At 40.1% G+C, this 62,284-nt stretch overlaps 2 protein-coding genes across 2 annotated transcripts; one reads left to right on the forward strand and one right to left on the reverse strand.

Annotated features, from left to right (window-relative positions):
• Positions 1-10,368: 10,368 nt before the first annotated feature.
• LOC139750296 (uncharacterized) lies at positions 10,369-29,926 on the reverse strand. Its single transcript, XM_071664919.1, has 2 exons — positions 29,836-29,926; positions 10,369-16,919 (listed from the first exon to the last, which is right to left on the reverse strand). Exons 1-2 carry the CDS (start codon positions 29,904-29,906, stop codon positions 16,328-16,330), a joined length of 663 nt encoding a protein of 220 aa, XP_071521020.1. The 5' UTR covers positions 29,907-29,926; the 3' UTR covers positions 10,369-16,327.
• Positions 29,927-41,818: 11,892 nt separating this feature from the next.
• LOC139750046 (adhesion G protein-coupled receptor L3-like) lies at positions 41,819-59,583 on the forward strand. The gene is made up of 4 exons (XM_071664384.1): positions 41,819-42,264; positions 54,980-55,214; positions 55,399-55,558; positions 57,680-59,583. Exons 2-4 carry the CDS (start codon positions 55,087-55,089, stop codon positions 58,898-58,900), a joined length of 1,509 nt encoding a protein of 502 aa, XP_071520485.1. The 5' UTR covers positions 41,819-42,264; positions 54,980-55,086; the 3' UTR covers positions 58,901-59,583.
• The last annotated feature ends 2,701 nt before the right edge of the window (positions 59,584-62,284 follow it).

Here is a 62,284-nt window from a genome sequence, read left to right on the forward strand (position 1 = left end):
TGAAAAAGCTTGAGAACAAGGCTCTAAAATTTGCCTCATCAAGAGCAAAGCTTTACTTGGCCCAAAACTTTATATAGCATCCAGTTTTAGAAACTGGTACACTGATATCTTATGCACAGCATGCTAAGAATCAAGAAGAGAGTAAACTTCCTGTGTAATCATGTGATCATATAATTAAGTGAAGGCATCTTCTGCCAAAAGCAACAGTTCATAACATAATGACAGCTGCTCTCTTTAAATAAAAGAAAGCACAAGATTATTCTGGAAAAAACCTTATGATTCAATCTTTTTACATGAAACTTTGGACATAAATAAGGAGTTGGTCAGCCTGTTCCAACACTTTAAAGAAGGTAAACATATCATTAACTGACCAATCTCAAAATAAAAGTTAGAGTCCTTACTACATTGACCTACTTAATGGTGAAACTTTTGATTATACAGTGATGACACCTCTTCACTTAGGTACCATTCTAGGTATCCAACAGGTGGATCAAGGGTAAATACACCTCCTATGAATGATTATACAGACATGCTAGTGCCATCTGGAACATGTACCAAAACTAAGACTGCATAAAGAACATTCAAATTTAACCTTGGATCCAAAAAATCATTCTATGTCAAGACAAAACTACTTCTGATAAAAGAAAATATTAATGATGCACTTACTAAATATTCTACACCCATGATAAAGCATTCGGTCACCTATCACCTTTGCATCATGAAAAAATGTAGCTGCCTCCACTTATAATACCTAGGAGTATATTCAAAGCAACCAAGTTATTACATATCTAACATGATCTAAATGCCAAGTTGGAGCCTATGTAGGACTTTACACCTTAAGCAAGGCCCCAGTCATTCACATAGAACACATATGAACTTCTTTTATGGGCCAAGTGTAGGAACACTTTGAGAGAAAAAATGAGGTTATAATTCATTACATTTCAATTAAAAATCCAGATTTAACCAAAAATGAAAGAATGGGGAGAGTAAGACTGATTCTCCATATTACAAATGAGCAAATAATGTATTCACTTTGGAATCCAAAATTAGAGTAACAATTTATAGAACTTGGATGCACGTAAAAAGCCATTTTATATATCTCGGACTGCTGAAAAGTTAGTTAATAAACAGTACGAAATAAAAGTCAAGAAAAATCATAATGATGATTTTTTTCACAATAAATGAACTGAAAAATCTGTGAAACAACACCAATATATATATTCAAAATGTTTGTACTATATGTGAGAGAGCAAAATACTCTGTCTCACAGAAAAATCTGGCTAATCTGAAGGTAGACCTGAATGGAAAGGATAGGAAGCTATATCTTCTGCAATAATGTTGAACCATCTCTTTTCTAAAGTATCTGTAATATATATTCTATGCTCACTGTAGGTCTGGATGACTCCTGCGGATGATCAAGTTATGTTAGGTCACAGCCTAAGAAAATAAGTTCTTAAATAAGGAGTTAATGAGTCCTGCCCATGATTGCTAAAATCTTTACAACTTTTTTTACCTCTGTACATAACTGAGGATAATACAAATTGCTTTCAATATGCTGGTATAGGCCAACAGTATGATAAATCCAGTGCTATAGTCCATCAGAAATTATAAGAACAGCACTAAAATCTCTAGCAATGTAAGAAGAAACTTGAGCTTTTTATAATTACACTTTTGAAATCATAGTTCATTATGCAAAGACATTTGCTGAGAATAAAAAACATCCCATTAAAAATATCATCACCTTACCTTATAATCATATTTGCTAGAGGAAATCATCGTATTGGCAATTAAATGTACAACCATTCCTCAAAAACACATACTGGTAATTTCCATATAGAAAATCCTTGCATAATTAAACACGCATCATATGCCTTCAAATATGAGAAAGGATTCCATGAGTTTCCTGCAATGGACACCTTCCTGTGGAAATTCAGCCACAAAATCACATAGTTAAGTGACTTCACTAGAAAAATTTGAAGACATGAAAATTTCTTGTACGGGACTGCAATACACTTATCCAACAACAAGCATTGTAATGTATGCTACAACAGTGAACTGGTCTTAATTATGTGACCATCACTGTACCTACATATTACATCTTAGTAGTATATAAAACTATTCTTATACTCTTGTCTTTCAACGTAACGATGCATAATTCAGTGGGACTACAGATTAAAAATTGAAAGGACAATGAAGAGTAAACAAACGAAAGATTAGAAAAGGTGATAATTTTATGAGGTACAAGTTTTTCAGAAAATATTAATTCAAGCTCAAAATATTTTCCATATTTTGAAATGAAAAAATATAAGGACGATAGGGATAGGGGATTAAGAATACTTCCCACGTATTCCCTGCATGTCGTAGAAGGCGACTAAAAGGGGAGGGAGCGGGGGGCTGGAAATCCTCCCCTCTCGTTTTTTTTTTTTTTTTTTTTTCAATTTTCCAAAAGAAGGAACAGAGAATTGGGCCAGGTGAGGGTATTCCCTCAAAGGCCCAGTCCTCTGTTCTTAACGCTACCTCGCTAATGCGGGAAATGGCGAATAGTTTGAAAGAAAAAAAAAGAAAAGAAAAGAAAAAAAAAGCATTAAGCAGTACATAAATCATAAGGTAAACTGAAATTGAGCAAATTAGTGGACAAAAGTACATCTTACACTAACCTTTAGATCAAAATCTGCACTACAGCTGAAAACCAATGCAGTCATATTTGATAATTGCTTAAACTGTCAGCAGTTCAAATTGGCAAACAACCCATACCTGAATGAGACAAAACTTATCAATACCTTGCTGTTGTGAACACCTGCACTAAAGGATACCGAGTATGCAAGGTTCCCTCTGTTAATCCTTTGATTTTCATTTAGGATGCATCATAATCTTGCAAGCACAGAAACAAGATTTCAAATGAGAGGGCTCTAGTTACTGGAAATGTAAAGACCAAGTAGTTCTCAGTAAGCCATTATGTCACATTATCAGTGTGATCCATTGGCAACTCAAGGGTGGGCTTCTCCACAGTGTCATTTTATCAGTGTGTTCCACTGGCAATTCAAGGTTAGAATTCCGAGATGCTCATTTTTTTAAACCAATATGCTATGGAAGTCTTTGTCTTTAATGTTTTTTTCTAACGGCCATAACCTACTCCTTTTTAAGAGGTATGTTTTCAACCTCATCAAAACTCTTGGATCATTCTTCTTTTCCACTTCCTCATCTGTTCTGTGCGACTTTCTTATTTTTCATTTATGGATTCACCTTGAAGTGGACTTCTGCATGTGACTAAAGCCTTCAGCATTAAATTTTTTAAAACTAATAATTACATAATTTTTTGCAATTTTTCACTACGATCCAAATGACTATAACCCTAAATTACCTAAGACTGTAATTTCAATTAGCATGGAGTTTGGCATATCATTGTTAAACACCTAAACCAGCATGACTTATTCTGTAACTACTGTATTGGCTTACTAATGTGCAGTAAATATTAAAAAATTTCAGTTCCAAAATATAGGGTCAGTATTTCAAGACAGCTAAACAAAACAGTGATTTAAGCCTCTAACTGTATACTGTCATGGAAGATGTGCACTACACAGTTTACTTGAGAAAGACAGACAACAGCAGGCCTGATTGGCCCAAGACTGGATTGTCTGGTAAAAATATAACTGAACAAGAAAATGTAAATCCACTCAGCAGTTTTTTAACCTGTCACCAACTCCCTGCTGTTGAACATTAGTCATCTAGTGTCCCCATTACTACTGTCGCTTATACAGTTTATTTCTGGCATTTTCACAGAGTATACTTATATTCATACGATATTTATCTAAACAACTTTTAAAGGTACTTATAGTCTTAGCACTGACTATGTCTGATGGTAACTTATTCCAGTGCTCAACACACCTATAGGAAAAGAAGCTTTTTCCCACATCCGTACTACATCTTTTAGCTTCGAGTTTTATTTCAATTATCCTGGTCACTGCATTTTCTTGTATTTTGAAAAGATGTTCATGTTTAACTTTATTGAACTTGTTCAGAATTTTAAACGCTTACATTAAGTCGCCGCGATATCTAAATTTTAAGGGAGAAGAGATCCAATCATTTTAGCCTCTCTTTGTATGTCAGATTTCTAAGGGATGGGATCAATTTTGTTGCATTCTTTGCACTTGCTCTAATTTTTCCTCATCTTTTTTATAGTTTGGGGACCAAAACTGAACTGTATATTAAAGGGTGTGGTCTTACTAGAGATTCATGATGTGAGAATTATTTCTGGTGTCTTGTAATCTATGTTCCTGGCTATGAAACCTAATATCCAGTTGCCTTTTTTACTTACTGCATGACAGTTTAGTGCATTTCAGATTGTTACTAATGACAACTCCAAGGTCCTTTTCTTCATTTACTTTAGTCAAGAGCTCCCTAATAGTTTGCAGTCATAATGTATATTCTTGTCTCCAAAGTGCATAACTTTATACTTGTGTACATTAAACTTCATTTGCTATCTGCCTGACCACTCTGCTAGTAAGTTAAGATCTCTTTGAATCATTTTGTAGCCCTGCCTGTTTACAGCTCTACCTCCTAGTTTAGTACCATCAGCAATTTTTGGGATCTTAGATATGAGACTGAGTTCTAGGTCATTAATGTATATTATGAAAAGAATTGGGCCTAGGACTGACACCTGTGGGACACCACTTGTTTCATCTAGCCAATCTGAGGCTTCGCCATTTAATATTACATGCTGCTTTCTCCTTGTAAGCCAGTCTCCGATCCATGTACTGAGTTCTTCACCAATTCCATTTGCTTTGAGTTTATTCAAAAGTCTCTTGTGAGGTACTTTATCAAAAGCCTTTTGGAAATCTGAATACACTACGTCAGACGGAAATTTTTCATTCCAGTTCTGATAAATAACATCAAAAAATTCCTGCAAATTCATTGGGTAGGATCTTCTATTGCGGAAACCATAGTGGTTGTCTGATATAATTTTGTGTAACAAAATGTGTAACAAAATGTGTAACAATTCTATCTTGTATTATTTTTTCCATCATTTTAGCTGACACTGACATAAGGGTAATTGGTGGTAGTTCAAGGCACACTTTTTGGTTTCCTTTCTTATATACAAGAGTAACATTTGCTAGTTTCCAGTCAGTTGGCACCTGACCATCCGATTGGGACTTGTTGAATATTTCTGTTTTAGGGTATATCAGCTGTCTCCTTACCTTTAAAAAACTTGGAGCTAAGTTATCTATGCTGCTGGATTTGTTAGGATTTAATTGGAGCTCTATTTCTCTAACCTTCAACTCTTCTTCATCAGATCCTTGAAACATATTTATTGGTTGCGGTGTTCGAGATGTTTCTTCAGTTGTGAATATGGAGTTAAAAGAATAATTTAGCACTGCAGTCATTTCCTTGTCTTCAGTAGTTAGTGTGTCATGTTCGTTTTGTAATGGTCCAATTCCTTCCTTTACTGTCTTCATATGTCTTACGTTTTTGAAGAGTTCCTTACGATTATTCTTAACTCTCAAGGAAATTCTTTTTTCTTCCTCAAGTTTACTCTGTCTTATGACCTATTTACACTCTCTTTGGATCTCTATTAATTCCTGATGATTTTCATTGGTTCCCATTGATTTGAATTTCTTATATGTTTTCTTCTTTTGGCGAATCAGTCTTATTCTTCTCTTCATCCATGATGGTTTTGAAATATTGCAAGTTCTCTTAGTAATTCACGGAATATGTGTAACTAAGCACTCAAAAGCAAATGGAATGAAAAGCGAGTTTTGAATAACAACCGGGTCAACTAAATGCAACATGTCCACATCAGGTCAAATGACCAACAATTAAAGGGTAAATAAGTATCATTCCTCTGGCAGATGCTGTAAAATTAATAACTCTCATGTTTAGAAACATCCTTGAATGAGTCCTATACATGCAAGGAAAAAAAAGAGAACCTTTCTCTCATAGAAATGCTGACAACTTGCTTAGAACACTCCAAGGCATCACAAAAATGCTCCAAGTATGATAATCATGTCATAAATATAGCATGAAACAAAAATTACATTCATCACTATAACAATTCTCTTTTTAAAAAGTATCAATCCTATCAGTTCTAAGGCATATTTAGTAAATTTATCAAACTGAGATTTCCTGAACACATTTTCACTTTCCTGCTGATTGGTGTATTGGTCTGTTTACTAACTTGCTGGAGAGCTCTTGGTTAACAATCGAGTAGCAGTAATACAGTGCAGAAGTCAACTGATCTTGCACTACATTAATACATTCACCATCACTGGTATGCTGCCTGAGAGTTAATTCCTGATGTAAATTACATGATGCGCCAAATATAAGCATGTGCTAAATCACTACATAATAGAGCTCTTTACCACTGACTTCAAACTTCTAGTGCTTGCTTTGAACTCTGAAACTACCTTAATGTCTTGCATGCAAGTAAAACTCATTAATGTACCTAACTGTGTCCAAGATGCTATTGGATGATCCTGAGATTCATGAATGCATCTATTTAAGTGCCAGCCTGCTAAATTGTGACCATTACAAAGTTTCACTGTATCAGTAGACAATCTTAGTAATCCATTGCCTCAGTCATAAAGCAATGGAAGGCAACTTACACTACCCTCTTCACCTAATGTAAAAGCAAATACATGCACTGACCATGCAAATGAATGAGGCTTGTCACCAACTGGTTGGCTAAGATGGATATGAAGGTGGGATGGCACCTATGTCTTAGGTTTACCATTAATTATGTCACAACATCAAATTCGATAGTTACCGGACAGTAAACAGTGAAAAATTATTACAAAAGCTGGTACAACACCTGTTAGTGTCAGAATGACTCAACACAAATGCACTTACCAGAAAGTTCCTGAATTCACCATCAATTTTGGATATATAACTTAAATAATTATGGTTCATCTGTCAAACCTCTCATATAAATCAAGACATTTACATAAAACTCATCAGATGTTCTAAGTTAACTGCAAAAATTGTCTAAAAAAAATGCACTCAGCATTATCTTTGGTACTAATTCTATAAAAAAGAATCATATATCTTAATAAAACCCCGACAACTTTTATGGAGCTAGTAACTTCAAATCTGAAGTCCTTTCAGAAGCAAGGAAAGTGATGGACTATACTAGAGTGAGAGTTCCTCATCCTCAAAGCTACTGTACTCCATTTCTCCTTTGCTGATGACAGCCTCAACAAAAGACATTTCACTCATGGTGTAACAAGTGGGTGGAGTCCAATAATATCTATACATACCTTTACCTTCCTGCCCCAGAAGCCTCTTCTACTGAGCTCCCAAAGTATTCAGAATGCCAGCCACATCCATAAGGCAGAACCATAGGTCAAGGAGTGTGGCAATGTGTGTATGTCTGCACAAAGTGAGAAAGTCTTCATTATGGAAATTGCATCTTGGGCATGAAGGCTCTAATGATATGATGAATCAGTGTTTGTAATACTGTAGAGATCGGTGGTATCCAGAATGCAGACAAGAAAGCGTAACTCATATATGTCTGGGAAATGTGGTTTTCTGATGGGTGTATATCTGGAGGGGTGATATTTAGGACTGGGTTGGAAAGGCAAATGTTTAGTATATGATGGGTAATAAAGTTGTGTACATGCTCTGTCATAATTGTATCTGTAGGGGAAGGAGATCTCTGAGTATAGGTTTTTGAAGACTGAAGCAACGTTCAATATTTCATTTCTACTTGGAGGTGTTGGACTGGGTGAGAAGTCTAGTGCTGCTGCAAAGAAATGAGTTCTAAGGATATCGAGGTGCATCTCTGTTTCACTGTGTTGGTGCCGAGTGCTTGTGGTTGCTAGTAACCTCATTACTGTCCTCAATACAGTTTTATGTAGTTTGCAGCTTAGCTATGTTTGCTTTTGACACGATGAATGACTGGGAAGGTCCATATATATATATATATATATATATATATATATATATATATATATATATATATATATATATATATATATATATATATATTATTATTATTATTATTTTGCTTTGTCACTGTCTCCCGCGCCTGCGAAGTAGTGCAAGGAAACAGACGAAAGAAATGGCACAACCCACCCCCACACACATGCACACACACACACGTCCACACACGCAAACATACATACCCACACTTCCCAACGTACACACATATATACACACACATATACACACATGCACACAATCCACACTGTCTGACCCCCCCCCCCCCCCCCCCCCCCCCCCCCCCATGTGCACGAGGCAGCGCCAGGAAAAGACAACAAAGGCCCCATCCGCTCACACTCAGTCTCCAGCTGCCACGCAATAATGCCCGAAACCACAGCTCCCCTTCCACATCCAGGCCCCACTATTCCTTCAAACATAGCCATTTTTGCTTTCCGAGATAATGTTCTCGACTTCCACACATTCTTCAAGGCTCCCAGGATTTTTGCCCCCTCCCTCACCCTATGATTTACTTCCACTTCCATGGTTATTTTGCTTTGTTGCTGTCTCCTGCGTTAGCGAGGTAGCGCAAGGAAACAGACGAAGGAATGGCCCAACCCACCCACATACACATGTATATACATACACGTCCACACACGCAAATATACATACCTATACATCTCAAAGTATATATATATATATACACACACAGATATATACATATATACACATGTACATAATTCATACTGTCCGCCTTTATTCATTCCCATCCCCACCTTGCCACACATGCAATAAGAACCCCCTCCACCCTCAAGTGCGCGAGGTAATGCTAAGAAAAGACAACAAAGGCCACATTCGTTCACCCTCAGTCTCTAGTTGTCATGTAATACTGCACCGAAAACAAAGCTTCCTTTCCACATCCAGGCCCCACAGAACTTTCCATGGCTTACCCCAGACACTTCAGATGCCCTGGTTCAATCCACTGACAGCACGTCGACCCCGGTATAATGTGATGTCTCCATGGTTGTTTAATTTGTTTATGGATGGGGTTGTTAGGGAGGTGAATGCAAGAGTTTTGAAAAGAGGGGCAAGTATGCAGTCTGTTGTGGATGAGAGAGCTTGGGAAGTGAGTCAGTTGTTATTCGCTGATGATACAGCGCTGGTGGCTGATTCATGTGAGAAACTGCAGAAGCTGGTGACTGAGTTTGGTAAAGTGTGTGAAAGAAGAAAGTTGAGAGTAAATGTGAATAAGAGCAAAGTTATTAGGTACAGTAGGGTTGAGGGTCAAGTCAATTGGGAGGTAAGTTTGAATGGAGAAAAACTGGAGGAAGTAAAGTGTTTAAGATATCTGGGAGTGGATCTGGCAGCGGATGGAACCATGGAAGTGGAAGTGAGTCATAGGGTGGGGGAGGGGGCGAAAATTCTGGGAGCCTTGAAGAATGTGTGGAAGTCAAGAACATTATCTCGGAAAGCAAAAATGGGTATGTTTGAAGGAATAGTGGTTCTAACAATGTTGTATGGTTGCGAGGCGTGGGCTATGGATAGAGTTGTGCGCAGGAGGGTGGATTTGCTGGAAATGAGATGTTTGAGGACAATATGTGGTGTGAGGTGGTTTGATCAAGTAAGTAATGTAAGAGTAAGAGAGATGTGTGGAAATAAAAAGAGTGTGGTTGAGAGAGCAAAAGAGGGTGTTTTGAAATGGTTTGGTCACATGGAGAGAATGAGTGAGGAAAGACTGACCAAGAGGATATATGTGTCAGAGGTGGAGGGAACGAGGAGAAGTGGGAAACCAAATTGGAGGTGGAAAGATGGAGTGAAAAAGATTTTGAGTGATCGGGGCCTGAACATGCAGGAGGGTGAAAGGAGGGCAAGGAATAGAGTGAATTGGATCGATGTGGTATACCGGGGTTGACGTGCTGTCAGTGGATTGAATCAGGGCATGTGAAGTGTGTGGGGTAAACCATGGAAAGCTGTGTAGGTATGTATATTTGCGTGTGTGGACGTGTATGTATATACATGTGTATGGGGGTGGGTTGGGCCATTTCTTTCGTCTGTTTCCTTGCGCTACCTCGCAAACGCGGGAGACAGCGACAAAGCAAAATATATATATATATATATATATATATATATATATATATATATATATATATATATATATATATATATATATATATATATATATATATATTTATATACTTTGTCGCTGTCTCCTGCATTAGCGAGGTAGCACAAGGAAACAGACAAAAAAATGGCCCAATGCACCCACATACACATGTATATACATACATGTCCACATACATACCTATACATCTCAACATATACATATATATACACACTCAGACATATACATATATACACATGTACATGATGTATATATACTTGCTGCCTTTATTCATTCCCATCGCTACCCCATCACACATGAAATGACAACCCCCCCGCATGTGTGTGAGGTAGCGCGAGGAAAAGACAACAAAGGCCACATTCGTTCAAACTCAGTCTCTAGCTGTCATGTATAATGCACCGAAACCACAGCTCCCTTTCCACATCCAGGCCATTTCCACACAACTTTCCATGGTTTACCCCAGAAGCTTCACATGCCGTGGGTCAATCCATTGACAGCACATCTACCCCGGTATACCACATCGTTCCAACTCACTCTATTCCTTGCATGCCTTTCACCCTCCTGCATGTTCAGGCACCGATCACTCAAAATCTTTTTCACTCCATCTTTCCACTTCCAATTTGGTCTCCCACTTCTTGTTTCCTCCACCTCTGACACATATATCCTCTTTGTCAATCTCTCCTCCCTCATTCTCTCCATGAGACCAAACCATTTCAAAACATCCTCTTCTGCTCTCTCAACCACACTCTTTTTTTATTACCACACATCTCTCTTACCCTTTTATTACTTACTCGGTCAAACCACCTCTCACCACATACTGTCATCAGACATCTCATTTCCAGCACATCCACCCTCCTCCGCAACCATATAACATAGTTGGAACCATTTTTGCTTTCCAAGATACCATTCTCGACTTCCACACATTTTTCAACTTTTTCACTGTCTCCCGCGTTGGCGAGGTAGCACAATGAAACAGACAAAAGAATGGCCCAACCCACCCACATACACATGTATATACATGTACGCCCACACACGCACATATACATACATATACATTTCGACGTATACATACATATACATACACAGACATGTACATATATACACATGTAGATATTCATACTTGCTGCCTTCATCCATTCCCATCACCACCCCACCACACATGAAATGGCACTACCCTTCCCCTGCGCTTGCATGCGAGTTAGTGCTAGGAAAAGATAACAAAAGCTACATTTGTTCACACTCAGTCTCTAGCTGTCATGTGTAATGCACCAAAACCTTGCGCTACCTTGCTAACACAGGAAACAACGACTTAGTAAGATAAAGTAATATATATATATATATATATATATATATATATATATATATATATATATATATATATATATATATATATATATATGTCCAGGCCCCACAAAACTTTCCATGGTTCACCCCAGACGCTTCACATGCCCTGGTTCAATCTATTGACAGCACGTCGACCCCAGTATACCACATTGTTCCAATTCGCTCTATTCTTTTCACCCTCCTGTATGTTCAGGCCCCAATCACTCAAAATCTTTTTCACTCCATCCTTCCACCTCCAATTTGGTCTCCCACTTCTCATTCCCTCCACCTCTGACACATATATCCTCTTTGTCAATCTCTCCTCACTCATTCTCTCCATGTGACCAAACCATTTCAACACACCCTCTTCTGCTCTCCACATCCCACTCTTTTCATTACCACACATCTCTCTTACCCTTTCATTACTTACTCGATCAAACCACCTCACACCACATACTGTCCTCAAACTTCTCATTTCCAACACATTCACCTTCCTCCGCACAACACCATCTATAGATCACGCCTCGCAACCATACAACATCATTGGAAACACTATTCCTTCAAACATACCCATTTTTGCTATCCAAGATAATGCTCTCGCCTTCCACACATTCTTCAATGCTCCCAGAATCTTCGCCCCCTCCCCCACCCTATGACTCATTTCCACTTCCATCCGCTGATAAATCCACTCCCAGATATCTAAAACACTTCACTTCCTCTAGTATTTTTCCATTCAAACTTACCTCCCAATTAACTTGTCCCTCAACCCTACTGAACCTAATAACCTTGCTCTTAGTCACATTTACTCTCAGTTTTCTTCTTTCACACACCTTACCAAACTCAGTCACCAACTTCCGCAGTTTCTAACCTGAATCAGCCACCAGCACTGTATCATCAGTGAACAACAACTAACTCACTTTCCAAGCCCTCTCATCCACAACAGACTGCATACTTGCCCCTCTCTCCAAAACTCTTGCATTCACCTCCCTAACAATCCCATCCATAAACAAATCAAACAACCATGGAGACATCACGCACCCCTGCCCCAAACTGACATTCACTGGGAACCAATCAATATCCTCTCTTCCTACTCATACACATGCCTTATATCCTCGATAAAAACTTTTCACTGATTCTAGCAACTTACCTCCCACACCATATACTCTTAATACCTTCCACAAAGCATCTCCATCAACTCTATCATATGCCTTCTCCAGATCCATAAATGCTACATACAAATCCATTTGTTTTTCTAAGTATTTCTCACATACATTCTTCATAGCAAACACCTGATCCACATATCCTCTACCACTTCTGAAACCACACTGCTCTTCCCCTGTCTGATCCTCTGTACACGCCTTCACCCTCTCAATCAATACCCTCCCATATAATTTTCCAGGAATACTCAACAAACATATACCTCTGTAGTTTGAACACTTACCTTTATCCCCTTTGCCTTTGTACATTGGCACTATGCATGCATTCTGCCAATCCTTAGGCACTTCACCATGAACCATACACACAATGAATATCCTCACCAACCAGTCACCCCCCTTTTTTTATAAATTCTACTGCATTACTATCCAACCTGCTGCCTTGCTGGCTTTAATCTTCTGCAAAACTTTCATTACCTCTTCTCTGTTTACCAAATCATTCTCCATGACCCTCTCACTTCACACACCACCTCGACCAAAACACCCTATATCTGCCACTCTATCATCGAACACATTCAACAAACCTTCAAAATACTCACTCCATCTCCTCATTTCACCACTACTTGTCATTACCTCCCCATTATCCCCCTTCACCAATGTTCCCATTTGTTCTCTTGTCTTACGCACTTTATTTTCCTCCTTCCAAAACATCTTTTTATTCTCCCTAAAATTTAATGGTACTCTCTCACCTCAACTCTCACTTGCCCTCTTTTTACCTCTTGCCTCTTTCTTGTGACCTCTTGCCTCTTTCTTTTATACATCTCCCAGTCATTTGCACTACTTCCCTGCAAAAATCGTCCAAATGCCACTCTCTTCTCTTTCACTATCAATCTTACTCTTTCATCCTACCACTCACTACCCTTTCTAATCTTCCCACCCCCCACCTTTCTCATGCCACAGGCATCTTTTGCACAAGCCATCACTGCTTTCCTAAATACATCCCATTCCTCCCCCACTCCCCTTACATCATTTGCTCTCACCTTTTTCCATTCTACACTCAATCTCTCTCCTGGTACTCCCCCACACAAGTCTCCTTTGCAAGCTCACTTACTCTCACTACTCTCTTCACTCTAGCATTGTTCTTTTCTGAAAACCACTACATATCTTCACCTTTGCCTCCACAAGATAATGATGAGACATCCTTCCAGTTGCCCCTCTCAGCAACATTAACATCCAAAAGTCTCTCTTTCGTGCACCTATCAATTAACACGTAATCCAATAACACTTTCTGACCATCTTTCCTACTTACAAACGTATACTTATGTATATCTCTCTTTTTAAACCAGGTATTTCCATTCACCAGTCCTTTTTCAGCACACAAATCTACAAGCTCTTCACCATTTCCATTTACAACACTGAACACCCTATGTACCCCAATTATACCCTCAACTGCCACATTACTTACCTTTGCATTCAAATCACTCATCACTATAACCCGGTGTCATGCATCAAAGCTGCTAACATACTCACTAAGCTGCTCCCCAAACACTTGCCTCTCATGATCTTTCTTCTCATGAACGGATGCATAGGCACCAATAATCCCCCATCTCTCTCCATCCACTTTCAGTTTTACCCATATCACTCTAGAGTTTACTTTCATACACTCTATCACATACTCCCACAACTCCTGTTTCAGGAGCAGTGCTACTCCTTCCTTTGCTCTTGTCGTTTCACCAACCCCTGACTTTACTCCCAAGACATTTCCAAACCACTCTTCATATTTACCCTTGAGCTTCGTTTCACTCCTGAGCCAAAACATCCAGGTTCCTTTCTCAAACATACTACCTATCTCTCCTTTCATCTAATCTTGGTTACACCCACACACATTTAGACACCCTATTCTGAGCCTTCAAGGAGGATGAGCACTCCCTACATGAATCCTTCTGTTTCCCCTTTTAGAAAGGTGAAATACGAGGAGGGGAGGGTTTCTAGGCCCCCACTATATATACAATGAATGCTGACACAAAACACTATTATGAATAAATGATCTCTTTATGAATTCAAATCAAATTTTCCACGGGGTATTGTACCTTATGCAAAGTTATATGGAGATAGCTTTAGTCTACACTTCTATGTTCATATATCTTTTTGAAAAAAACTGAAAAAAAGCAGGCACATGCCCATATAAGCAATTCATTCCAATGTTAACTACTTTCATGGACGTAGAGATTTTATTCTTCATAAACAAGATAACTTCAGTTATGAACTACCTCAAAAAACAAACAAGTTCTTTGTATCAATATTTGAAAATCTAAATACTTTCTATTGAAGCATGTCTTTTGAAAGTGTTCGTAATGGTTTTCTGTACATGCCCTCTGTACAGCGCTAACTGATAGTTCTCTTCATCTATTCTTAATAACTGTCCTTAAGTATTCCTGTTACTGAAAACAATTTATTCATGAGACATAAAGTACAACAAATATGGGAATAAAATGTTTGTCAAATATCTATCAAGGCGACCATCTGTTTAGGACTCTACCCTTCAGCATTTTTGTAATAATCACTTTCACTCTGGGCACAGAAGAAAAAATTATCTTGGGACTATAATCATGCAGGACCTGAGCTGGACATCTCCAACCGCTAAAATTTTACATGCTAATGAAATAAAATTGAGGTAGTGATGAACCTGTATTAACTTTAAAAAAAAAAAGTGTTCTTAAAGATACTTCAACCAATCACATTTAAAGTCTGAGAATATAAACTAAAATATAGTCAAAATAGCTGAATCATAGCTGATGTATTCAGCTGGTCTAAAACTGATCAGCAATCTTCAATAGTTTTGTTCTTGAGTTTGTGATATTTCAATCAAGTGTACTAATAATTTTTTTCAGAAAGAGGTAAATTTAACCATTCTTGTATGGTTAGTGAATTACAAGAAAAAACCTTAAATCCACATAACTTTGGCATGATTGCAAAGTGAATTAAGTATGCATAAGTAGTAAAGACCTCCAGGAATGCAGTAAAAATACCATGATCATAAATGATCAAACTCTAATTTTGAATAAATCATGGATGAATATTCTTTTGACATGATATACATGGCACTGAAATATAGTATATCACAGCCATGCTGGGGGGTAACACCACCCACTGCAACCCTATTCCTATACCTATGACTGCTGTAATTTATAACAGACCGGCGCTCAGCTCTAAATTTCCCAAATATTGTACTATAATATTGAAAATTAATTTTCATGATTCAATAATTCAGGATGTTTCATACTGTTAGACTGATGTTACAAATCATTCTTACAGTAATGTGTATTCTTTTTTACAGTTTTTACCAAACCTACTGATCATCAACAAAATACAGCCAAAATTATGAAAAGCTTCTAAAACCAAATATCATATCTTATGTTTTTATGAATACACTATACCTGGCACTTTCTGAGAGCATCAAAATAATGATGAACAATATAAGCAAGAATAAATCTGAATGGTCAAACATATTGTGGTAATATACTCTTGTTTCCCTTAAAACAAATAATGTGCAGAGAAAACTCTGATAGCGGTAAATCTACCCTCTCTCATGTGTGTATGTGTATATGTGTGAGTATCCGTGATTGTGAGTGCATACACATGTATGCCTGCCTGATATTCCAGATTCCAGTGAACTGGGAGGTATGTGAAAATCTATAAAAATACAAATTTTAACTACCAAATACCTTTCCAGTCCCTACATAGGATAATGAATTTCATTATCATCATACAAAACTTAGTAAATTTCTCCATAAAGTCTGAGTGACTGAAAACTGCTTTACCGCTTTGATAGCCATGGAGTTTCTTTGGCTTGTTGTTTGCGATACAATTTTTGTACCTTCTTTCCAGGAACAATCCCATCAGATAAGCCAGGGCGTTTTTTCTTTTTTGTTGTTAATTCATCTACATTAGGTTCTGCTACAAGAACCTGACTTCCTTGGTCTCCATATGGCAAAGTAGCAGTAGTAGAATTCACATTGGAGTTTTGAGCTTCTTTAGAATCAGAAGGCAAGCTAATATCTGAATCATGTGCATATTTGCACTTGTGTCCAAACTTGCAGCGACCTTTCCTATAATTCCAGCAAATTTTCTTTCCATTGATTTCCATGACATCTTTAGGATTTTCTGTCATCTTGACATGTTTCTCCAGCACCAACTTCTTGTCTTCCTGTGCTTTATGAAATGGATTGAAGAAAACTGAAGCTGATGAATCATCATCAAAGGGAGATGAAAGTGCATTGTCACGAAGAGGATTTGCAAGGACTTCAGGCTTATTGGATTCAGTTGGCTTGGAATCTTTTATCTCTTTTTCTTTGTCTGGAGGAGACTCAAAGTAGTTGACAGCTTTTTCGCTTGTGACCCTCCTTGCTCTGTAAAATATTGTGTCCATTTAGGTCATATATTTTGTATTATTAAAATTCATATACAATGTACAAAAAAATCTATATATTTAACAAGTATGGAAAAAACATTTTAACATGTTCCAAGGCAGAAAACAAAAAATCAATTTCACCATATGTGGGAATGATGATTCTTAAAACCTTTGTATGTACAAGTATTGTAAAAGTTTCAGTAATGAAAATAATGTCATTACATCCACATGAATAATGAGGTTATAATAATACTGAGCAACATTTCATTATTCAGGAAAACAATCCTTTAAATCAAGAAAATTTCCTTTACTCTTGCTCAAGGGGTAAATGGAAATCTGAAGATCTGCTATACCACCAAAATTATCAAATAACCACAACTAGGAGAGAATTTACTTAAGTATTATCATTATGAAATATCGTGAAAGAGGAATTGCCAGGACACTGTTACTGCAGAGTGAGATATTTTACAAATTTTTCATATTTGATTATCGTTTTCCCTGTTAGCAAGGTAGTGCCAAGAACAAATGAAGAAAGGCCACATCCATTCACATCTATTCTCTAGCTGTAATGTGTAGGGCACTGAAACCATAGCTCCCTATCCACAACCATGACCCACAGAATTATCCATGGCTTCACATGCCCTGGGTCAGTCCACTGACTTCAAGACAATGCCAGTATACTACATCATCCCAATTCATTCTATCTCATGCATACCTTTCACCCTCCTGCATGTTCAGACCCAAGTCACTCAAAATCTTTTTCACTCCATCCTTCCATCTCCAATTTGGGCTCCCCATTCTCCTTGTTCCCTCCACTCCTGAAATATATAACCTCCTTGTCAACCTTTCCTCAGTTGTTCTCTCCATATGTCCAAATCATTTCAGCACATCCTTTTCTGATCTTTCAACCAAACTCTTTAAATTACCACACATCTCTCTTACCCTTTCATTACTTACCCAAAAAACCACCTCACAACACATATCGTCTTCACTTCCAACATTTCCACCCTCCTCTGCATAGCCCTAGCTACAGCCTATGACATGTATACATATAATACTGTTTGCGACTACTATTCCTTCACACATATCCATTTTAGCCCTCCCAGATAATGCTCTCTCTTCCCACACATTCCTCAGCACTCCCAGAACCTTTGCTCCCCCACCCACCCTAGAATCATTTCTGCTTCCATACTTCCATTTGTTGCCATGTCAACTCCTAGATATCTAAAACACTTCACTTCTCCATTCATACTCACACCCCAACTAACCTGTCTCTTAACCCTGCTAAACCTTATAACATTGCTTTTATTCACATTCACTCCCAACCTTCTTCTTTTACCCACTTTTCAAAATTCAGTGACCTACTTCTGCAGTTTCACACTCAAAACTGCCATCAGTGCTGTGTCATCAGCAAGGAGCAACTGACTCACTTCCCAGACCCTCTCATCCCCTACAGACTGCATATTTGCCCTCTCTCCAAGACTTTTGCATTTACCTCCCTCACTATCCCATCCTTCGTTTGGAACTATTCACACTCCTCTCTTCCCACTCATAAAAAAGCCTTACATCCTTGATGAAAAATTCTCTGCTTCTAGCAGCTTTCCTTTCACACAGTATATTCTTAAGATCTTCCACAAAACATCTCTTATCAACCCTATCATATACCTTCTCCAGATTCATAAATGCCACATACAAATCCATCTGCTTTTCCAAGTGCTTCTCACATAAATACTGTAAAGCAAACACCTGATCCACACATCCTCCACCACTTTTGAAACCACACTGCTCCTCTCCTATCTGATGCTCTGTACATGTTTTTATCTTCTCAATCAATACCCTCCCATACAACTTAACAGGTATACTCATCAAACTTATACCTCTGTAGTTTGAACACACATCTTTATCCCACTTGCTTTCATACAATGGCACTATTAATGCATTCCACCAATCCTCAGGCACCTTACCATGATCAACAAATACACTGAAAATCCTTATCAACCAATCAACAACACAATCACCCTTTTTTTTGTGAATTCAATTGCAATACCATCCAATCCAGCTGCCATACCTTATTCCACCTTCCACAAGGCTTAACCACCTCTATCTCTTCACCAAACCACTCTCCATGACTCTCTCTCTCACTCTCACTCTGCATACTAACCCAATCAAAATACCCTACATCTGCCACTCTGTCATCAAATACATTTAACAATCCTTCAAAATACTCACTCCTTCTTCTCCTCATTCATCACTACCTGTTATCACTTCCCTTTTTTGCCCCTTTCATCGATGTTCCATATGTTCTCTTGTCTTCTGTACATTATTTACCTCTTTCTAAAACATCTTATTCTCCCTGAGAATGACTGACACTGGCTCACCTGAACTCTCATTTGCCCTCTTTTCAACCCCTGCATCTTCCTCTTGACCTCCTGCTGCTTTCTAATATACATCTCCCACTCATTATTACTCCTTCCCTGTAAGTACCACCCAAATGGACGTCTCTCTTTTCTCTTTCAAAAGCAACACTGCTTCTTCATCCCACCATTAACTACCCTTTCAAATCTGTCCACCTCCCACCTTTCCCATATCACATGCATATGCCATCACTGCTTCCCTAAATACCTCCCATTCCTCACCCACTCCTCTTGCTTCATTTAATCTCACCTTTTGCCTTTCTACATTCAATCTCTCCTGGTATTTCTTCACACTAGTCTGTTTTCCAAGCTCACTTACTCTCATCATTCTCTTCTACCCAACATTGTTTCCTCTTTTGAAAACTTCAACAAATCTTAACCCTCGCCTCCACAAGATAGTGATCAGATATCCCACCAGCTGTCCCTCTCAGCACATTTACATCCAAATGTCTCTCTTTAACTCACAAATCAATAAACAGTAGTTCAGTCATGTCCAATGACCATGTCTTGTACTCGTATACATATAGTTGTGTACATCCCTCTTTTTATACCAGGTATTCCCAATCACCAGTCCTTTTTCAGCACACAACTTCAAAAGCTGTTCACCATTTCTATTCATAACACTGAATACCCCAAATGCCCCAATCATACCCTGAATCTCAAATTAGCACAGCATCTCTCTTGTACTTCTCATCAGAGAAAACAAGATATTGTAATCACAGGAATAAACCATTTTCTAACATTTCCTTGTCTATGTAGCTGATATCAGTTAAAAGAAAGCCTACTTCCTTAAGAATTTCCTTTCACCCTTAATTATATAAGTATTCTTTCCAACCTTCAAAATTCATGATAATCAAGTTGCTTAAAAAATATATTCAACCTCCAATTCTAAAAATATTTATATTCTAGTGATAAAAATAACTTCAGAAGTACATTTAAGTCTCTACTGTCACTACAATAAGTTGAAGAAGTTCTATATATGTTTCACAACAATGAGCTAAAAGGATAAAAAATAATCTTTGAGTGTTGAATGAGATGTCAATGCACATATCTAAGCATGTACTTTACCTATAAAAAATCATTAGATCAAAATTATGTTTAATCATATATGAGAAATCTTATCTTGTAATTAATGTGATTTACTATAATTTTTTCATAACAGCAAAACTAAACTAAAAGTTTGTAAAATTACCAGCCACACCAGTCAGATGCAGCATTGTTAAGGGTATGCAGGCACTAGTAACAGTGCCTCTATTTTTTGTTTGAAGGCTTTCTCCGACCCTATCTTGGTCAACTTTCAACACTGAAAGAGTGAGTGTCCATAAAATCACTTTCCACAGGATACAAAGACAGATCATCTTTCAAACAACTTCAGTCACCTGAACCCTTTGATATTTTTTTCTTTTCTCTCAAGAAATGTATCAATCAAATTCGTCAAGCATCATAATTCAAGACCACCTTCCTGGCCCTATGAAACTAGCTAACAATTGCCCAAATGCCTTCCAAAAACTCATGAAAAATGTGTTTTCATTGGCAAGGCTAGAGGATGACTGCTTTGGGGAGAAATTATCATGCACTGCCACCTTAGCCACCACGCAGGATCAGTGCACAGCACTGAAATAGAGATATGAAACTCAAGAGTATAAATATTTTTTTTCTCAAAACAAGTAAGAATCAAAATCGTCAAGCATCTTAATTTAAGATAACCTGCCTGGTCCTATGAAACTAACTAACAACTGCCCAAATGCCTTTGCAAAAACTCATGAAAATGTGCTTTCACTGGCATGGCTGGAGGACGACTGCTTTGGGGAGAAATTATCATGCACTGCCACCTCGGCCACCACCCAGGATCAGTGCAAAGCCTTGAAATGCAGATATGAAACTCAGTGCGTAAATATTCATCTAGAGGTGTTGCTCAGCTCATGCATTAGGGCACTTTAGTGATTGGCTGGGTATTACGTAACCCTAAATTCCTTTCACAATACATTACTGTATGATTTACAGTAATGGCACTCATGGGCAAAAACATTTAAAACTACATAGATATAATCTTTAGAGCGAAATTCAAAACTGCCATATATAAGGTAAACAGGATTACTGTGTTTAGGTGAAGCATATATTTTGCATACCACACACATCATAAAGTACACCACAGGATATGTATTACTTGAAGGTCACCACCAGGCACGGACTTCTAACAGACTATATTGGAATGCACTGAGGTTTCATAATAAAAAAATATATATTTTTCATACAGGAAAATCTATCACGAATGTATACATGAATGGTCTCTGCAGGCAGTTTAAGATCAGTGCTTAGAAAATTTTAGGACCTGTTTCTCCTGAAAGTTTAATCCAGGAAGATAAGAAGAATGACTAGTTAAATGCTGTTTCAACTAAAAGCTTAACAATACCAAGCAATATATATATATTTCTTTTATTTTTTCTTTTTATCATACTTTGTCGCTGTCGCTGTCTCCCACGTTAGTGAGGAAGCGCAAGGAAACAGATGAAAGAATGGCCCAACCCACCCACATACACATGTATATACATACACGTCCACACACACACACACACATATACATACCTATACATTTCAACATATACATACATATACATACACAGACATATACATATATACACATGCACATAATTCATACTTGCTGCCTTTATTCATTCCCGTCGCCACCCCGTCACAAATGAAATGACAACCCCTCCCCCCGCACGCGTGTGAGGTAGCGCGAGGAAAAGACAACAAAGGCCACTTTCGTTCACACTCAGTCTCTAACTGTCATGTGTAATGCACCGAAACCACAGCTCCCTTTCCACATCCAGGTCCAACAAAACTTTCCATGGTTTATCCCAGACGCTTCACATGCCCTGGTTCAATCCACTGACAGCAAGTCGACCCCAGTATACCACATTCTTCCAATTCACTCTATTCCTTGCACGCTTTTCACCCTCCTGCATGTTCAGGCCCTGATCGCTCAAAATCTTTTTCACTCCATCCTTCCACCTCCAATTTGGTCTCCCACTTCTCCTCGTTCCCTCCACCTCTGACACATATATCCCCTTTGTCAATCTTTCCAAACTCCTTCCCTCCAAGTGACCAAACCATTTCAATACACCCTCTTCTGCTTTCTCAGCCACACTCTTTTTATTACCACACATATCTCTTACCCTTTCATTACTTACTCGATCAAACCACCTCACACTCACACTGTCCTCAAACATCTCATTTCCAACACATCCACCCTCCTCTGCACAACCCTATATAGCCCAAGCCTCACAACCATGTAACACTGTTGGAACCACTATTCCTTCAAACATACCCATTTTTGCTTTCCGAGATAAAGTTTTCGCTTTCCACATAGTTTTCAATGCTCTCAGAACTTTCGCCCCCTCCCCCACTCTGTGACTCACTTCCACTTTCATGTTTCCATCTGCTGCCAAATCCACTCCCAGATATCTAAAACACTTCACTTCCTCCAGCTTGTCTCCATTTAAACTTACCTCCCAATTGACTTGTCTCTCAACCCTACTGTACCTAATAACCTTGCTCTTATTAACATTTACTCTCAGCTTTCTTCTTTCACACACTTTACCAAACTCAGTCACCAACTTCTACAATTTCTTACCCGAATCAGCCACCAGCACTGTATCATCAGCAAACAACAACTGACTCACTTCCCAAGCCCTCTCATCCACAACAGAATGCATACTTGCCCCTCTCTCCAAAACTCTTGCATTCACCTGCCTAACAACTCCATTCATAAACAAATTAAACAACCATGGAGACATCATGCACCCCTGCCACAAACTGACATTCACTGAGAACCAATCACTTTCTTCTCTTCCTACTTGTACACATGCCTTACATCCTCGTTAAAAACTTTTCACTGCTTCCAGCGACTTACCTCCTACACCATATACTCTGAATACCTTCCACTGAGCATCTTTATCAACTCTATCATATGCCTTCTCCAGATCCATAAATGCTACATATAAATCCATTTGTTTTTCTAAGTATTTCTCACATACATTCTTCAAAGCAAACACCTGATCCACACATCCTCTACCACTTCTGAAACCACACTGTTCTTCCCCAATCTGATCCTTTGTACATGCCTTCACCCTCTTAATCAATACCCTCCCATATAATTTCCCAGGAATACTCAATAAACTTATACCTCTGTAATTTGAACACTACCTTTATCCCCTTTGCCTTTGTGCAATGGCACTATGCATGCATTCCGCCAATCCTCAGGCACTTCACCAACCAGTCAACAACACAGTCAACCCCATTTGTAATAAATTTCACTGCAATATCATCCAAACCTGCCGCCTTGCCGGCTTTCATATTTCACAAAGCTTTCACTATCTCTTCTCTGTTTACCAAATCATTCTCCTTGACCCTCTCATTTCGCACACCACCTCGACCAAAACACCCTATATCTGCCACTCTATCATCTAACTCATTCAACAAACCTTCAAATTACTCATTCCATCTCCTCACATCACCACTACTTGTTATTACCTCCCCATTAGCCCCCTTCACTGATGTTCCCATTTGTTCTCTTGTCTTATGCACTTTATTTACCTCCTTCCAAAGCATCTTTTTATTCACCCTAAAGTTTAATGATACTCTCTCACCTCAACTCTCATTTGCCCTCTTTTTCACCTCTTGCACCTTTCTCTTGACCTCCTGCCTCTTTCTTTTATACATCTCCCACTCATTTGCACTATTTCCCTGCAAATATCATCCAATGCCTCTCTCTTGTTTCACTAATAATCTTACTTCTTCATCCTACTACTTACTACCCTTTCTAATCTGCCCACCTCCCACGCTTCTCATGCCACAAGCATCTTTTGCGCAAGCCATCACTGCCTCCCTAAATACATCCCATTCCTCCCCCACTCCCCTTATGTCCTTTGTTCTCACCCTTTTCCATTCTGCACTCAGTCTCTCCTAGTACTTCCTCAGATAAGTCTCCTTTCCAAGCTCACTTACTCTCACCACTCTCTTCACCCCAACATTCTCCCTTCTTTTCTGAAAACCTCTACAAATCTTCACCTTTGCCTCCACAAGATAATGATCAGACAGAGTTATTGGATTATGTGTTAATTGATAGGTGCATGAATGAGAAACTTTTGGATGTTAATGTGTTGAGAGGTGCAACTGGAGGGATGTCTGATATGTATCTATGTTCCAATATTTATAATTACCCAAGGACCTCTTTCTGATACCCAGGACCATTTTTCCAAGAGCTTCTGCCTCTCTAAGGATGCACTACACTAAGAAGCAGGAACAGGATTAACTCCTTTGAAGCAAAATATTCTCTGATGAGACTGTACTCTCTTTTGTCAACTGACAATGATAAGCCTTGCCAAAGGTGACTTTTCACTTGCAGCCTAACCTCGACCAGGAACAGTCCAGTAACACCTCAAGTATACATGAATAAAACATAAAATTGGATGTAAACAACCTGTTAACATTTTCCTGTAATATGCAGAGAATGTCTAGTAACAAATATATGAAAAAAGAACAAAGTTCTTTAAAGATATCAGGCTCTGTCTTGTTAAAACTCTAAGTGTTTAAAGATCAGTATAGCACGAGCTGCACCTCTCCACTTTCCCCCTTAATATGTATTCTACATCCTTCAACTCTGATTTCTTTTCTTACAGTCTCTTTCTCATTGTATTTGATTTTTGTAGTAAGTTCTCCCAATGTTACTCCCTGTCTCTCCTTCTGTTTCTTCTTTCAACTTGTTTCCATCTCCGTGTAGACTTTCACATACATCATACAGATTCTTTTTTCTTCTTAATTATTTCTAAATCTTACACAACTCACATTTTGGCCTTCTGTCATCTTTTTCTTCTCCTTTTCTTAATGGGCCTTACATCCGGATCTTGCAGTTACAGCAGACTTTAACAGCTCCGTTATGATGGGCACACTGCACACTCCTTCACAGTTACATACTCACACACTTGTTTCTATGCAAATTCCAGTATATATTTAAAAAACCATAGTATTCACATAAGTACATAAATCAACATATGACTCTTCAAGGATCCTCAGGCACCCTGACAGAAATGATCTTAAAAATACATATTGCTTGGATAATACTGAAATACAGTAAGATGGATGTAAATACAAATGTTACTTCATAAATTGCAATGGCTAAATCTGAAAGCAAAATGGACCAAGTGCTGCTACTGGCTATCAAAACAAACACCCAATAAAGAATTAGACTTCAAAAAAGATGCATGAGTCCACAGTGTCATATTTTGGTTTAGATCAAAATGAATGAGCACAGCAATCCCATGCCAACTATTGGGGTTACGTTCCTAGAAGATTAAGTGGTTGAAAGACTGCAGCTGGCTAGGTCTATAGAAATTAAGGGGTTTAGGGGGAGTGACCCCTGAGAGACACATATCAAGCCCTGGGGGTTTAGGGGGGAGTGACCCCTGAAAGATGCATCTCAAGCCCTATCATAAACACTTCACAGTTAAAAATATGCATGCTGTACTTCAGAAACATGATTACTCATCAATGCTTTGCAAAAGATGCTGCACTTTCTTTATTCAATACTAATACTACTAATAATACTAATATTACTAATAATAATAAAATTTATTTACGTATTTATTATACTTTGTCGCTGTCTCCTGCGTTAGCGAGTTAGCGCATGGAAACAGACGAAAGAATGGCCTAACTCACCCACATACACATGGATATACATAAAAGCCCACACACGCACATATACATACCTATACATTTCAACGTATACATACATTTACAAACACAGACATATAAATATATACATGTGTACATATTCATACATGCTGCCATCATCCATTCCTGCCGCCACACATAAAATGGCACCCCCCTCTCCCCGCGTACATGTGAGATAGCGCTAGGAAAAGACAACAAAGGCCACTCTCATTCACACTCACTCTCTAGCTGTCATGTGTAATGCACCGAAACCAAAGTTCCCTTTCTAAACCCAGGCCCCACAAAACTTTCCATGGTTTACCCCATGTTCAAGCCAGTATACCACATCATGCCAATTCACTCTATTCCTTGCACGCCTTTCATCCTCCTGTATGTTCAGGCCCTGATCGCTCAAAATCTTTTTCACTCCGTCCTTCCACCCCCAATTTGGTCTCCCACTTCTCGTTCCCTCCACCGCTGACACATATATCCTCTTTGTCAATCTTTCCTCACTCATTCTCTCCATGTGACCGAACCATTTCAATACACCCTCTTTTGCTCTCTCAACCACACTGTTTTTATTACCACACATCTCTCTTACCCATTCATTACTTATTTGATCAAACTACCTCACACCAAATATTGTCCTCAAACATCTCATTTCCACCACATCTACCCTCTTTTGCACAACCCTATCTATAGGCCATGCCTCACAATCATATAACAGTGCTGGAACCACTGCTCCCTCAAACATACCCATTTTTGCTCTCTGAGATAATGTTCCTGCCTTCCACATATTCTTCAATGCTCCTAGAACCTTTGCCCCTTCCCCACCCTGTGACTCACTTCCACTTCCATGGTTCCATTCGCTGCCAAATCCACTCACAGATATCTAAAACATTTCAATTCCTCCAGTTTTTCTCCATTCAAACTTACCTCCCAACTGACTTGTCCCTCAACCCTGCTGAACCTAATAACCTTGCTATTATTCACATTTACTCTCTGCTTTCTTCTTTCACACACTTCACCAAACTCAGTCATCAACTCCTGCAGTTTCTCATCCAAATCAGCCATCAGCGCTGTCTCATCAGCGAACAACTGACTCACTTCCCAAGCCCTCTCATCCAAAACAGACTGCATACTTGCCCCTCTCTCCAAAACTCTTGCATTCACCTCCCTAACAACCCATAATCAATACTAATACTAGTAATAACAAAAATGATGGTAAATGATCACATTAACAGGTAACACATCTATGTTTTAAATGGGGGTTACATACCAAAAGCCAAAAAATACACACAAAACTGCAAATAATCACAGAGGTTCCTTGCCTTACCATGGTTTGGAGTATATAGGTTTAGAATAACATACAGTATAACATTTTACCAACCATAATTGCAAGCTTTGAGGATCTGCGGTTATTCATGGCACCACCAAAAATTTTTTCCAAGCAGTAGGTTGCTTGTAAATCAACCCAACAGACCACTATTGCTAGGGAGAGGCTGGAGGAGTATCATAACCAGCTAGTGTTACTACAGCAAGCATCAAGGCCTTTCCTGCTGCACTGCTGATAACTGCTTTGTGAGTTTATGGAAGAATGGCATTGGAGTGACATAATTTCTTTGTATCCTTATAGAATATGTATGTTGCTCTGGAAGTATACAGTGTTTACTGTTAAGTTCATCAGCCCCAAATTTACCAATCCTCAAAGTTCTAGTCATTATCAACTTATCTACTACTGCACAAAATCATCATCCCAATCATACTCTCTTGGCCTTAATTCATTTTCCTCAGTAAATCCAATCATTCTATATAAAATGAAGCGCATAATGTTTTGTACATTTTATAGCTATATATCAGTTTACAGTTTACATGTTCTAGCTGATGAATTCTGACAAAAGGGGTACTGATGGACTGCCTTACATTCTATAGAGTTGAAACAGTGTAGTCTTTACCTGCAGCCTCTCAACCTTTACTGTGAAGTTAGCCTCAAAGAGGGTAGGATACTGAAGCAAAGGGAACTTGTTGGGTAAAAGTATTTCAAATCAACTATACTGAGTGTAAATAATCCTTTGGTACACTGGAACATTGAACTGCATCCCAAAAGGACTTTCCTTGGGCATGCCCTTCACGAAGTGCGAATTCTGTGGATAGCTGATTTCATACATCCACCTGGTGTTTTGTTCAGATTCAATAGATCTTTATTGAGTTTATAAGTCAATATACAATCCAAAGAGAGCTCAACAAAGCATCAGATTGTGTTATCATTCATCAATAGAAAGCATAACTTGTGAAGGGTATCATGCAAAGAGCAAAGCCCAAGCAAATTACTTTTGAAATGTCATTACTCTAATGTAACACATAAAACGAATCAAGTAATTCATATAACTTACCTTCCTGTAGGTATACAATCAAAACTAGAATAAAATTCGTTTTGTGGAGAAACAGCACAAGTTGTGATCAATCAGACACATTTTACGAATATCTCATGCAAATAGTAAAAACTGCTTACTCATGAATAACAAGATATCATCTACACTTTTCCCCAAGAAACAGATAACAAGATGTCTCCTCCATATTCCCCAGAAACAGACTTTACATCCTACTAGAAATTCCAGTTCTTTCAAAACAAATTCTTTCAAGGAAAAAACAGAATGAAGCAAATGTGTCAGATTCTGTCTGAAAAGTATTAAAATATTTCTAAAAACATGTCAGTGCGTATGTTTCTGGAAACTAACTGTCAACCCCAATGTTTCCCTCTAGAACCCTATGAAGCACTGGACATCAAAACAAGGGAAATTAGTCAATAATGGACAGCACTTTTCATTTTCAGTACCCTGAAGTGGAAGTTATGTTCCATTCAAATAATCTACAATAGTTTAAATGTTGTAATTTTATCCCTAGGGACTAGGAAGAAAAACACTACTCATGTATTCCCTGTGTCACAGAAGGCGACTATGAGGGGTGGGAGCAGGTGACGAATTCCTCCATTCCTGTGCTTCTTTCCAAAACAAAGAGCATGGCATGGAGCCTCTAAGGCTCTGTCATCTGTTCCTGATGCTCACTCACTCACACAGGAAATGGTGGGCATGCACGAAAAAAAATTTGCATCACAATTACCATTTCAACCTATCTTGCCCTCTCCATACCCTTCCTTGTCATCTGGCTTATCTTTATCATAACATTAGAAAAATTACTACTGAATAACTCATTCTTAATTAGTTACTTCAAATACCACATAACAATTCCATACAAGTAGGACAAAGACATGTATAAGTAAAACAAATGCATCTAAAACTGATTAATAACCTATCTTACCTATCTAGTTAGTAAAACAGTAAATAGCACAAGCAGAATATTGTCTCATCCCCTAAAAAACTACTCTACACCAAATCAGATTAATCTAATCTGACCTATTCTGAACTTAGAATTTTAAAGTAAAATATCCTATTGACACTTTGAAGAGCAATAATCACTTAAAATAATTTAAGCAAGAATACAGTCTTATCAAATCATGTATAAATTGGACGTTACTAGAGTCATATACGAACTACTTATTTATATATGATCCTTTTCTTTAATGGGTACAGCAGTCTTTACAGAGCAATCATCAGTTCTTGGCACTAAGTATTCACACTATCCATTGCCTTCCCACCCAAAGCCAAGTTAGCTAGCGGCGGCATCGGGTTTCCAGCCCAGTCAATCATTTACATCATATTTCATTCAGGGACGAAATGTTTTGTAAACAGGACATTTCACTTGTACAGGCACATCAATAATCCTTACAACGTCTCAGCAAGATCCTCATCCTTTTCCTCCTCCGACGAAGAACCATAGTCGGCGACCAGCCCAGCCATGATGTGTTTACAAACAAACGTTTTCTCTAGTGGTTCTTGGGGGGACATTTGTATTGTGGTGAGCCTAACAGCACATATATATATATATATATATATATATATATATATATATATATATATATATATATATATATATATATAGTTATATAACTATATATAGGTTGTATTCACCTATATATAGGTGACCTATAGGTTGTATTCAACCTATATATAGGTTGTATTCTTAGTGGGGTCGACCTTCGCCATAATTCCTGAAGGAAGCATCTGTCTTCATAGTTTACAATATGGATATTTCACCAATTTAGAATTTGTTTCGCGACGAGTACTGCATGAGAACACCGGAATACATTGTATAAATGTATGTTATTTCTCACGTTCAGGAAACGTTATCAAAAAAAGTAAATATGAATAAATTTAAATGAAAAAAAGCTTATGAAAAAGAGAAAAAAAGTGAGGAAGATGAAATTATATGATAAACAGGGTATGAAGATAAAAGAAGAAAAAGAGGATTTACATTTGATACACTAGAAACACGACAATGATATAGACATGAAATGGGGTGAAGACGTAGTACTATAAGAACAGACCATTATGTTGGAACACCAAAGACTATCCACTACTGTCTTTGTACAACACGGCAGAGCATTCAAGACGACAAGGTGAAAATACATAATACCATGAGAGAAGAATGCATTCATATATATTCATGCCCATAGGAAATACATTGTATGAAGATGGCTTTCAAAGTCAAGGATAAAGAAAGATATGAGGAAGATTCAGAAATAAAACCGGAACTTCAGAAATGTCTGGAAAAAATAAAGAAGAGAGAGAGAGAGAGAGAGAGAGAGAGAGAGAGAGAGAGAGAGAGAGAGAGAGAGAGAGAGAGAGAGAGAGAGAGAGAGAGAGAGAGAGAGAGAGAGAGAGAGAGCTGGACAAGACATGTTCAACCAAGAATATCATAAAGCACTTTTGAACCAGCAGAAATGTCAGAAAGTTAAGATTGAATGTGTTAACAAGATACAAAAAACTCGAAGGATACAGAGAACGACGAAATCCTCAAAAACTCATGATCCTGATAATGATAAAGAAATAATAAAGAACGAAGGAGCTTCGACGCAAAAAAAAAAAGGAATATATCATGCAGACGATTAATGTCAGTCTAATATTCAAAAGCAAACAGCGGTCCACCTGATAAAAAATAATGACACAAGATAATGAATCTGATTTCACAGCCGGAGGCAAAGTAGAAAATATTTTTCTCTAACATACTGCATAGAGAGTATTCATGGTTGAGAAAGCCTTCGACTATGACATCTAGAGACTGTGGAGACTGTGGATAGGTAACTGAAACCCTGATGGAATACTGAACAATATAGTAGACACAATAACCAACATTTACCGAGGGGACCAAACATTTATTGAGAATCGAGAAGAGTGGTGAAATGGAGATGACGTATGGCATAATACAGGACCGTATGGATAAACAATACACTGGTCAATTATTTTGTTCCATGGAAAAAAAATTGTATCATATGTAGTTTTGAAAGATGAATCCAAGTATGCTTTCAGTATTGCTCTATCACCAGTAGTTACTTTTTTTGTTCCAATATACTCACATATCATTACATACAGTATATATGTACCAGTGCTCTGCGGAGCATTGAAACAAAAGTTTAACAAACACAGCTATTTTCTTTGTTTGTGAAGTGCAGTAGCTTCGTTTTGGAAACACAATCCTCGATAAATGAGTCACCACCAGGGGCCTGCAGAAACACGACTGGAAATGTTGGGACATTCAGACAGTGGCCACTCGTGACAGATTGTGATTTTGTGTATTACATTATAATGGCCGAGGAACTGTGTAAACAGTCCGCATCCTTTCTGCTACATCTGCGGTGAACTGATGTTCATATCACAAAAACGTTTTTTTCACATCCCTCATCCAGAAATGTTTTGATCATTACTTTGGTTGTAAAGTGGGTGACCAGGATAAAGTTGGGCCCCATATTTGTTGTGTCACATGTGTCAAGCTTCTCACAACATGGTTAAAACGTACACACCGTCTGCCTTTGGTCATAACTATGGTTTAGAGAGAACCCAGCTATCGCGCTTCGAATTGCTACTTCTGCCTGACAAATATAAATGGTATATTATCAAAATCCAAACATACTGTTAAATATGCTAATTTACCATCTGCTCTGAGGCCAATACCTCGCAGTCAGGAATTACCTGTGCCAGAGCCTCCAAGAAACATAAGACTGAGTGACGATGAGTCTGGTGATGAGAAAGTAGACCAAGTAGAGGACATTATGGATCCAACATTTGAAGCAAACTGTTCTTCAAGTGAACCACATTTGCTGAGTTAGAGAGATCTTGATGATCTCGTCCGCGATTTAAATTTGTCTAAGTAGCAAGCCGGACTTTTGGTTCCTGTTTAAAGGGTTGGAATCTTCTCCTGAATGAAACTAAAGTTTATTTTTATCTTGATTCCTTGAAGATGGTCTGGTGTTTTGCAATGATGTTCGTTCTGTTGTGAAGGCACTTGGCCACGAGTGGCGCTTATGTATTGACTCATCAAAAGTAAGTTTGAAAGCGGTTCTACTCCACAACGGAAATAAGTTCCCCTCCGTCCCTCTGACTCACGCAGCTAGCATGAAGGAATCGTATGATAACATTAAGATTCTTTTGGGAATAATTAAGTATGAGGACTTCAAGTGGAATGTATGTGGTGACCTACAGGTTGTAGCAGTTTTACTCGGAATGTAACTTGGTTACACGAAGTTTGTCATCAATCTTCCTCTTGTTGATCCTGAGAAAATGTATCTGCCTCCTTTGTACATTAAGCTCAGGTTGATGAAGAACTCGTTAAAGGTATGGATGAAACTGGTCATGGATTCACATATTTGAGGGATACATTCCCCAGGATCAGTGACGCAAATATCAAGGAGGGTATTTTTGTAGGACCACAGATCAGGGAACTGCTTCGAAATGATGTGTTCAATGAAGAGTTGAATTGAAGTTGAAAAAACTGCCTGGCTGTCATTTACGAGAGTTTGCAAAGATTTTTGGGAGAATCACAGACCAGAAAATTACTGTGATGCTGTAAAAGATCTGCTGACTTTATATAAAGCTCTGAGGTGCGATATGAGTCTAAAAATCCACTTTTTGGACTCGCAATTTGACTTTTTCTCGGTAAATCTTGGGACAGTCAGTGACGAGCACAGCAAAAGATTTCACCAGGACATTTTGGACATGGACAAGCGGTACCAAGGAAAGTGGAGCTCCTCTATGTTGGCAGATTACTGCTGCACACTAAGGAGGGATGTTCCTGAGGACAAATGATCTCTATGTTGCATTTTGATAATTCTTCATCTATTTGCTGATGGTTTCTGAGGACAAATGACGTTTCTAATTCATCCTTCTACTTTTAGAATATTTTTTTAATCCATTTCTTGTTATTTGAATGATCATACCTATTTCCCCTTCATTTCTCAAATCTATCTGTCCTACATCTTGTTCTTTTTTTTTCTTAACATTTCATCTCTGCCTCTTAATTCACAAAATGTCAACCATACGCTTTACTCTCACAAGTCATCGCCTCCTCCTTGAACTGTTCCGTATTCCTACTCTTGATCATGACATCTTGTACTTGAACCACTTCTCTTAAACCCCATATTGCAAATAGCTCAGTTGTCTAAAAATTTTCTGTTTAATTCGAATCCTTCTTCTAAGACCAGTTTCTCCCATTTATAAAAAACTCCTCCACAAGTCCGCCTCTTCCTGACTTTCCGTAATTCACTCTGGGCTTCATGACCATACTGTTTGCCTGTTGTCCACATCTCTGGAACACCCATATGCAGTAATGCCAAGTCTGCCTCTATGAATTGAGGGTGTCCGTTTTGTGAATTAACTGGTTCTTATCCTAACCTTACCCCACGTCCAAAGCTGTTCTGGGTACTCTCATATCACTCTCTTTATCGGTTCACTCAGGTGTTGTTCTTCCTACACGTAAGTACTATTAGGCTCTGAGTACATTTCGAAAGACAGGTTTTTCACTTTCTCTAAATTTCGTAAATACTTTCCCTTGTCTTTTCGTTATCCTGTTTCATAATTCTCTCTATATTCCAAGTAAGGCCCGGCCTTGATGTGGACTTTTGTCAGTGAATGGAACCTTGAACATAAAAAAAGTGTAATACCAGCCTTATTCATGAATGTGTAATATGCATTTACTGTAGAATGTAGCTGCCCTGTCACTTAAAAACCAAGCCTGATGGAACAACTCTATTATCAGATTCGAATTTTACGTAAAAATTACTTATCATAAGGTCCACCTATTCTAGTTCGTGGGAGAAAAATAAAGTTAAGATTTGGCTGACCATTGTAATATACACTTTAATGCAGGGCATGAGGGAGATTTGGAAAAGTTTTTACGTCGAAACATTCGTATGTTTTCGCAGATCAAGTTATTGTTGTTTCAACATTTCGCGCGATGCAAGGGATTCCATAAAACTTGTACAAATACGATACGAATATGTCCTGAATGTAAAATGCCATCAAGACCCTAGTTTTTCGATACATAAGACCAGCCAGAGAGCATAAGTGTAACAAACAATATAAAAAAATTGTGGATCACAGTTAACAATCATAGAAACGGTTTCACAAAAGAAAGAATTACGTTCGAGATGGCAAAAGAGGATGGCTGACAGCTCGTGTGAGAGCTCAAAGCTGTCATAAGATTCTGATCAGGAAAGACATAATGGGAAAGCAACGTCACCAGCGATAGTGTACGGAACTAGTACAGTAAACTTAACCATAACAGATACAAAGAAATTGTACAGAATAGATGGTAGAAACTTCATAACAAAAATGGCCTATCAAACGCATACAAGAAGCAACTCTGAGGAGAAACTGGAGCCAATATTATGGACACTGGAATGTCAGAAGGGCGTATAAGATTAGTGCAGTGCATTTTACAGGAAGAGGACAAACTGATGATAAGCGTAAGGGAAAGTATAAGTAAGCGAGTATAAATTGGTGAAAATGACCTAAAGCTGCTTAAAACAGACAGGCACAGAATATGGAAGGTCAAAAGAAATGTTAAGGGAAGAAGTAAAGCGAGTAGTGAAAAAAAGTGGAATACAACGAAATAAAAAGAAAATGAAAAGGCAAGCCTGATAATATGGAAAACATGGAAGAAATGATAAAGAGGAGAGAAATATCCGATAATAGACCATTAGCCATAATTTCATAGAAAATACAATACAAACATTTTGACACAAGATGAAAAATATATTGACACAAAATGCGACGATTGTGGGACTGACCAGGAAGACTTTGAACACATATGTATTACCATGGCAACGAGAATAGAAAGAGGCGCGAACAGCGAAATATATTACGACAACCAAATATAGAAGACAAGAGATGAATTATATGGAATTTAATGAATTGGAGAGCACAAAATATCTGTATAAAATCTAGACACAAAAAAAAAAGGCGTTAATAAGACTGAAAGATACTGCTTAGAATTTCGACTATTTTTTTTTTTTTTTTTTGTAAAGACCAAACGATACAATCACAAACAAGGACAAGGACGCCGCCCGACGACCAACAACTAAATGAACTACCAAATTAATGATGACAATTCCTCTTGGTAACTATTATCAGACATTTGTCATATTACTTGAAGACGTCCTAAAGATTTCGAGTTTTTTCATTATTCTTAACCATACCCGAGAAAAGAAAAATGAATCTATATCTGTGCTTCAGTATTTGTACAGGATGAAAAATCACTAATCAGAAATTAAGAAAGAAAAAGATGAAATCGGGATGAAAAAATTCTAATAATAGATTTTAGAAATCAAAATCCCACGGAAACGGTTACTTCCGAGTTAGCAAAAAAAAGAGAAGAACATAATGCGCGAACATGATGCTTATACAATATACATCATACAATGCTTGATGTGACTTGCATGCACCATAAATCAAATGTGAAAATAAGTATATGTAATCATACTTTACGTGCTATTCTCCTTACAAGTAAAATCTAGATTTCCCCAAATAGCCTCACTCACGCTAGGACATACCTCGCCAGAATATTAGCGATCACACTATGAGAGAATGATCCAGATGAAGCGGACAGTGGCTAATCGGTCAAGTAATTTAAGCCCAATCGACATGTGTATAGTAGGATGGCGGCACCTTTCCAAGGCCAGACAAAGCCGTTGGAACTGTAGACTGTGAAGCGCTACGGGGCAATGAAGGAAAGGATATACGGGTGTCAATGGCAGGAAATGGAGAGGAGAGTTCAGAGTTGAAGGATTAACATAGTCAGGTGTAGCTTGCCGTATAGCGTATATAAACAGCACAACAGCTAGACACAGCTGTGTGGTATAAGTAAGAAATGATACAGACCAGGAAAGAGGAACAGATATGTGTTAGGGAGAAATAAATGAACTTGTGGACCAAACAGATGACAGCCCCAAACAATTCCATGTATTCACCAGGAGCAAACTTTCAATTACAAAGATGAATTATCGGAAAGGTTGAAACAGAGGAGGTGAAACTGAGTGCACTCAGCACAGAGGGCGGTATACTCCCAACATAAACGAGATAGGATGGAGGAGAGGCCACGGAAATTAGTTTTTATATAAACACTTAAGATAGATAAGGTTAAGTGATGAACAAGAAGGTTCTCTCCCCCACCATCCATCGGCAACAAGAGACAGCAGTAAAAAGAACAGTATGCATTACTCATCCATCACAAATAGAAATTTACAGGAAAAATGGAAATACTTATTTATAGTATCTTACTACGCTAAGTTATTATGAACAACACTCTTGCAATGGTTTGTCCGGAAAGCTGTAAGTTTGAATGGAGAAAAACTGGAGGAAGTGAAGTGTTTTAGATATCTGGGAGTGGATCTGGCGGCGGATGGAACCATGGAAGCGGAAGTAGATCATAGGGTGGGGGAGGGGGCGAAAATCCTGGGAGCCTTGAAGAATGTGTGGAAGTCGAGAACATTATCTCGGAAAGCGAAAATGGGTATGTTTGAAGGAATAGTGGTTCCAACAATGTTGTATGGTTGCGAGGCGTGGGCTATGGATAGAGTTGTGCGCAGGAGGATGGATGTGTTGGAAATGAGATGTTTGAGGACAATGTGTGGTGTGAGGTGGTTTGATCGAGTAAGTAACGTAAGGGTAAGAGAGATGTGTGGAAATAAAAAGAGCGTGGTTGAGAGAGCAGAAGAGGGTGTTTTGAAATGGTTTGGGCACATGGAGAGAATGAGTGAGGAAAGATTGACCAAGAGGATTTATGTGTCGGAGGTGGAGGGAACGAGGAGAAGTGGGAGACCAAATTGGAGGTGGAAAGATGGAGTGAAAAAGATTTTGTGTGATCGGGGCCTGAACATGCAGGAGGGTGAAAGGAGGGCAAGGAATAGAGTGAATTGGATCGATGTGGTATACCGGGGTTGACGTGCTGTCAGTGGATTGAATCAGGGCATGTGAAGCGTCTGGGGTAAACCATGGAAAGATGTGCAGGTATGTATATTTGCGTGTGTGGACGTATGTATATACATGTGTATGGGGGTGGGTTGGGCCATTTCTTTCGTCTGTTTCCTTGCGCTACCTCGCAAACGCGGGAGACAGCGGCAGAAAAAAAAAAAAAAAAAAAAAATATATATATATATATATATATATATATATATATATATATATATATATATATATATATATATATATACATATATTTTATTTTTCTTTTTTTTTCAAACTATTCGCCATTTCCCGCGTTAGCGAGGTAGCGTTAAGAACAGAGAGCTGGGCCATTGAGGGAATATCCTCACCTGGCCCCCTTCTCTGTTCCTTCTTTTGGAAAATTAAAAAAAAATTGAGAGGGGAGGATTTCCAGCCCCCCGCTCCCTTCCCTTTTAGTCGCCTTCTACGACACGCAGGGAATACGTGGGAAGTATTCTTTCTCCCCTATCCCCAGGGATAATATTCTTATATATATATATATATATATATATATATATATATATATATATATATATATATATATATATATATATATACTTTTTTTTATTTAAACTATTCGCCATTTCCCGCGTTAGCGAGGTAGCGTTAAGAATAGAGGACTGGGCCTTTGAGGGAATATCCTCACCTGGCCCCCATCTCTGTTCCCTCTTTTGCAGAAAAAAGAAAAATATATATATTCCTGCCTGTGGCACAGGGGTCTCGGGTTCGATCTTGGCTGTTGGAGGTTCGTATGTTCTATGAAGGTTTGCGTTCCTATGCACTTTGTTCAGATTCATATACCTCCGCGCTGTACAGTTAGGTTCGGTAAAATGCTATCTGCTGGCTATGTGCGCCTGTTGGGAAATGACCGGTGTAGACCCCGTTGCTCACCAACGTAAGACGAAGGGTATTCGAGTACATAGTGTTCGAATAGTTACTTCATATTAGCCAGGCCCTTAGCCTAGCGGTAGCATTCCCGTCTGTGGCCCAGGGGTCCCGGGTTCGATTCTGGCTGTTGGAGGTTTGTATGTTCTAAGAACATACAAACCTCCAACAGCCAGGATCGAACCCTGGACCCCTGGGCCACAGGCGGGAATGCCCCCCCCAGTGTCCATAACCCCTGCAGGAGGGAGATAGATAAAGAACAACATCTTACGAGAGTTAGCAATCACTCAAGAAAGACTTACTAGTCCTCAGTTTAAATGAACGGGGATTTCCTGTGTCCATGACATTTGGCATATGAATCACGTCCAACCATCCCCCCCCGCCCCAACTCAGCCGGCCGACGTAAGATGAGGAGAAAAGAAGATGGTTAGCGATCAGAAGGTGTCTGTTGGCCAAGCCGGAGATCCCAGTGTTATTAATAGTCATTAATCCTGCAGGAGGTGATGGCGGAGGCTGCGGTGTTTGTACAGATCTTCCTACTCTCCTGTGTATCCTAGTACACCCCAATTATCTCCCCTCCTCCTCCTCTTCCTCTTCATCTTCTCTTCCTCTTCCATCCGCTGTCACCATCGTCGTCCCGACTCATCTCCCACTCAGTATGACTGACTCATCTCCCACTCAGTATGACTGACTCATCTCCCACTCAGTATGACAGACTCATCTCCCACTCAGTATGACTGACTCATCTCCCACTCAGTATGACTGACTCATCTCCCACTCAGTATGACTGACTCATCTCCCACTCAGTATGACTGACTCATCTCCCACTCAGTATGACAGACTCATCTCCCAATCAGTACGACACGTGTTGAAACTTGCCCGACGCCCTTGCCTACATGCCCACGAGGGTTTGACAAGGTGTTTGGTTGTCGTAGAAGAGGCAGGTCTGTGGTATCCTTCATGGTATTCCCACGGGTTTACCTGGCTGGTATACCCTGAGGTATATACCTAGAGGAGCCCGAGTTAGTACTCTCCTTGTTATACTGTGGTAATCGTGCACTCCGTGGTACTGCTTGGAGTAACCATTGTATACCACGTCGTGGTAACTGTCGGTGAAGTTCTCGTTGTAAACCAGAGTCCCTTGTATGGTTTACTTTCAAAGTATCCCATGAAGCAATCTTTGGTATACCTCATTATAAACCTCGGACAACCTACCGTAGTATTCATCGGAGTAATCACTGTGGTATACCACATGGTAACTCTCCCAGTATCTCTCATAGTTAACTTTGGAGTGCCCCCGTGGGATACCAGGCAGTAGTATACCTCGGAGTTTACTTAAGTCTACTTCTGACGCAATCCGTCCCTCGTCTTCTATTCCCGATCAGCAGTCATCCAATCTCCCGGACGTTGGTTCATCCTTTCTTTCATTTCACCATCTCAGAACTTCTTTTTTTTCATATCCTTACCCACTCAATATTCTTCTCTATAATCCATCTATTTATTTTCTCTACTTAACACCCCTCCTACTCCTTCAGTCCTCGCTCTTTCCTTCCATTTCATTTCTTCCCACCTCATCTACATCTTGACATCATCCCCCTCCCGATCGATCACCCAGCCCTCCCCAGACCTACCCTTCCCCTGCCCGGATGCAAACTGCAACCAATAGCATCTTGGCTCTGGGTTGTAAACAACTGTCTTCTTCTATCCATATATCATTACTCTTACATGATCTGTCAGTAAATGATTTCTAATTTCTGAACCTTCACTCACCGAAGAATTAATTATGGTGTGTGTGTGTGTGTGTGTGTGTGTGTGTGTGTGTGTGTGTGTGTGTGTGTGTGTGTGTGTGCGTTTGTGCGTGTATAATTACACATTTGTACTGTACGGGGAAGTGCGCACCGAGAGAGGTTCTGTGGCGAAATTATTCCTTCAAAATATTCTCCATTCAGCAAGTTCACTTCAGTAACCAACGTGCTACCACATCTAACAAAATATTTCCCAAGATAACTTTACCCTTACCCTTCTCCAACAACTAACAAATTCTTCTTTGGTCCCGCACACATACACACAAATCATAGCTTGAACAAGCAAAACTGCAGGAAAGTTAATGATGAAAGAATGTGTCAACCCATTGAAGTTAAAACCCTGTACATCATCAAGTGAAGCAGCGCATCACACGATATGCTGAGGACCTCTTCAAACCTAATCCAGCCTAGCCTACCACACGTCACTGGTTCTACCAGCCTAGCCTACCTCACGTCACTGGTTCTACCAGCCTAGCCTACCCCACGTCAGTGGTTCTACCAGCCTAGCCTACCACACTTCAGAGGTTCCACCAGCCTAGCCTACCCACGTCACTGGTTCTACCAGCCTAGCCTACCTCACGTCAGTGGTTCTACCAGCCTAGCCTACCACACGTCAGAGGTTCCACCAGCCTAGCCTACCTCACGTCAGTGGTTCCACCAGCCTAGCCTACCACACGTCAGTGGCTCTACCAGCCTAGCCTACCACACGTCAGAGGTTCTACCAGCCTAGCCTACCTCACGTCAGTGGTTCCACAAGCCTAGCCTACCACACGTCAGAGGTTCCACCAGCCCAGCCTACCTCACGTCAGTGGTTCCACCAGCCTAGCCTACCACACGTCAGAGGTTCCACCAGCCCAGCCTACCTCACGTCAGTGGTTCCACCAGCCTAGCCTACCACACGTCAGAGGTTCTACCAGCCTAGCCTACCTCACGTCAGTGGTTCCACCAGCCTAGCCTACCACACGTCAGTGGTTCCACCAGCCTAGCCTACCACACGTCAGAGGTTCCACCACCCCAGCCTACCTCACGTCAGTGGTTCCACCAGCCTAGCCTACCACACGTCAGTGGTTCTACCACCCTAGCCTACCTCACGTCAGTGGTTCAACCAGCCTAAGCTACCTCACGTCAGTAGTTCCACCAGCCTACCCTACCTCACGTCAGTGGTTCCATCAGTTAGTGTAACGATACTCATTCAGTCACACAGGCTTGTGAGATATACTTGTCTATTTCACTGTCCTATGATAATCTGATAATCTATTCGACGAGGAGCTATCATTTTCACATGTATGTATGAGGACCGAGGCGCGGGCACATTTCACATTAATCATGGCACTTGGCCACAATCATAGCACTATACCCTCCGTAAGTATTCATAGAAGTGACCACAAGCTGCGGACTTGCCACACCCACCGAGTAAACATTACTCCTGGCAATATAGCTGATCCTCCTATTTATACGCTCATGGAGGTATTACATACCCGTATATAGGCCTGGCTATTTCCTCCCAGTTTCCAGGAACTCACAGTCACCTGCCTCCAAAGATCTTCTACAAGAATACTCATTAATCTAAAGCGAAGAAAACAGACAAAACAGCAATTAAAAATGACTCTCTTTAAAAAGGGTCGGTAACTCGGCTGGTTCCAAGCTTCGTTCTGTTAACCAAGACGATGAAACCTCCTCTCATGCGCCTCCTTGGTGCGTCAGTGGGAGGCGGCGGCGGGCCTGGCCGGGTGAGGAACGCGAACCTCAAACACTCCTCGCTTGTTCTTATTCACCAGCAGACTCAGGAAGCCGTGACGAGTGACGCACAACCCTAATGCTGCTGGGTCACATGTGTGGACCCCAGCAAACTCTGGATAAGCCAGCGTCAGTGAACAGACTACATACATGCACGAATGTGAATCGCCTCGATCAAGGTTAAATGGCGTGACTCGATAAGTATTTAGCGTGTGGATAAATCAGTGATGGACTGGGAGGAGAGAAAACAAACTAATCTCATTCTAAACGTGAAAGACTGCCGGGTATAGTACTTTGATGTGGTCTCCATATTCTTAGTGACATAGTGACTAGTGGAGTGAGTTACTGAAGTGGCGTTTGTTTACAACAATCAGCAGTAACCAACCCGGATAACCTGAAGTAGCTGACAACAGGTAAGGTGTAAACAACGACAAAAACAACATCTGTTACTATCAGTTGTCAACAACTGCAAAAATTTCAGCAAAGTGAGAAGTTTACAAGTGATTTTCTTACATAAATGTAAAGTTATGGTTCATAGATAACAATAAATTTTCTATGATAATTTACGCCAATCGTCTACTTGTATACACGTGGAAGGATGACATGATACCTCACAGAAAGACTCACTGTTTAGCATGATCTAACACTTGCAGAAATAACAGCATGAAATCACTGAAGCAATTTCAACCACTTGCTCATAACGAAACCGATGCTGACGGACACTACGTCTTCCTCAGTTTTCATATTGTTTCGCCCCCGTTTGTTTAATGAGAGGCTTCTGACATGTCGAGGGCGAAATCGGCTGACGCCCCACATATTTTGCACACTGAAGCCAGTACTTCGTGCGAGTATGGTTTGAATATGAATGGTAGTGTATGGCAATTTCGTCCTGTGTACTTACTCATAAATAATTTAGTAATCATCAGTATATTGATGTAAATACCTGGGTTAAAATCTCTCTCTCTCTCTCTCTCTCTCTCTCTCTCTCTCTCTATATATATATATATATATATATATATATATATATATATATATATATGCTTTGCCATATCAGCTTAGGGTGAAATCAGGTTAATATTTATTGTTATAAAACGAAGGTGGAAAAGTTTTTCTACAATGGTAAACAGTAAACACAATTTAACCCAGATGTTTACATTCATTTTGATGACATTGCTAAACGTCGTATTGAAATGCACTGAAAAGGCTTTCACCCATAAATTTTATTCCCACCTAGATGAAGACACACCACTGAACTGTCAAAGAACAAAGGATGAACACGTTTAAGTCATGGCTCCCGCGCTGCCGTACGCGATTGTTACATGTTCTATGAATGAAAAAAAAAAAAAATGAAATAACCCTGCCTACGTCTAATGGGATGTTTCATTCCTTTCAACCAGTATAGTCGATGTACCAAGTAAAAGACGACCAAATATAAACATTGTGATCTTGACAGCTGTAGTAGATTTTATTGGGAAGCACAGAAACACAATCAATAAGAACGCTAGTATATGTGGCTAGTCACCCGGCACATGTTATCGTTCACAGTTATCGTCATAATGAGGTGTAATAGAGGGGAAAGACTAGAAACTTAAGTACGAGTTTAAGAACAGGTTCTCTGTCTTTCTGAATGATTGGTCAAGATACGCTCATCCATCTTGAATGATACGTTTAAGATTCATCATATCTGTTTTGAATGATCATTCAAGCTGCTCGATGTACAATAACTTCTCATTGTTTAAATGGTACGTTTAATTTGAAATGAATTGCACTTTCTTATCCTTCAGAGTCATAACAGATAAACAAAAGATTCCCAAATACCTAAATACTGAAATTATTTAATACGATGTGAACGTTGTTAATTTGATTTGAATGAAAGTAACCGAAATCACGCTGCAGTGTTGACAGTGACTGTGTTGAGCCGCTTTGTTGCTGGGGGTTATTAGTTACGTACAAACACAGTTCTACTAATGATGTGATATTCACTTAAGGCATTACAAGTACTTGTAGTTGCTCAAGCATCGGAATATATCCGTGCCGGGACTGAAACATGTTAACCGTGAGGTTAAAGACAGCCTGGCTCCACCATGGTACGACAACTACCAACCTCTTAACCTTACATGATATTATTACTCCATATATATATGTTTTACATATGTCATTGGCAGAATTTTGTACTATTAAGAGAATATTCATGAATGGTCTCCTCTTCTGGTTATCAACAGGCTGATTTCGGGAGTGATGTTTTTTTGATGAGACTAAACGGGCTATTCACTAATGAAGGTCATCTCATTTTCGCTATATATATATATATATATATATATATATATATATATATATATATATATATATATAAATATATATATATATATATCCCTGGGGATAGGGGAGAATGAATACTTCCCACGTATTCCCTGCGTGTCGTAGAAGGCGACTAAAAGGGGAGGGATCGGGGGGCTGGAAATCCTCCCCTCTCGTTTTTTTTTTTAATTTTCCAAAAGAAGGAACAGAGAAGGGGGCCAGGTGAGGATATTCCCTCAAAGGCCCAGTCCTCTGTTCTTAACGCTACCTCGTTAACGCGGGAAGAGGCGAATAGTTTGAAAGAAAAAGAAATATATATATATATATATATATATATATATATATATATATATATATATATATATATATATATCCCTGGGGATAGGGGAGAAAGAATACTTCCCACGTATTCCCTGCGTGTCGTAGTAGGCGACTAAAAGGGAAGGGAGCGAGGGGCTGAAAATCTTCCCCTCTCATTTTTTTTTTTTCCAAAAAGAAGGAACAGAGAAGGGGGCCAGGTGAGGATATTCCCTCAAAGGCCCCGTCCTCTGTTCTTAACGCTTCTTCGCTAATGCGGGAAATGGCGAATAGTATGAAAGCATGAAATATATATATATATATATATATATATATATATATATATATATATATATATATATATATATATGTGTGTGTGTGTGTGTGTGTGTGTGTGTGTGTGGCGAGGTGGCGACAAGAATGAATAAAGGCAGCAAGTATGAATTATGTACGTGTATATATATGTATACGTCTATATATGTGTATACATATATGTATACCTTAAAATGTATAGGGATATATATGCCCGTGTGTGGACGTGTATGTGGGTGGGTTGGGCCATTCTTTCGTCTGTTTCCTTTCACTCTCTCGCTAACGCGGGAGACAGCAACAAAGTATAAGATAATATATATATATATATATATATATATATATATATATATATATATATATATATATATATATATATATATCCTACCTACTTTATGGACCATCTTCTTGAGTGAGAAGAATGAGCAGTTGAGTTGACTGAACCGACTGCCGTAACCTGTATTCGAACCTATGCCCTGGACCCCAAGAGTCCAGTAAATGCGTCAAGGTCAGAGAGGCTAACCGCTTCACCACGGAAGATGTCACTTAACACAACTGGTATTTCTAATTAAGCTCGTCGTCACGAGACGCAAAATGGCGACAAGTTGTTGCGTGGTGCACGGTCACTACTGTGACTGTAGAACAGTTTCCTCCTACTGGGATTGGAATATCTTATATCTTTCCCAGCGGTAACGAGGCGGGGTCAGCAGAAGGATAATATGCATCGGCGGGGAGTTTCATTTTCCCCGTGGACTCATAGGAATATATATATATATATATATATATATATATATATATATATATATATATATATATATATATATATATATATATCAATTATTACTTATTTTGCTTTGTCGCTGTCTCCCGCGTTAGCGAGGTAGCGCAAGGAAACAGACGAAAGAAATGGCCCAACCCACCCACATACACATGTATATACATACACGTCCACACACGCAGATATACATACCTATGCATCTCAACATATACATATATATACACACAGACATATACATACATACACATGTACATAATTCATACTGTCTCCTTTTATTCATTCCCATCGCCACCCCGCCACACATGAAATAACCCCTTCCCCCCGCATGTGCGCGAGGTAGCGCTAGGAAAAGGAAACAAAGTCCACATTCGTTCACACTCAATCTGGAGCTGTCATGTAATAATGCACCGAAACCACAGCTCCCTTTCCACATCCAGGCCCCACAGAACTTTCCATGGTTTACCCCAGACGCTTCACATGCCCTGGTTCGACGTCGACCCCGGTATACTACATCGTTCCAATTCACTCAATTCCTTGCACGCCTTTCACCCTCCTGCATGTTCAGGCCCCGATCACTCAAAATCTTTTTCACTCCATCTTTCCACCTCCAATTCGGTATCCCACTTCTCGTTCCCTCCACCTCTGACACATATATCCTCTTGGTCAATTTTTCCTCACTCATTCTTTCCATGTGACCAAACCATTTCAAAACACCCTCTTCTGCTCTCTCAACCACACTCTTTTTATTACCACACATCTCTCTTACCCTATTATTACTTACTCGATCAAACCATCTCACACCACATATTGTCCTCAAACATCTCATTTCCAGCACATCCACCCTCCTCCGCACAACTCTATCCGTAGCCCACACCTCGCAACCATACAACATTGTTGGAACCACTATTCCTTCAAACATACCCATTTTTGCTTTCCAAGATAATGTTCTCGACTTCCACACATTTTTCAACGCTCCCAGAACTTTCGCCCCCTCCCCAACCCTATGATTCACTTCCGCTTCCATGGTTCCATCCGCTGCCAAATCTACTCCCAGATATCTAAAACACTTTACTTCCTCCAGTTTTTCTCCGTTCAAACATACCTCCCACTTGACTTGTCCCTCAACCCTACTGTACCTAATAACCCTGCTCTTATTCACATTTACTCTCAGCTTTCTTCTTTCACACACATTACCAAACTCAGTCACCAGCTTCTGCAGTTTCTCACATGAATCAGCCACCAGTGCTGTATCATCCGCAAACAACAACTGACTCACTTCCCAAGCTCCCTCATCCACAACAGACTGCAAACTTGCCCCTCTTTCCAAAACTCTTGCATTTACCTCCCTAACAACCCCATCCATAAACAAATTTAACAACTATATAGACATCACACACCCCTGCCGCAAACCTTCATTCACTGAGAACCAATCACTTTCCTCTCTTCCTACACGTACACATGCCTTACATCCTCGATAAAAACTTTTCACTGCTTCTAACAACTTGCCTCACACACCATATATTCTTAATACCTTCCACAGAGCATCTCTATCAACTCTATCATATGCCTTCTCCAGATCCATATATATATATATATATATATATATATATATATATATATATATATATATATATATATATATATATATATATATATATATATATATATATATACATACATATATATATATATATATATATATATATATATATATATATATATATATATATATATTTTTTTTTTTTTTTTCTTTTAAACCATTCGCCATTTCCCGCGTTAGCGAGGTAGCGTTAAGAACAGAGGACTGGGCCTTTTTTGGAATATCCTCACCTGGCCCCCTCTGTTTCTTCTTTTGGAAAATTAAAAAAAAAAGAAAAAAAAAGAGGGGAGGATTTCCAGCCCCCCGCTCCCTCCCCTTTTAGTCGCCTTCTACGACACGCAGGGAATACGTGGGAAGTATTCTTAATCCCCTATCCCCAGGGATAATATATATATATATATATATATATATATATATATATATATATATATATATATATATATATATATATATATATCTTCCTACACGTACACATGCCTTACATCCTCGATAAAAACTTTTCACTGCTTCTAACAACTTGCCTCCCACACCATATATTCTTAATACCTTCCACAGAGCATCTCTATCAACTCTATCATATGCCTTCTCCAGATCCATAAATGCTACATACAAATCCATTTGCTTTTCCAAGTATTTCTCACATACACTCTTCAAAGCAAACACCTGAAGAGTCTTGGAAAGAGGGGCAAGTATGAAGTCTGTTGGGGATGAGAGAGCTTGGGAAGTGAGTCAGTTGTTGTTCGCTGATGATACAGCGCTGGTGGCGGATTCATGTGAGAAACTGCAGAAGCTGGTGACGGAGTTTGGTAAAGTGTGTGGAAGAAGAAAGTTAAGAGTAAATGTGAATAAGAGCAAGGTTATTAGGTACAGTAGGGTTGAGGGTCAAGTCAATTGGGAGGTGAGTTTGAATGGAGAAAAGCTGGAGGAAGTGAAGTGTTTTAGATATCTGGGAGTGGATCTGTCAGCGGATGGAACCATGGAAGCGGAAGTGGATCATAGGGTGGGGGAGGGGGCGAAAATTTTGGGAGCCTTGAAAAATGTGTGGAAGTCGAGAACATTATCCCGGAAAGCAAAAATGGGTATGTTTGAAGGAATAGTGGTTCCAACAATGTTGTATGGTTGCGAGGCGTGGGCTATGGATAGAGGTGTGCGCAGGAGGATGGATGTGCTGGAAATGAGATGTTTGAGGACAATGTGTGGTGTGAGGTGGTTTGATCGAGTAAGTAACGTAAGGGTAAGAGAGATGTGTGGAAATAAAAAGAGCGTGGTTGAGAGAGCAGAAGAGGGTGTTTTGAAACGGTTTGGGCACATGGAGAGAATGAGTGAGGAAAGATTGACCAAGAGGATATATGTGTCGGAGGTGGAGGGAACGAGGAGAAGAGGGAGACCAAATTGGAGGTGGAAAGATGGAGTGAAAAGGATTTTGTGTGATCGGGGCCTGAACATGCAGGAGGGTGAAAGGAGGGCAAGGAATAGAGTGAATTGGAGCGATGTGGTATACAGGGGTTGACGTGCTGTCAGTGGATTGAATCAAGGCATGTGAAGCGTCCGGGGTAAACCATGGAAAGCTGTGTAGGTATGTATATTTGCGTGTGTGGACGTGTGTATGTACATGTGTATGGGGGGGGTTGGGCCATTTCTTTCGTCTGTTTCCTTGCGCTACCTCGCAAACGCGGGAGACAGCAACGAGGTATAAAAAAAAAAAAAAAAAAAAAAAAAATATATATATATATATATATATATATATATATATATATATATATATATATATATATATATATATATACATATATATGATCATCAAACTCACTGCAATGTGAAATTTTCTAAAACGTTTCTCAAATTTCATTTTTCCCCTCTAAATGTGTGTTTATAACACAAAATCATACAGATTAATTCTTTCACTTACATTTGCATCATGCCGATTAAGTAAGTGCAGGCTAATTTCACTGAAAATTCATGAAGAAACTAAGACATCTTACACCAAAACTTTGGCCAGGGTGGGACCCCGCGCGACGCCTAGGCTACATAATACATAAGGTCTTGCTATTCCTTCAATCGAGCTGAAAATCATTTCGTCAGTGAGTTTTGCGAAAAGCTAAGTCTGAAGACGGAATAATCATATCAGTTTTGCCGTAATGCTCTCCCTCGTGAGCAGCTATTTCATACCTCCAGAAGTTTTATTCGGCCCAGTATGGAACACTGCTCATATTGGCTAGGGTGGAATCGAAACCCTTCCATCTCGTCATTTCTTGAGGCTTCACCGTTTTCTCCAGATTATGTAATACCATCCCTCTCCCTCCACTGTGAAGTTGCTACTCCTCTCCGTTTTCTATGGGTATTATTTTGGCCACTGTCCCATATGCTGTCTGTATATACCCCTCCCAACAAGGCTTGGATGTGTGGCTCATATCTGGCTGCATCTTCCCACAGTTTCCATGTGAAAACAAGTTACACAAGGATTAGCCGCTATGACAACACCACCTTCCCTCGAATCGCGAAGGTGTGGAACTGTTTTTCACTTCCCCCGTCATTCTGTAACTTTCTACCTTTCGGAGTCAGCAGGTCTACAAACAGCTGTGGAGTTTGGAACAATTTATTGATTCTTTTTCTAACTCTCATTTTCCTTTCACCTGTGACTACGATATATTTCGCTCATGCAGTGTCAGTCACTATATGATAAGATTAAAAGATAAATAGAATCAAAGGAATCTACAATCAAGATGATTACACGAATAGATTTGTCTCATATGATTTGTTATAATATCTTCTTTTCCATATTTGTAGTTTTGAAAATTCAACGGTTCTTTTATTATATTTAACCAGATTATGATATATTTTACCATTGGCATTTCCTCAAGGATCTGTTCAAGATTTCGCAACGTAATCCGCATATGTACGTGGTTTGTAAATTGTGTGAGTGTGTGTGTGTGTGTGTGTGTGTGTGTGTGTAAGTGTGTGTGTGTGTGTGTGTGTGTGAATGCATTACACATGACAACTCGTGTATGGATGTGAGCGGATGTGGCCTTCCTTCATCTGTTTCCTGGTGCTACCTGGCTGACGCAGGGGACGGCGATCGGGTGTGGGGGAGAAGAGAATGTATTTGTTTAACAATTACTTCTTATCGTACATACGATTTGCGCTGTTTCCTGTGGGGTGCGGTGGAGTCGGGAAAGGATGACGACGAACAAGTATATATATATATATATATATATATATATATATATATATATATATATATATATAACCATGTCTCCATGGTTGTTTAATTTGTTTATGGATGGGGTTGTTAGGGAGGTGAATGCAAGAGTTTTGGAAAGAGGGGCAAGTATGAAGTCTGTTGGGGATGAGAGAGCTTGGGAAGTGAGTCAGTTGTTGTTCGCTGATGATACAGCGCTGGTGGCTGATTCATGTGAGAAACTGCAGAAGCTGGTGACTGAGTTTGGTAAAGTGTGTGAAAGAAGAAAGTTAAGAGTAAATGTGAATAAGAGCAAGGTTATTAGGTACAGTAGGGTTGAGGGTCAAGTCAATTGGGAGGTGAGTTTGAATGGAGAAAAACTGGAGGAAGTGAAGTGTTTTAGATATCTGGGAGTGGATCTGGCAGCGGATGGAAACATGGAAGCGGAAGTGGATCATAGGGTGGGGAAGAGGGCGAAAATTCTGGGAGCCTTGAAGAATGTGTGGAAGTCGAGAACATTATCTCGGAAAGCAAAAATGGGTATGTTTGAAGGAATAGTGGTTCCAACAATGTTGTATGGTTGCGAGGCGTGGACTATGGATAGAGTTGTGCGCAGGAGGATGGATGTGCTGGAAATGAGATGTTTGAGGACAATGTGTGGTGTGAGGTGGTTTGATCGAGTAAGTAACGTAAGGGTAAGAGAGATGTGTGGAAATAAAAAGAGCGTGGTTGAGAGAGCAGAAGAGGGTGTTTTGAAATGGTTTGGTCACATGGAGAGAATGAGTGAGGAAAGATTGACCAAGAGGATAGATGTGTCGGAGGTGGAGGGAACGAGGAGAAGAGGGAGACCAAATTGGAGGTGGAAAGATGGAGTGAAAAAGATTTTGTGTGATCGGGGCCTGAACATGCAGGAGGGTGAAAGGAGGGCAAGGAATAGAGTGAATTGGATCGATGTGGTATACCGGGGTAGACGTGATGTCAGTGGATTGAATCAAGGCATGTGAAGCGTCTGGGGTAAACCATGAAAAGCTGTGTAGGTATGTATATTTGCGTGTGTGGACGTATGTATATACATGTGTATGGGGGTGGGTTGGGCCATTTCTTTCGTCTGTTTCCTTGCGCTACCTCGCAAACGCGGGAGACAGCGACAAAGCAAAAAAAAAAAAAAAAAAAAAAAAAAAATATATATATATATATATATATATATATATATATATATATATATATATATATATATATGAATTTCGTTTCAGCATAACGTAAGTGATTATAATCCAAACTTTTACACATGCTAAGATTTCTTATTATTCAAAGCTTTACAAATTATGTTTAGATTTCGTATGAAGTTACTGTTCTGAGCAATTTTTTTAGTTATTACTTAAGAGTATTTGGAGTCAATAATTACTCACAGAGAAATAAAAATCTCACCGGGATATTAATTTTCTGTTGCTGAAGTAATTTGTCGTACTAATTAGTGCCCAGTTCTCCTACAGCTTACAGATAACAAATGGACGGAAGAGATTTTGTATCATTTCTTTTCCACTTGGATTTACAGTAACACCTTGGTCGAGGCTAACCACAGAAATAACCCAAAAATACTTTTTTTTGTCACATGCAAAGCGAAAATCTAGAACCATAAACTCCATTGGTCCACTTCAAACAGAAGCTATTTCTACAGACGACAGCCAGGAGTGGAGTGAGATTCTGTAGAGGCAATATGAATCGTTATTCAGTGAGTCAAAGAACCCATCCTTCCTGAACAGTATTCCCCCAAGCATACACACACAGCAGATATCACCACCTCAACACAGGATTTCAAGAGAGCCATCGATGGCATACTACGTGCATTCAGCCCCAGGCCTGGACTCTTGGAATTCAGTCGTTATCACACAGAAATGTATGATACCTTTAGCACGTGCACTAGATATCCTGTGGAGAAAATGTCGAGATTCTGGCATCATCCCCAAGAGTGTAAAACTGACCCACACATCGCCCCACTCCACAGTGGTGGAAGAAAGGCTGTTCCCCCAACAAAATATTATCGACAGAAATCATTAACATCGCACATCATGAAGGTCTTCTAAAAGACAGATCGTGAGAATTCGTGGAGGTGAACAATCTACATAACCCTGGACAAGGTAGTTTTAGGGCGAGAAAACCTTGCCTCTCTCCGTTGCTTAACCACTATGCTAGGTCTGTCGAAGCTCTGGATAACAAAGAAAATGCTGACGTGATTTACATAGACTTTGCAGAAGCATTTGACAAATGTGGCCGTGGTGTCATTGCACACGAAATGAGAAAGATGGAAATAACCAGAAAAATTAGGAGATGGATATACAACTTTTTTTAACCGACAGATTACAACACGTAAATCACGGGAAAAATCTTGGTCCTCCAAGGCACTGTCCTTGAAATCCTCCTGGTCCTCATCCTTATACCTGAAGTTGATGCAAATACTAGCCACAGGTTCATCTCATGCTCTGCAGACGATACGAGAATAATTGGAAAATCACATCAATTGAAGATGCGGAAAGGCGGAAAAAAAGACATAAACGAAGTCTTTAACTGGGCAACCGAGAACAATATGCTTTTGAATGGAGATAAGTTTCAACTCCTCCGTTATGGGAAAAATTAAGAAATATAAAACAACACAATATATCGGACAGACACAAGGGCTATCATAAACAAATTGAATAATATAAAATTCTTCCGAGAAATAATATCTAACACCTAACTTTAGCAAACGCAACAAAACAACGGTTGCCTCATGCAAAAGGATGGCAGGCTGGATCCTGCGGACCTTCAAGACAAGGGAAGAAACACTATTGTTGATATTATTCTAAGCGCAATTTTTCTCTGGAAATGCATATTGTAGCATCTTAACATCATCCTACAAGGAGTGCGAAACTGCGAAATTAGAAAATGTTTACAGATCTTTCACAGTCCGTATTGATGTGGTCAAGTAAGTAAATTACTGGAACGGCTGAAATCTCTGAGGATATACTCCCGAAGCTCAGTTGGGAAAGTCATATCATCATCTATACCTGGAAAAATAACATCGTACTATTACAACAGACACAGAAGATTTTGTAAAATACTATCCTTGAAATCAAAAGGTGCCGTATGCACAAAAAGAGGGAACACTTAAACATTCGGGTTCATGACTATTCAACACCTTGCCAGATACTATCAGAAACAGCATGTGATGTACAGTACAGAAGTTTATCAGTGAATTTATCTTTTATGTTGAAGGCTTTAGTCATGGACAAAAGTCCACATCAACGCCAGGACTTAACTGAAATATAGAGAGAATTATGAAACGGAAAAAGGAAAGACAAGGGAAAGTATTTACGAATTTTTGAGTAAGTGAAAACCCTGTCATTTGAATGAGCCACGTAATAGTTATTAGGAAAGACATGAGAAGGTAGAGAGTTCCAAAGCTTCGACGTGTAGGGAAAGAGGCAGGTATCAAAACGGCCCACCCTTGAGTTGTTGATGGCCACACAATAATCATAAGACGCACCAGCTTGCCGAGTATCGCGTGGTCTAGTTACTGTTGGGAGCACACAAGTAGCCAGCTCTCGGGAGCAAAAACCAAAGTAATGCCTACAAGAAGAAGGAAAGTGAACAACACTACGGCGTTGGACAAGCGGGTCGGACAAGTACCTACAAAGTGTACCAGACCAGCCAGGCTGTGGGAGCTATGTGGACCTGAGGGCTGCGGCTTCCAACAGCATGGTCGACCAACGACTAAATCCAACAGCCTGAGCCCAGCCTGGGCTGTGGAGGTGAAGATCCTCGTAGACTGCTCCAGGTAAGCCCGTCACAGAGTAACACCTTGGGCGGTGCTAACCACGGCCAAGCCCGTCACAGAGTAACACCTTGGCCGGTGCTAACCACGGCCAAGCCCGTCACAGAGTAACACCTTGGCCGGTGCTAACCACAGCCAAGACCGTCACAGACACACCCGTACCTGCACACAGCCTCGACCTCCAGGGACCTTGGCCTCCAGTCTACCACAGTGAGATGTTCAGTACATGACCAGCAGGTGTCGCATCCTCCAGCCTCACTGTGAACAGTGAACTTGGATTTCCCTCTCGTTTCCTACTCCTGTTCAACGCCCACCTTGCCTTGGCTGTAACCTTGTCAAAGCAGGATGGACAAACACATATTTTATTATTAACACACACACACACACACACACACACACACACACACACACACACACACACACACACACCTCATTCACATAACCATGGCTTCATACGAAGACAGTTCATGAGAGGGTATTTAAGTCGGTAGGCTGGGCTCCCACCCACCTCCTAGCTACGTCAAAGCGGTAGTATGTAGTCACGATATCCGTGAAATATGATACAGATTAATCAGATGGTTTGCCACATCCGACACTTGATTTTCTTACCCCTGACACTTGAAAAAGGATTAATGATTTTACGCGAAAGATCCGAGATAATGCCAAATCCACTTATTGACTGACTGGACACCGCAGTATGGAAGTTTTAGAGATTGGTAAATTATTTTTCAAAATTTAGTGAGAACAATTTTAACAAACAGAGAAACTAGAAATATGCAACACCTTGGGTAGGTAGCAACATAATAAGAACAATCAGAGACTCATGAAACTATACTATAAATACTTGTTCATTGCAGGATGACACTACGCAAGCCCTTACTCCCTGACCATTCCTTCCAAAGTGGCGCTGTGCGGAGTGACGCCTTCAAGATTTACCTTCGTCGTGCCCATCATCTTCACCAGCATGATGCTTAGATCGACCATATACTTCGTCCTCCTGGTAGCCGTCCAGGAGGCGCCCGTCGGAGCCAGCGGGTTGACCTCCTCCAAGTGTACCGTGGACACCATCTGCCGGGACGGGTCTCCACACTGGTAAGACCAACCTTCTGCTGCTTCCCTGTGCCTGATAACATGTGAGGTTCTTATATGATCAGGTTTATATCGTACGTTTTACTGGTGTCATTCTGAGAACATGGAATACTCCCTGACTGTGTTGTATGTTCGAATGTGGGTCCCTCTGGTTATTCTTGTCTCCCGACCACCGTGTCTCTTCCAGGCCTGAACCTTGCTCTTGTGACCCGGCGTGTAGTCAGTACGGCGACTGCTGCCCGGACGCCCCTCGTCAGAACACCGTTCCAGCCACCAATCTCTCGAATTTCCTCACCCCAGACAGCTGGAGCTGCAGGACCTACATGAGTAAATACTTGTGTCCTGAGGTAAGATCATAACATCTGTAGTGACCCAAGGTCACCCTAATGACGTCCCCACTGACTCCATGACAGCCTGTGTTCGGTGGCCCATCCTACACATCTACATCTGCTGCAATATTGATCCCTCACACCTACATTCGATGTTGGCAGCCACTGTAATCATAAATGACCTGACCCTCTCCATAAGAAGCGCCGCTCTCGCGGACTTAACCTCAAGTCCACCAGCATAAAGAAGGTCAGAAGCTTACGACATTCAGCTTCAACGTCTCTAATTCCCTTTAGGAGTAGCTAACCCTCACAGACCTAACCTCACCGCCTCTGAAGTACCCGAGTAGACGCAGCAAACCAGTTTAGCGGGTGTTCTGGTTTGGTTTATTACAGTGGCACAACTAAGATAGGACACTGAAACGTGTTAAACAGCAAAAACGTGTTATCAGCTAGGATGTACATGGTGAGTCAACAGAGGGCAGCAAGATACTGGAGGTGCAGGATTATAATGGGAGAGGAGAGGTCAGATGTGGCAGGGTGAGCAGTACGAGGCAGGCTTGGCCGTGCGTCCTGTGATGCTGGTGATGGTGGGCGTCAGATGAAGCAGGAACACATAGGAGAAGTGCAAGGCTGCCCAGTCAACGTGGAGCTCCTATAGGAGGAGCATTGTGATAGGGAAGCAGGCGGCTCCTGAAGACGTGTTAGGGATGCAGGAGTGCCGTGGGGGTGGCCGTAGGTCCCTTGTTGTTACAGCTGCTGCTCGTGACGGGCGGAGGCGATGTCCCACGCGGGCCCTGCCGAAGGTGGGTGTCGGAGATGAAGCAACACAATGAAACCTGCCAGGATGATGAAAACGTCAGGAGCCACGCTGGGACATCTACTGACGGAGACGCCCTAAGGGCGGGTTAAGTCTGGTGTTACATCGCCAAGACTTCAGGTTCGCGAGTGGTACACTTGTTTTCCAGTGGCGAGTCAACTGCCTGACTGTTTGCCACGTCGATACTCGTGTATTTAAAAAGCGGTGAGGTCAGGTCTGTGAGGGATAGACATTCCCAATGGGAATTAGAAATGTTGAAGGCGAGTGTTGGAAGCTTCTGTCCTTTTCCGGTGGTGGAAAGGATCAGGTCATCTAGAATTACAGCCGACATCGAGTGTGGGTGTCAGGGATTAATACTGCAGATGTGCAGGATGGGCCACCAAACACACTCTCATGAGGATTATCAGGTCAGGTGCGGACACAGGCTGTCACCCACTCAATGGAGACGTCAATAAGGTGACCTTGGGTCACTACACGTCTTCACAAGAAAAACATGGAGCAGCTTCCACACAATCCACGGAGGTCGTTATCATTACTGATGATGCTTAGGAAAGTTAGGACTTGAAATATGGTAGTGTTTCCAATGAGGATGTTAGAGTAGTTAGATCATATCCTCCCAGGCCTAACTGTCTGCCATCTCGTGCTACAGTGAACTACGCCAGTAATTCTTGGCCCTGACTTAGCATCGTTTTAATTTCTTTTCGCTTTCCCAGAACTCACGGCGACTGCTTGGTATGGGGCCTGAGGATCAAGCCACGTATTTTTGAAGGTTTCCAAGGGGCCAAAAAAACCTTAACCCAAATTTCTTTCCCACGGTTTTACCCCGCTTGAGAAACATCAGAGGGGCCCGCCTTGGGCCACCCCTCCCACAATCACTTCCCTGTACCGAAATTTTTTTTTAAGCCTTCTTCCCCCTTTTTTCCCCAACCCCAGGGTTCCCAAGGGAACCTCGTTTTGTGGGGGGGGCCCCCCCCTCCCTTTCTTTTTCCTCCCCCCCCGGGGAAAACCGTCCACCTTTAAGGCCCTTTTTTCCCCGGGGGTTTTGGGAAATACTTTCAACCGACGTGGAGGGAAATTCCCTAAGATCAAACCATTTTTCCCGGAGAAAAACGTCGGGGGTCCTTTAAAAGGGGGATCTTGGCCTCGCCCCAAAACCCCCCGAAGTAAACATTAAGAATCCTTCCGGGCTTTCCCCTACATGGGGTTTCCCCCCTTCCTTTCCCTGTTTCCCCCTTCCTTTAAATTTTTTCTTTTTAAATTTTTTTTTTTTTTGGTTTTTTTTTTTTTTTTTTTATTTTTTTTTTATAATTTTGGGGAAAATTTTTGCCATGGGGCGTTTTTCCATCAATTCTTCTTGTTTTACGCGGGATTTTGATCGGAATCTTAGCATTATCTTGCCCAATTTAACAATTTACCTCAATGAAACGAAGACGTTGTACAACCGCGGCGAGTACGAGTTTGTTGACAAGGACTTCATCCGAGTGTGCCGGTCTGCAGAGGACGTCCCTGTTCTTAACACTGTCTCGAGAGTTCTCATGTTAATCTCACTGGTTTGTATGTTCCTCCACATGTGTATATTCCTGGTCCAGCACAGGCGGAGCAGCATCCCTCGACTGACCCATTTCCTGATGGTGCTTTCGCTCTTCATCGCCGAGCTGTTTTTTCTTCTGGCCTTCAATGCCAACGAGAACTACGTGGCCTGTGTTATCTATGGATCCGTCACCTACTATTTTTTCACCATGGCTTTTTTCTGGATGAATGTGATCAGTCTGGACACCTGTAGAGCATTCTGCTCTCCGACCTATGGAAGAGCCACTATAAAGACTTTCCTGTGTTACTTCGCCTATGCCACGGTGGTTCCGCTGGCCATGTCAACACTGGCCGTAGTCGTGGACCAGTTTGTGTCCCCGGAATTCGTATTTCATCCCAACCTGGGAACTGATCGCTGCTGGTTCAACAACGAGTGGGGTCTAATAGCCTTCTTCATCTGCCCAGTGTTCTCCATACTGACCATAAACCTCTTTCTGTACATAACATCAGTCCACGCGATACACAAGCAGCAGAAGTTGGCACGGTTCGCATCGCGGTCGGTTATAAAGAGTTACAAAAGTGTATACGAAATGAATTTGAAGAATCAGGCAAAGGCGGCTGCGAGCGCTGAGCCATCTTCAGTTGGCCGCAAGTGTACCTTTCCTCCAGAGAGCACAAGTGCGACCAGTCTGAGATTTAGTCCTGCAAGTCTTCCTGAGTCTCCCTCTCCCCGGTACGTCAAGTGTCTGCAGCAGCAGACTCGCATGAAAGTGCTACGACACCGCCTGGTCATCTACGGCAAGGTGGCGCTCATCATGGGCATGACCTGGGTCTTCGGCCTCATGTATGTCTTCGTCAAGTCACCGGTGGTGGCTTACCTCAATGTTATATTCAACTGCTTACAAGGTACATTCATCTTCGTAGCATTTGACTGCACGAAAAACAACAGGAGGAAGTTATGGAAGACACTAGGGAGCTACAGTAACAGAGAGAAGGATGCAGAAACCTGTTAGGCAGTTAACTTATCTAAAACTAAGCAAAGAAATAGAAGAAGGTTGGGTACCTAGGTTGACCATGTATATTACCTGTTGATGGTTACCAACAGATATATTTCATGTAAAATATATTTCGTGTAAACTCAGTGATTTATCTGAAAGCCATTCATGTGTTTTTTGACGGATAAATATCATTACGAGAACATATTCTGTAATTATCCTGATTTTTGTATGTAACATAAAGAAATGACGTGTGCCAGTGTTTCAAAGAAAGGGTCAGTGTTATGGATCACGGAGGAACAGATCAAACTTCCTCTAGCTAACCCACGACCATGAGAGAAGTTCCTGAAGTTATTCTTTACCATCGACAGTGGCTTCACCGGAGGAATGTTTCCTCCACGCAGTTAAACTCTCAAGAAAGTATTCAGTGAGGGACGCGTCAATCGCCAGGACCAGATATACCCCTCAGGAAGCCAGCCACGTCCACCGGACGAGACCAGAGAGATAAACATCTTCCTACACAGACAACAACGAATGCAAAATAAGTTTACTTTCCGTACATATAAGTATACACTTTAGAGAGATGAATACTTAGGTATATTTCTTTAAGTATCACATGAAATATTAGTGCTAAGATCATAGCATCTCTTAGGTTTAGAAAACATTTACTATTTATACATAAATTAAATTGAAAATTATAATTATGTCTATTATGATCACAATTATCACTGATGTTATTTTTTATTATTCCTCCACCAACATGTTCACTTTATAAGACACTTCGAAAAATTTCTTAAAAAATGCCAACTATTTTCCTGCGATTAATATTCATGATTGTAAGAATATCCAGATTGTACGAAAACTATTATACTGTCTATATATATATATATATATATATATATATATATATATATATATATATATATATATATATATATGTGTGTGTGTGTGTGTGTGTGTGTGTGGTTTCGGTGCATTATACATGACAGCTAGAGACTGAATATGAACCAATGTGGCCTTTGTTGTCTTTTCCTAGTGCTGCCTCGCGCACATGCGGGGGGGGGGGGGGGGGGGGGGATATGGCATTTCATGTGTGGCGGGGGTGGCGACGGAAATGAATAAGGGTAGACAGTATGAATTATGTACAAGTGTATATGTGTATATGTCTGTGTATACGTTGAGATGTATAGGTATGTATGTGTGTGTGGACGTGTATGTATATACATGTGCATGTGGGTAGGTTGGGTCATTCTTTCGTCTGTTTGCTTGCGCTACCTCGCTAACGCGGGAAACAGCGACAAAGTATAATAAAAAAATAATGATAATAGATATATATATATATATATATATATATATATATATATATATATATATATAGATAGATAGATAGATAGATAGATAGTGTCGCCGGGCTCAGCCTACAGTTATCTTTAAGAGTGTATGGTTGGCGGGGTTTACGCCTCGTCAAAGAAGTTTTCATTTTTCAAAAGGGGGTTCAAATTTATCCCTGCTACGGGAACCCATCGCAGCCTTCACCTGCGGGAAACCTTTTAGAGAAAGGTGCCAGGAAACCCCATGGGGAAACTTTTTTAAACAGAAATTTAGTTATATATATTATATATATATATATTTTTTATATATAATTTATATTATATATATATATATAAAATTATATATATATTTTATTAAAATATTATATATTATTTATATTTTTTTTTTTTTTTTTTTTTTTTTTTTTTATATTTGTCCCCCTGTCCCCCCCGGTCTGCGGGGTTTGCGAAAGGGGGGGGGGGGAAAAAAAAGACGAAAAAAAAGGGCCCCCCAACCCCCCCCCCCCCCCCCCCCCCCCCCATACAAAATGTCCCTACACATGTCCACAAAAGGGGTTTTACATACCTCCAAAGCTTTCCATGGTCCACCCCAGCGCCTCACATCCCTTTGGGATTCACCCCAATGACGGGCACGTCAACCCCTGTATACCACATCGCTCCAATTCACCTTCTATTCCTTTTCCCTTTACACCCTCCGCCCTGTTCAGGCCCCCTTTACACAAAAATTTTTTTACTCCATCTTTTCCCCCTCCCAAATTTGGGGCTCCCTCTTCTCCCGTTCCCAACACCTCCGACACATATATCCTCTTGGTTTAATTTTTCCTCATCATTCTCTCCATGTGCCCCCAAAACCTTTTTAAAAAAAACCCCCCTTCTGGCCCCCTTTAACCCCGCCCCTTTTTTTTTTCCACAACCCCTTTTCTCTTCCCTTACGTTAAATTACTCGATCAAACCACCTCACAACCCCACATTGTCCTCAAACATCTTTTTTTCCAGACATCCATCCTCCTGCGCACAACTCTATCCTTTGCCCACGCCCCGAACCATACAAAATTGTTGGAACCACTATTCCTTCCCAAAAATACCCATTTTTTCTTTTTTTTGGGAAAAGTTTTCGACCCTTTCCCACATTTTTTTAAAGGGTCCCAAAATTTTCGCCCCCCCCCCAACCCCAGAAACCACTTCCCCCTTTCCTTGGGTTTCCCTTTCCGGCCCCCAACCGAAAATCCACTTTCCCAAAATTTTTCAAAAAAACTTCCTTCCCCCCAGTTTTTCTCCATTCCAAAATTACCCCCCCCAATTACTTGAAACCCCCAAACCCCACTGTACCTAATAACCTTGCTCTTATTCCCATTTTCTTTTTAACTTTCTTCTTCCCCACACTTTACCAAAAATCGTAAACCCGCTTTTTGCAGTTTCCACCCTGAATCAGCCACCAGCGCTGTATCATCGCGAACCCAAAAACGGGCTCCCCTTCCCAGGCTCTCTAATTTCCCCCAAAAGACTTCATACTTGGGCCCCCCTTTCCAGGGGCTCTTGCATTTTACCTCCCTAACAAACCCCCCTTTCCCTAAACAAATTAAACAAAAACCCTGGGGACACACACAACCCCTTTTTGCAAAAACCTTAAACCCCTTCCAAAAAGGGAAACCAAATTCCAAATTTCCTTTCTTTCCCACAGGGGGGGGGGAACTACACAAAGCCTTACATCCTCGATAAAAAAATTTTCCTGTTCTAACAACTTTCCCCCCCACCATTTATTCTTAATACCTTCCCAAAAGGGATCCTTTTATCAACTCTATTTATTTTTGCCTTCTCCAGATTTCCCTAAATGTACATTTCAAACCCTTTGCTTTTCTAAGTATTTCTCACATTACATTCTTCAAAGCAAACACCTGATCCACACATCCTCTACCACCCTTCTGAAACCGCAATGCTTTTTTTCCCCCCAACTGATGCTCTGTAAACCCGCCTTTTTCCCCCCTCAATCAATACCCCCCCATATAAAATTTTCCAGGAATACTCAAAAAACTTATACCTCTGTTAATTTTTACATCCTTCCCCTTTTCCC

The sequence above is a fragment of the Panulirus ornatus genome, chromosome 9 (assembly GCF_036320965.1).
Source record: "Panulirus ornatus isolate Po-2019 chromosome 9, ASM3632096v1, whole genome shotgun sequence".
NCBI classification, from domain to species: Eukaryota; Metazoa; Arthropoda; class Malacostraca; order Decapoda; family Palinuridae; genus Panulirus; species Panulirus ornatus.

Coding starts and splice junctions, on each gene's coding strand:
- LOC139750046 (XM_071664384.1), top strand. CDS start 55,087: ATGATGCTTAGATCGACCATATACTTCGTCCTCCTGGTAGCCGTCCAG. Junction 55,215..55,398: donor CGGGACGGGTCTCCACACTG/GTAAGACCAACC, acceptor TGTCTCTTCCAG/GCCTGAACCTTGCTCTTGTG. Junction 55,559..57,679: donor GTAAATACTTGTGTCCTGAG/GTAAGATCATAA, acceptor TTGGGGAAAATT/TTTGCCATGGGGCGTTTTTC.
- LOC139750296 (XM_071664919.1), bottom strand. CDS start 29,906: ATGGCTGGGCTGGTCGCCGACTATGGTTCTTCGTCGGAGGAGGAAAAG. Junction 16,920..29,835: donor GAGGATCTTGCTGAGACGTT/GTAAGGATTATT, acceptor AATATTTTACAG/AGCAAGGAGGGTCACAAGCG.